At 65.0% G+C, this 55,710-nt stretch overlaps 1 protein-coding gene across 2 annotated transcripts; it reads left to right on the forward strand.

Moving 5' to 3' along the window:
• The first annotated feature begins 625 nt into the window (after positions 1-625).
• On the forward strand, positions 626-55,308 carry AHCYL1 (adenosylhomocysteinase like 1). Of its 2 annotated transcripts, none has more exons than XM_054176554.1 (17): positions 626-771; positions 26,888-26,999; positions 28,261-28,404; positions 30,320-30,420; positions 31,616-31,718; positions 32,665-32,759; positions 33,969-34,075; positions 35,779-35,895; positions 36,074-36,137; positions 40,321-40,409; positions 41,966-42,036; positions 43,449-43,543; positions 45,918-46,016; positions 47,612-47,680; positions 49,575-49,653; positions 54,431-54,551; positions 55,061-55,308. In XM_054176554.1, exons 1-17 carry the CDS (start codon positions 664-666, stop codon positions 55,065-55,067), a joined length of 1,581 nt encoding a protein of 526 aa, XP_054032529.1. In that variant the 5' UTR covers positions 626-663; the 3' UTR covers positions 55,068-55,308. The 2 variants fall into 2 exon arrangements, with proteins under 2 accessions (XP_054032529.1, XP_054032530.1); XM_054176555.1 differs by lacking the exon at positions 626-771 and adding an exon at positions 5,251-5,327.
• Positions 55,309-55,710: the final 402 nt, after the last annotated feature.

The following is a 55,710-nucleotide window of genomic DNA, read 5'->3' on the forward strand; positions in this document are numbered from 1 at the left end:
CCCATCCCTTCCCTTCAACCCCATCCCTTCCCTTTACCCCCATCCCTTCCCTTTATCCCCATTCCTTCCCTTCATCCCCATCCCTTCCCTTCAGCCCCATCCCTTCCCTTCATCCCCATCCCTTCCCCTCAGCCCCATCCCTTCCCCTCAGCCCCATCCTTCCCTCCATCCTCATCCCTTCCCTTTATCCCGCGGTTTAACGGGATTTATGCCGCGATGACGTCACAAGAGCGGCCCCGCCCCCACCCCTAGGCCCCGCCTCCTGCCCCATAGGCTCCGCTCCCTATCGAGCCCCTTCAATCCCCACCCGCCCCCGCCAGGGGGCGCCACACCCTCCCCTTCCACCCTCCCGCCCGGCGCCGCCTCGCGGCCTCACTTGCCCGGCGGGTGCGCGCTGACGTCGGTACGCGCTGACGTCACGGCAGCCCCGCCCCCTGGCGCCCAGCGCGGCGGCCGCAGTCTCCGCCGCAGCGCGCTGCGAGCCGGCGGCAGCGGAGTGTCCGTGGCGCCACCGGCCGGGCCTAGCCGAGACCCGCAGGGCTAAGCCCAGCCAAACCGGAGCGCTCCTGATCGCCCGCCGTGCTCCCTGTCACCCGGTCCTGCGGGCGGCTGCGGCCCGGCCCGCCCCGCCGCCACCACCGCTGCCACCACCCGCCACTCAGGATGTCGGTACCGGAGCCCGCCGGCGGCGAGGAGGTGAAGCAGGCCAAGGAGGTGGAGGACGCCGAGAAATATTCCTTCATGGCCACCGTCACCAAGGCCCCCAAGAAGGTACCGACGGGGGCCGGCCCGGGAGGTGCAGCCCCCGGGTCGGGAAGGGGTGGGGGGCAGCTCGGTTCAGGGGCAGCAGCAGCCCCCGGGTCGGGAAGGGATGGGGGGCAGCTCGGTTCAGGGGCAGCAGCAGCAGCAGCCCCCGGGTCGGGAAGGGGTGGGGGGCAGCTCGGTTCAGGGGCAGCAGCAGCAGCACCCCCCGGGTCGGGAAGGGGTGGGGGGCAGCTCGGTTCAGGGGCAGCAGCAGCAGCACCCCCCGGGTCGGGAAGGGGTGGGGGGCAGCTCGGTTCAGGGGCGGCAGCAGCAGCAGCACCCCCCGGGTCGGGAAGGGGTGGGGGGCAGCTCGGTTCAGGGGCAGCAGCAGCAGCACCCCCCGGGTCGGGAAGGGGTGGGGGGCAGCTCGGTTCAGGAGCAGCAGCAGCAGCCCCCGGGTCGGGAAGGGGTGGGGGGCAGCTCGGTTCAGGGGCAGCAGCAGCAGCAGCAGCCCCCGGGTCGGGAAGGGGTGGGGGGCAGCTCGGTTCAGGAGCAGCAGCAGCAGCAGCAGCCCCCGGGTCGGGAAGGGGTGGGGGGCAGCTCGGTTCAGGGGCAGCAGCAGCAGCAGCAGCCCCCGGGTCGGGCTGGCTCGGCACTGGGGGGGCTGCTGGGAAAGGCGGAACTGGTCCGGCTGGGGGTGCCTGGCAGCCGGGGGGGGCTGTTCCCATTCAGCCGAGGAGAGGGAAATGCGCTCCGGGCTTGGGGGGGCTCGGCACCGGCGAGGGTGGGAGGCTGGCCCGGGTGTGGGAGCGGCGGCTTGCGGGCAGGGCCGGGGGTGCCCGGCGGGGGATGCTGGCCCAGTCCGGGGTGGGACTGGGAGGGATTCGGTGCTGGGGAGGGAGGGAAGGGGTCTGCGGGGGGATGCGGCCCTGGCCCCGCTGCGAGGGAAGGCAGACTGCTGCCCATGGCCCTGCTCGGGGCGGGCAGCAGGGCAGAGGGAGGCTTGGCACTGCCTCGGCGGTGCCTGGGGCTCAGGGCGGCCCCGCAGACGGCGGAGGCAGGGGACGGGGAGCCTGGGCGCCGCGGTGGATGCTCCGTGCGCGCAGCCGACAGCACCTTGCAGTGGGACACAGGCGAGCAGCCTGAGCCGGCTGCAGGCGCCCGGCGATCCTGCAGCAGATCGATCGCTCTGAAGGGCAGCAGGAGGAGTTTTGGGGGTGCTGAGTCTCTTTTCGGGGGGCGAGCTGTGGGAGATGTGCGTGAGAGCATGCTTGGAGCGGGGGGGAGGCTGCCAGAGCAGCCCCCGCCGCTGAGCGCTTCTCCTGAGTCACCTCTTTACCCTTTCCTCCTTGAAGGCCTTCCCGCAGGAGCTCTTTGAGCCCTCCTGGGGCTGCTGCTGCCTGTGCTGCAGGCTCTGCTTGCATGGCCCTGATGGGGACGGAGGGCTCCCGGGCGGGCCGCGCCCCCGGGACAGGGCACAGGACCTCCGCTGGGCGCCTGGCTTGGGGATGGATGAGGGCATAGGGTCCTGAGCTCCGGGCTGGGGCTGCACCTGCTGGGCTTGGGAACGTGCTGCTGAGCTCCAGGGCCCGGCAGCGGGGGCTGGGTCTGTGCCTGGGGGGTCCCGGCAGCGGGGGCTGGGTCTGTGCCTGGGGGTCCCGGCAGCGGGGAGTGGGTCTGTGCCTGGGGGTCCCGGCCGGGGGGCTGGCTCTGTGCTTGGGGGGTCCCGGCCGGGGGGCTGGCTCTGTGCTTGCAGCTCTGCAGGGATCCGGAGCTGCCGCCGGAGTTCCTCCCCTGCTGTGCTGAAGGTTTCGTTCGCCTCGGGGCTGCCTCGGTGCCGGGAGCCCAGGCAGGGCGGTGCGGTGCGTGGGGACCTTCTCCTCTTCTCCCCCTCTGGGGGGAACATCTCTGCTCCCTGCCCTGCCCCGGGGTGGGCTTAGGGGAGTGTCTGACCCTCACGGAGGGGCTGCTGGCAGTCGGCATCCCTCCTTGCTCGGGGGGGGCTGGGGGCTGGAGGCTCTCCCTGTGCCCTGACCCTGTTTATCTGGGCTGTGGACATAGCCTGGAGGAAGGAGCAGAGGAATGTGGAGCTGGGACCTGCCTCTTCCAGATCAGCCTTGGAGATTGTTTTTACCTTCCCCTTCCCATCCTCAGTCTCACAGCTGGGAGCTGACAGCGTGGGGCCACAGCTGGCTGGGGGGGGGACAGCAAACTGCTAAGCCTGAAGTGTCCTTTGGGGCCAAAGTGTGCATCCTAAAGACAAATGGGATGTGTGTGTGCAGGGAGGGGGGCAATCCATCAATCCACCCTGCATCTGCCTCAGGCCAAGCCCAGGCACAAATCCAGGCTGGGTGCAGAGTGGGTTGGGAGCAGTCCTGAAGGGAAAAAAGCCTTGGGGGAGTTGGGTGCTGAGCAGCTCCCCAGGAGCCAGCAGTGACCTCCTGCAGCCCAAAGGCAGCTGTGTGCTGGGCTGCAGGGCAGGAGAGGAGACTCTGCCCCTTGGCTCTGCTCTGCAGAGACCTCACCTCCAATCCTGCCTCCAGTGCTGGGTGCTGAGCAGCTCCCCAGGAGCCAGCAGTGACCTCCTGCAGCCCTCAGGCAGCTGTGTGCTGGGCAGCAGGGCAGGAGAGGAGATTCTGCCCCTTTGCTCTGCAGAGACCTCACTTCCAATCCTGCCTCCAGTGCTGGGTGCTGAGCAGCTCCCCAGGAGCCAGCAGTGACCTCCTGCAGCCCTCAGGCAGCTGTGTGCTGGGCTGCAGGGCAGGAGAGGAGATTCTGCCCCTTTGCTCTGCAGAGACCTCACTTCCAATCCTGCCTCCAGTGCTGGGTGCTGAGCAGCTCCCCAGGAGCCAGCAGTGACCTCCTGCAGCCCAAAGGCAGCTGTGTGCTGGGCTGCAGGGCAGCTGTGTGCTGGGCTGCAGGGCAGCTGAGGAGACTCTGCCCCTTGGCTCTGCTCTGCTCAGACCTCACCTCCAATCCTGCCTCCAGTGCTGGGTGCTGAGCAGCTCCCCAGGAGCCAGCAGTGCCCTCAGCTGTGTGCTGGGCTGCAGCCAGAGCAGGGTGGGCAGCAGGGCAGGAGAGGAGATTCTGCCCCTTGGCTCTGCTCTGCTCAGACCTCGTCTCCAATCCTGCCTCCAGTGCTGCTGTCCCCAGCATAAAAGGGCCATGGGAGTGTTGGAGTGAGCCCAGAGGAGGTGAATCAAGGTCCAGAGCAGCTCTGCTGTGGAGGCCAGGCTGAGGGAGCTGGGGGTGTCCAGCCTGGAGGCTCCAGGGGCACCTCAGAGCTGCCTGCCAGGACCTGAAGGGATCCTGCAGGAAGGCTGCAGAGAGACTTTTGCTGAGGGGGTCTGGAGCCAGCCCCAGGGGGAAGGGTTTGGAGCTGAGGCATTGCAGGGTGAGAGTGGAGCTGAGGCAGAAGTTCTTGAGTGTGAGGCTGCTGCTGAGGCTCTGGGGCAGGCTGCTCAGCAGAGGCTGCCTGGGGCTGGTGTCTCACCGGCAGTTCCCTGCTGCCCAGCAGCCAGCCCCTGCTGCCTGGGTGAGGGCTGTGAGGCTGCCCTGAGCCACTCCTGCCACTGGAGGCTGAGAGCAGCAGCAGGCAGTGACATCCTGGGCCTGGAAGGTGGCTGAGGTGAAGGACCAGGACGCTTCAGGGCTGCTCTTCCCCTCGCCTGGCTGCTGCCTGCCGGCAGCGCTGGGTCACGGCCGGGGCGCCGGCAGAGGGGCAAAGGGGGAGGGTGGCAGTGTTACCCTCCTGGAGGCCCCAGGCTCAGATGCCTTTGAAGCAGGATGGCCATGAAGCCATTCAAACCACCCTCTGCCTCAGTGGGAGTCAGAGCAGCTCCTGTGCTGGCTGCTGCCAGAGCTCTCAGCGTGGGCAGGGGGCGGCGAAGAGGATGCTTGGGAGGGAGAGGATTTCCCAGCCTGGAGGTAGGGCAGCTCCTGGCCTGCTGCTGAAGCAGCTCCTTCCCTGGCTCTTCAGCCTCCTTGAAGTCTGCCATGCAATCAGAGAGGCTGAGGTTGGAAGAGACCTTTGAGATCATCAAGTCCAGAGCTCACAGCCCCAGCCAGCACTCAGCCACAGCCCTCAGCCCCACCTCCAGGTGGCCTTCAAACCCCTCCAGGCATGGGGGACTCCAACCACCTCCCTGGGCAGCCTGTTCCAGAGCCTGGCAGCCCTTGCTGGGAAGCAATTTCCCCTCCTATCCAACCTGAACCTCCCCTGGCACAACTTGAGGCTGTGCATTGTGGAAAGCAGTTGGCATGAGGGAGATGGGAGAGGAGGGAGGGAGGGAAGGGAAGGGAAGGTGGCCAAGCTTCCTCTCCTCTCTGTGACCTGCCCTGAAGAGCTTTTCAAAGAGGAGCCTCCACTTGTGCTGGCACTCAGGGGAAGTGCCAGTGTGCAGTGGGAGGGCTGCCAGCATCCTGTGCCCAGCTTGGAGCTGGGGGGGAAGCATCTCTGGAGGCACATTGGCCTCTCAGGGGGAGAGGAAGTTGGGAGCAGCCAGCCCCGGGGGATCGCTGACAGCTTTGCTTCCTCTCTTGTCAGTGGCTTGCTGGAGGTGGCAAAAGGGAAACAGCTGGAGGTGAGAGATGAAAATGTGGGGAGGGACTTCTGACAAAGGCTGGTGGGGGGCAGGAGGAGAGGGGATGGATGGAAGCTGGCAGAGGGGAGACTGAGACTGGAGATGAGGAAGAAATTGGTGGCAGTGAGGCTGGGGAGAGCCTGGCACAGGCTGCCCAGGGAGGCTGTGGCTGTCCCCCTGCCTGGAGGTGTTCAGGACCAGGCTGGATGAGGCCCTGAGCAAGCTGTGCTGGTGGGAGGTGTCCCTGCCCCTGGCAGGGGGCTTGGAGCTGGCTGAGCTTGGAGCTCCCTCCCAACCCAAACCCCTGCTGTGGAGCTCTGATTGCTGGAGTTAAGCAGCAGCTGCTGAGATCCAGGGGCATGGAGCTGAGGCTGACTGCTTCCCCCCAGGAGCTGGGGGTGCCTGGCTCCTCTCTGCCTGCAGTGTGGGGCAGCCTGGGCTGGCAGCTCCGTGCTGGGGGTGGGGATGGGGCCGAGGGCAGCGGTGCTGAGCTGCCTGGGTGGCGCTCGCCGGGGCTGGGATTGAGAGCCTCCCCCCCAGGGCTTGTGTGAAGTGACTGTGGATGAAGTGATGGATGGCAGAGCTCAAGGGCAGGTTGTGCTCTTCCAGCCCCTCCTGTGCCAGCCCTGCTGTGTCTGGGCCTCTGCTCCCCTGCCTCCCTGGAGACCCTGCTGCCCTTGCCAGCAGTGGCTGCCCCGATCCCTGCCGGTCCTAGAGCTGGGGGTGCCCTCAGGCAGCTGGCACAGAGCACCTGGGTTGGGGGGGGGGGGGGGGTTGGCAAGTGCTGTCCCTGCCTGTCACTTCACCTGGGTGGGGATGGCTGCCTGGGGGGCTCCTGAGTGCCAGCAGACAGACAGACAGACGCTGCAGACAGATCTGCTTACTCATGCAGCACGGCTGGAGCCTGCCGGGGGCTTAAAGCCTCCAATCTGCTTGTGGGGGGGAGGGTGGGGAGGTGGGTGCTGAGCTGCACAGCACCTCTGTGCCCCCAAAGGGCTGCCAGGGCTGTGGCTGGCCTGTCTGGGGTGGTGCTGAGCCCCTGCAGGTGCTGGCACTGCGGGACCCCCCCCGGAGGCTGTGCCAGGGGGACGCCGATGCCCGGCGCTGCAGCAGGGGGGGAGAGGCAGAGCTGGCTGCAGGGGGGAGAGGGGGGACAGAGCCCCTAGGGAGCTGCTGGCCTCCTGGGGAGGGCCTTCTCCAGGGCCTCACTGCTGCTGCTTTGGGCAGGTGCCTGCAGAGCTGCTCCCCAGCTGCCCCTCTGGGCTTGGAGCTTGCTGCGGTTTGCTGCTCCCCTGCAGCCCCATCCCAGGGCTGGGGCTTTCTGCCCCATTTCTCTCAGTCCCACTGAACCCCAACCCTGCTGGGGGGGGTTGGAAAAGACCTCTGGAGCTCACCCAGTCCAACCCCCACCCTGCTCCAGCAAGGGCACCCCCAGCAGTTTGCCCAGGGGCAGAGTGGCCGGGGGGGGGGGGTTGGAAGCTCTCCCTCCCAAGGTTGGGCTTAAAGATCTCTGAGGCCTCTTCCAACCAACCTTGGTGATCCTGTGAGAAGGAGACTCCACAGCCTCTGTGGGCAGCCTGCTCCAGGCCTCCAGCAGCCTGCTCCAGGCCTCCAGCAGCCTGCTCCAGGCCTCCAGCAGCCTGCTCCAGGCCTCCAGCAGCCTGCTCCAGGCCTCCAGCAGCCTCAAAGGAAGTTTCTTTCCCCCCCCCCCCCCAAGTCATGTTGGGTCCAGGCTGGGTGTTCATAAACCACCTTCCCTCTTGGCCTGCCAGGGGGCTGAGGCTGCCCTTGTTGGTGCTGAGAGAGCCTCTGGAGCTGCTCCTTCTTCCTCTTCCTTTCCTTTCCTCCCTTTGCCTGGCTGCTCATAAATCCTCCTCTGCCTCAGTGCCCTTGGGCAGGGCAGTGGCCACCACCTCCCCCCCTGCAGATGCTCTGGGCTCCACTTCTTGTGCTTCCCTGCCCAAATCCTCTGCTCCTTTGCTTGCTCTCTCCCTCCCCTCACTGCACATTCTCCTCCTCACTGGCCTTGGACCAGCTGAAGGCCCTCATCCTGCCCTGTGTGGACCACTACAAGGTGGGTCTGGGCTTCCTTGGGGCTGCAGGAAGACCCCAATCAGTGAACACATTGCAAGGGCTGAGCTGCTCCCCCCCTGCCCCCCTGGGGAGATGAAGCCCTGGAGGTGGTGTCCTGGGTGCTGGCAGCCCACTGGTGGGGCTGGGACCAGGGGCAGAGTGCTGACTGTCCCTGGTTCAAGTCACTCTTGGGTCCTTCTCATCACTTTTGGGGGCTCTCATTGCTGTCCCAAGAGGAGACAGCCCTGGGGACCCCCAGCCCTGGCCCTGGGGACCCCTGGCCCTGGCCCTGGGGTCCCTACCCTGGCCCTGCCCCTGGGGACCCCCAGCCCTCCTGCAAGGCCAGAAGATGCTTAAGGAAGCTCTGGAGCTAGCAAGCAGGGAGAGAGGAGAGTGTTGAGGGCCACCAAGCACCTGCAGAGCCCCCTGGCCCTGTGGCTTTTGCTCCCCTGTTGCCCTCCTGCTGCAGTCCCCTCGGGTGGGTTGGGTTTGCCCAGGGGGGGAGGGCTTGGAGGAGGCTGCAGGAGCACCTCCTGCCTCCTGTGGAGCCTGGGGGTGTTGGGGCCCCCACCTGAGCACTGCTGCTTCTCCTGCCAGCCCCTCAGTGCTGGCTGGGAGCCTCCTTGCCCCCTGAGCAGCCAGGTCAGGAGCAGGGGAAGGCTGCTGGCAGCAGCAGCAGCAGCTCCTCCCTGTTTCCTTCAGGCCTTGCCCAGGCTGAGCTGATCCCCAGCCCACCACAATACTTTCTTTGGGACCTGGAGAGTTTTCCCAGCTCCTGTAGAGGTTGGAGCCTGGTTCCTGTGCTCTCTGCTTGAGGCCCTTGGAAGGCAGCTTGGCCAGGGCCAGGCTGGGGTGGAGCCCTCTGGGGTCTGTGCAGTGCTTGGCAGGGGAGGACCTTGGCCTTGGTGCTCCTTGGAGGGGGATAGGATAGGATAGGATAGGATAAACCAGGTTGGTAGAGACCTTCAAGACCACCAAGTCCAACCTCTCCCCCAGCACCATCTGATCAACTCAACCAGGGCACCAAGGGCCTCAGCCAGGCTCTTCCTAAACACCTCCAGGCATGGGGACTCCACCACCTCCCTGGGCAGCACATCCCCAGGGCCAATCTCTCTGGCTGGGAAGAAGTTCTTCTTCCCCTCCAGCCTGAACCTCCCCTGGCACAGCTTGAGACTGTGTCCTCTTGTTCTGCTGCTGGGTGTCTGGGAGAATTGCCCAACCCCCAGCTGGCTCCAACCTCCCTGCAGGGAGTTGCAGAGAGCAAGAAGGTCTCCCCTGAGCCTCCTCTCCTGCAGGCTAAGCAACCCCAGCTCCCTCAGCCTCTCCTCCCAGGGCTGTGCCCCAGACCCCTCCCCAGCTTTGTTGCCCTTCTCTGGACACCTTCCAGCAGCTCAACCTCTTTCCTGACCTGAGGAGCCCAGAGCTGGCCACAGGACTCCAGCTGTGGCCTGAGCAGTGCTGAGCACAGGGCAGGATGAGCTCCCTGCTGCTGCTGGCCACACTCTGCCTGCTGCAGGCCAGGCTGCCCTTGGCCTTCTTGGCCCCCTGGGCACACTGCTGCCTCCTGTTCAGCTGCTCTCCCCCACTCCCCCCAGGTCCCTCTCTGCCTGGCTGCTCTCAGCCACTCTGCCCCCAGCCTGTGGCCCTGCCTGGGGTTGCTGTGGCCAAAGTGCAGCCCCTGGCACTTGGCTGTGTTCAATCTCCTGCCCTTGGCCTCTGCCCCTCTGCCCAGCCTGTCCAGGTCCCTCTGCAGAGCTCTCCTGGCCTCTGACAGCTCAGCTCCTGCCCCCAGCTTGGTGTCCTCTGCACATTCCCTGCTGCTGGACTCCATCCCCTCCTCTAGGTCGTCAATGAAGATACCAAAGGGCAGGGGGAGGTGTGGGGCTCTGTCCTGCTGGGAGCAGCACTGGGCTGAAGAGCTTTGCTGGTGCCTGGCTGTGCCTTTTATCAGCAGGAGCTTGCAGAGGGCTTCCTGCTGAGCCCTTTGATCAGGGCCTGCTTATCTGAGGGCTCTGACTCACCCTCACTCAGCAGCTGGTGCTGACCTTTGAGGTGGCTGTCCCCAGGCCTGTGGGGTGCAGAGGACCTTCTGCAGAGCAGGAGCCAGCTCTTTCCTCAGGGCCTGCATCCCTGTGGGGCTGGGGGGTGGTTGGAGGAGGCTCAGGGAGTTGCCCTGAGGAGCAGCATCTCAGCAGGCTCCACTGGAGCCTCTTAGCAAAGCCCTGAGCCCCCTGCCCAGCTCCAGCAGCCCCTGGACCTGGTCTGCACTGTCCCTTTCTAAGCACATTTCAGGGGCTGAAGGGGTCCTGCAGGAAGGCCAAGGAGAGGCAGTCCCCAGGGCTTGTGGTGATGGAGTCAGAGAATCAACCAGGTTGGAGAAGACCTCAGAGCTCATCAAGTCCAAGCTGTCCCCCAACACCTCCTGACAACCAAACCCTGGCTCCAAGGGCCACATCCAAGCCCCTCTGGAACCCCTCCAGGGATGGGGACTCCACCACCTCCCTGGGCAGCACATCCCCAGGGCCAATCTCTCTGGCTGGGAAGAACTTTCTCCTCCCCTCCAGCCTGAACCTCCCCTGGCACAGCTTGAGACTGTGTCCTCTTGTTCTGGTGCTGGGTGCCTGGGAGAAGAGCCCAACCCCCACCTGGCTCCAACCTCCCTGCAGGGAGTTGCAGAGAGCAAGAAGGTCTCCCCTGAGCCTCCTCTCCTGCAGGCTGAGCAACCCCAGCTCCCTCAGCCTCTCCTCCCAGGGCTGTGGTTTGAAGGTGGAGCAGGAGAGCTTTAGGTTGGGCCCCAGGAGGAAGCTCTGCATGGGGAGGCTGGGGAGAGCCTGGCACAGGCTGCCCAGGGCTGTGGTGGAGGCTCCATCCCTGGAGAGATTCAAGCTCAGCCCTGCTGTGGGCCTGGGCAGCCCTGCTGTGGGCCTGGGCAGCCTGCTGGAGCTGGAGCTGTCCCTGCTGGCTGCAGGGGGCTTGGCCAAGAGGACCTTGGAGGGTCTCTCCCAAGCTGTGAGGGCAGTTGGGCCAAGCATCCTTTTGGATGCTTCCCCCCCCTCCCAGCCTGGTTGCCCCTGGGCAGGGCACAGCATGGGGAATGGGCACCCTGGGGCAGCTTGGGTGATGCACCAGGGAGAAAGCTGCTGCCTGGGGGTGGGTTTTGAGCAGCTGGTCTTGGACTCCTTGCCTCTGAGGAAGGAGAAGCTGGGGCTGGCCAAGCCTTTGGGAGACACTGGCACAGGTTGCCCAGGGGAGATCCTGGATGCCTCTTCCCTGGAGGTGTCCAAGGCCAGGCTGGGAAGCAATGCAAATGCTGAAGGTGAGTCCCCACCTGCAGCACTGCCTCCAGCCCTGGGGGGCCCAGCACAAGGAGGACCTGGAGCTGCTGGAGAGGCTCCAGAGGAGGCCACAGAGATGCTCAGAGGGCAGGAGCTCATCCCCTCCAGGGACAAGGCACCCTGAGGGGGCACCTGGCAGCCCTCAGCATGGCCTAGGAGCTCAGCAAGGCCAAGGGCAAGGTCCTGCAGCTGGGGCAGGGCAATCCCCAGCACAGATCCAGGCTGGGGGAGGAGTGGCTGAGAGCAGCCCTGAAGAGAAGGCCTTGGGGCTGTCAGGTGGTGCCAAAGTCCCCAGGAGCCAGCAGTGGTCCCTGGCAGCCCAGAGCCAGCTGAGTGCTGAGCTGCAGGCAGGGCAGGGAGAGAGCAGCACAGGGAGGGGATTCTGCCCCTCTGCTCTGCTCTGCTCAGCCCCCACCTGCAGCACTGCCTCCAGCTCTGGGGCCCCCAGCACAAGGAGGGCCTGGAGCTGCTGGAGAGGCTCCAGAGGAGGCCACAGAGATGAGCAGAGGCTTCAGAACCTCTGCTGGGCCAGGCTGGGAGAGCTGGGGCTGTGCAGCCTGGAGAGGAGAAGGCTCCAGGGAGAGCTCAGAGCAGCCTTGCAGGGCCTGAAGGGCTCCAGGAGAGCTGGGGAGGGACTTGGGCCAAGGGCTGGGAGGGACAGGAGGAGGAACAATGGCTTTGGGGAGACTGAGAGTGGAGAGGAGGAAGAGATTGCTGAGAGTGAGGCTGGGGAGAGCCTGGCACAGGCTGCCCAGGGAGGCTGTGGCTGTGCCCTGCCTGGAGGTGCTCAGGCCCAGGCTGGATGAGGCCCTGAGCAAGCTGTGCTGGGGGGAGGTGTCCCTGGGCATGGCAGGGGGCTGGAGCTGGCTGAGCTGGGAGCTCCCTTCCCGGGCAGAGCATTCTCTAGAGCTGCTGGGGCCGCCCGGGCTGCGAATGTTAATTACCCTTCGGGATCAATACCGTGGCCTTGGCAACGAGCTGATTGCTGCCGCAGGATCTGTTTGCTGCGGGCTGGGGCCAGCCCGGGAGCCGAGGTGGCTGAGGACAGGATGTTCCTGCTTGCCCAGCAGCCTGCATTGTGCTCCGGGAGAGCCTCCCCCAGGCCCCCAGCCCGGCTGCAGCTTCCCCTGGGCTGCCTCCTGGGGCCGGCTCCTGCCTGGCAGAGCAGCAGCAGCCTCACAGGCACAGAGTCCTGGAGCTGTTTGGGCTGGAGAAGAGCTTTTAAAGCCCTGGAGGCCAAGCCTCAACCCAGCCCTGCCCCAGGGCACCACCAACCCCACGAAGCCTCTCCTGCTTTGCTGGGAAGAGAAATGGAATCCCAGAGCAGTTTGGGCTTGGGAAAGAGCCTTCAGGTCAGGGAGGCCAAGGCCAGGCTCCCCAGCCCCCCAGCAGGCACAGGGACACAGCTGCTGCCCCCCAGCAGGCACAGGGACACAGCTGCTGCCCCCCAGACCTCAGCACAGCTGCAGCCCAGAGCCACAGCCTGGAGCCATGGAGCTGCTGGGGTGGCCAAAGGTCTTTAAGGCACTGAGGCCAAGCCTCAACCCAGCCCTGCCAGGGCAGCACCACCCCATTGCCCTCAGCACCACCCCAAGGCCCTCAGCACCACCCCAGGCCCTCAGCACCGCCCCTCCAGGGCTGGGGACTCAGCCTCAGCTCCTCAGCCTCTGCTGCCTGCCTGGGGGGCTGCTGGCTGGAGCAGCTCCTGCCCCTCTTCCCTCAGCACCACTGCTCCCAGCAGCACTGGGGGTTAGGATGCCCTCCAGGCCCTCCCTCTGCCCCAAAGCAGCTGCCAAAGCCACCCTGCAGCTCCCTTCATTCCCTGCCATGCCCTGCTGCCAGAGCTGCCCTCCTCCTTTGCACAGAGGCACAGCAGGGGTTGGGTTGGAAGGGAGCTCAAAGCTCAGCCAGCTCCAGCCCCCTGCCATGGGCTCCTCACCTCCCGCCAGCACAGCTTGCTCAGGGCCTCATCCAGCCTGGTCCTGAGCACCTCCAGGCAGGGCACAGCCACAGCCCCCCTGGGCAGCCTGTGCCAGGTTCTCCCCAGCCTCACTCTCCACAATCTCTTTCTCCTCTCCACTCTCAGTCTCCCCTCTCCCAGCTCAGAGCTGGAGGCAGTGCTGCAGGTGGGGGCTGAGCAGAGCAGAGCAGAGGGGCAGAATCCCCTCCCTGTGCTGCTCTCTCCCTGCCCTGCCTGCAGCTCAGCTCTCAGCTGGCTCTGGGCTGCCAGGGACCACTGCTGGCTCCTGGGGACTTTGGCACCACCTGACAGCCCCAAGGCCTTCTCCTCAGGGCTGCTCTCAGCCACTCCTCCCCCAGCCTGGATCTGTGCTGGGGATTGCCCTGCCCCAGCTGCAGGACCTTGCCCTTGGCCTTGCTGAGCTCCTAGGCCGTGTTGAGGGCTGCCAGGTGCCCCCTCAGGGTGCCTTGTCCCTAGAGGGGATGAGCTCCTGCCCACTGAGCATCTCTCCAGCAGCTCCAGGCCCTGCTTGTGCTGGGACCCCCCAGGGCTGGAGGCAGTGCTGCAGGTGGGGACTCAGCCCAGGAAACCCTGGGGGCAGTTTCCAGCCCCTCTGAACCTTTTGCTTTGGGCACTTTCCTTGCTGAGGGTTTCCTCTTCTCTGCTCAGCTTTGGGATTGGTCTGAAAGTCCTCAGCTCCCTTCCTGAGCTTCCCAGGAGGTTGCTTGGTTGTTTTTCCCCCCTCCTTATCCCCAGTGCTTTACCCAAGCAGAGCCTGAAGCCCTGGAAGGCTGAAGGCTGCTCTCAGGGCTTGGCTGCTTCAGCCTTGCCAGGACCTCACTGCTCTTTATCTCCTTGTTGGGAAGGGTGGAAAGGTTTCCAGGCAGGGCTCTGGCTGTGGTTCCTGCTCAGGGACTGATCAGGGGCAGGGCAGGGTCTGCCTCTCCAGGAGGGGGGGGAAATAAACCTGCCCTGAAGATTGTGCCCCTGGGGAGGCCACATCTGGAAGCCTGGGCTCAGCTCTGGGCTCCTCGCTGCCAGGAAGGACATTGAGAGGCTGGAGCAGGGCCAGGGAAGGGCAACAGAGCTGGGGAAGGGGCTGGGGAAGAGGGCTGGGGAGGAGCAGCTGAGGCAGCCCTTTGCAGCCAGCATTTCTGGGGCTGCTAACCAAGGCTCTTGGGCAGCTTCTCTCTGGCAGCCTGGAGGCTGCTGCCCAGGGCAGAGCCCTGCCAGCCCCTCTGCCAGCCTGGGGCAGGCAGCAGGGCATGGCAGGGAATGAAGGGAGCTGCAGGGTGGCTTTGGCAGCTGCTTTGGGGCAGAGGGAGGGCCTGGAGGGCATCCTAACCCCCAGTGCTGCTGGGAGCAGTGGTGCTGAGGGAAGAGGGGCAGGAGCTGCTCCAGCCAGCAGCCCCCAGGCAGGCAGCAGAGGCTGAGGAGCTGAGGCTGAGTCCCCAGCCCTGGAGGGGCTGCAGAGCCCTGGGGCGGTGGTGCTGAGGGCAATGGGGTGGTGCCGAGGGCAATGGGGTGGTGCCGAGGGCAATGGGGTGGTGCTGAGGGCCTGGGGTGGTGCTGAGGGCAATGGGGTGGTGCTGAGGGCCTGGGGTGGTGCTGAGGGCAATGGGGTGGTGCTGAGGGCCATGGGGTGGTGCTGCCCTGGCAGGGCTGGGTTGAGGCTTGGCCTCAGTGCCCTTAAAGACCTTTGGCTACCCCAGCAGCTCCATGGCTCCAGGCTGTGGCTCTGGGCTGCAGCTGTGCTGAGGTCTGGGGGGCAGCAGCTGTGTCCCTGTGCCTGCTGGGGGGCTGGGGGCAGCTCCCTGCCCTGTGCCTACTGGGGGGCTGGGGGGCAGCAGCTGTGTCCCTGTGCCAGCTGGGGGGGCTGGGGAGCCTGGCCTTGGCCTCCCTGACCTGAAGGCTCTTTTCCCAAGCCCAAACTGCTCTGGGATTCCATTTCTCTTCCCAGCCCTGGGCACAGCAAAGCAGGAGAGCAAGCCCAGGCTTCAGCTCCTGCTCAGCACTCAGAGCATTCACTCCCAGGATGGCCAAACAGCCCTGCTGGCCACCAGCTCCTGGGGCTGGAGGGAGGCCAAACCCTCCCTGCCAGCAGGGCTGACAGAGCCAAACCTCTTTGTTTGCAATGGGGCAGGAGGGAACAAAGCAAAAGAGCTGCTGGGGGTGGGGAGCTGAGAAGAGTGTTTGGAGAAGGGCTTGGGCAGGGCTGGGAGCCCCAGGCTGCACTGCCTGCCAGGGGCTGAGGGAGCCAAGGGCAACAGGGCTCAGCCCAAGGCTCCTGCTCCAGAGCAGGCCCAGCTTGGAGCTGAGCCTCTGCCCCCCACGGGGCAGAATGGGCCAGGGCTGGGGCTCCCTGCAGGCAGGGGGAAGGGAGGAGAGGCAGGAAAGGGCAGAAAGGTTGAACCTGACCCCCAGGTCACCTGGAAGGAGGAGCCCAAAGCATGGATTGCAGCCTGGCAAAGGCCTTCCCGGGCGGGCAAAGGCCTTCCCGGGCGGGCAAAGGCCTTCCCAGCCGGGCAAAGGCCTTCCCGGGCGGGCAAAGGCCTTCCCAGCCTGGCAAAGGCCTTCCCGGGCGGGCAGAGCCCTTCCCAGCCTGGCAAAGCCCTTCCCAGCCAGGCAAAGGCCTTCCCGGGCGGGCAAAGGCCTTCCCAGCCAGGCAAAGGCCTTCCCGGCCGGGCAAAGGCCTTCCCGGGCGGGCAAAGGCCTTCCCAGCCAGGCAAAGGCCTTCCCAGCCTGGCAAAGGCCTTCCCGGGCGGGCAAAGGCCTTCCCGGGCGGGCAAAGGCCTTCCCGGGCGGGCAAAGGCCTTCCCGGCCAGGCAAAGGCCTTCCCGGGCGGGCAAAGCCCTTCCCGGGCGGGCAAAGGCCTTCCCGGCCGGGCAAAGGCCTTCCCGGGCGGGCAAAGCCCTTCCCGGGCGGGCAAAGCCCTTCCCAGCCTGGCAAAGCCCTTCCCAGCCTGGCAAAGCCCTTCCCGGCCGGGCAAAGCCCTTCCCAGCCGAGCAAAGCCCTTCCCGGGCGGGCAAAGCCCTTCCCGGCCAGGCAAAGCCCTTCCCAGCCTGGCAAAGCCCTTCCCAGCCTGGCAAAGCCCTTCCCGGCCGGGCAAAGCCCTTCCCAGCCTGGCAAAGGCCTTCCCGGGCGGGCAAAGGCCTTCCCGGGCGGGCAAAGCCCTTTCCAGCCGGGCAAAGCCCTTCCCGGCCGGGCAAAGGCCTTCCCGGGCGGGCAAAGGCCTTCCCGGGCAGGCAAAGGCCTTCCCAGCCGGGCAAAGGCCTTCCCGGCCAGGCAAAGCCCTTCCCGGCCTGGCAAAGCCCTTCCCGGCCTGGCAAAGGCCTTCCCAGCCAGGCAAAGCCCTTCCCAGCCGGGCAGACCCCTCAGCTACCTCTTCCCCAGGCTGCCAAACCTCACTCCCCACAGAAAGCTGGCAGGAGACATTCTCCACAGCCTGCAGACCAAGCAGGCTCCCCCAGCCCCCAGCCTGGCTCCTGGGCTCACTGTGCCCCTGGGCTGGGCACTGGGGAGGCCACAGCTCGAATCCTGGGCTGAGTCTTGGGCTCCTCACTCCAGGAGGGGCTGGAGCAGGGCCAGAGAAGGGCAACAGAGCTGGGGAGAGGGCTGGGGAGGAGCAGCTGAGGGAGCTGGGGGGGTTGAGGCTGGAGCAGAGGAGGCTGAGGGAGACCTCATTGCTCTCTGCAGGAGGCTGGAGCCAGCTGGGGCTTGGTCTCTGCTCCCAAGGAACAAGTGGCAGGGGGAGAGGGAACAGAATCATAGAACCAACCAGGTTGGGAAAGACCTCAGAGCTCAGCAAGTCCAAGCTGTCCCCCAGCACCTCCTGCCAACCAAACCATGGCTCCAAGGGCCACCTCCTATCCCCTCATTGCCTCAGGCTGCCCCAGGGGAGGCTCAGGTTGGCCATGAGGAACAATTTCTGCCCCTTGAGGCTTGCCCAGGCCTGGCCCAGGCTGCCCAGGGGCAGTGGTGCAGTCCCCAGCCCTGGAGGGCTTGCAGAGCCCTGGGGCTGTGGTGCTGAGGGCCCTGGGGTGGTGCTGCCCTGGGGCAGGGCTGGGTTGAGACCTTGGCCTCCAGGACCTGAAAGGTCTCTTCCAAGGGACCAAAACCCTCTCTGTGTGAGCTGCTGGAGGGGGCTCCAGCTCCAAGCCACCCCCAGAGCCCAGCAGGCACCCCAGGCATTTCTGGGGCTGCTAACCAAGGCTCTTGGGCAGCTCCTCTCTGGCAGCCTGGAGGCTGCTGCCCAGGGCAGAGCCCTGCCAGCCCCTGTGCCAGCTCCCTGGCTGCTCCCTGCCTTCCTCCTGGCAGGGCTGAAGTGCCTGGCAGAGGCTTTGCTGCTCTCCAGGTGAGCTCTGCCCTGAGCCTGGGGTGACTGAGCTTTGTGGCCAGCTCCGTGGGGGTGGAAGAGGAGGAGGCTGGAGGGGTTCAGGGGGTTCACTGCTTCCTCCTTGTGGGATCTGCCATCTGCTGGCCGTGAGCAGCCCTGAGGTGGCACCTGGTGATCTTTGACACCTTGGTGTGGCACCCAGTGGCCTTGGAACACCCTGAGGTGGCACCTGGTGATCTTTGACACCTTGGTGTGGCACCCAGTGGCCTTGAACAGCCCTGAGGTGGCACTTGGTGGCCTTGGCACAGCTCCTCCTTCTCCTCCTCCTCCTTCTCCTCCTCCTCCTTCTCCTCCTCCTCCTTCTCCTCCTCCTCCTTCTCCTCCTCCTCCTTCTCCTCCTCCTCCTTCTCCTCCTCCTCCTTCTCCTCCTCCTCCTTCTCCTCCTCCTCCTTCTCCTCCTCCTCCTTCTCCTCCTCCTCCTTCTCCTCCTCCTCCTTCTCCTCCTCCTCCTCCTTCTCCTCCTCCTCCTTCTCCTCCTCCTCCTTCTCCTCCTCCTCCTTCTCCTCCTCCTCCTCCTCCTCTTCCTCCTTCTCCTCCTCCTCCTCCTCCTCCTTCTCCTTCTCCTTCTCCTCCTCCTCCTTCTTCTCCATCTCCTCCTCCTACTCCTCCTACTCCTTCTCCCTCTCCTCCTCCTCCTCCTTCTCCTCCTCCTCCTCCTTCTCCTCCTCCTCCTCCTCCTCCTTCTTCTCCTCCTCCTCCTTCTTCTCCTCCTCCTCCTCCTCCTCCTTCTCCTCCTCCTCCTCCTTCTCCTCCTCCTCCTCCTTCTCCTCCTCCTCCTCCTTCTCCTCCTCCTCCTCCTCCTTCTCCTCCTCCTCCTCCTCCGCTTTCTTCTCCTCTTCCTCCTCTTTCTTCTCCTCCTCCTCCTCTTTCTTCTCCTCCTCCTCCTCTTTCTTCTCCTCCTCCTCCTCTTTCTTCTCCTCCTCCTCCTCTTTCTTCTCCTCCTCCTCCTCTTTCTTCTCCTCCTCCTCCTCTTTCTTCTCCTCCTCCTCCTCTTTCTTCTCCTCCTCATTCTCTTTCTTCTCCTCCTCATTCTCCTCCTTCTCCTCCTCATTCTCCTCCTTCTCCTCCTCATTCTCCTCCTTCTCCTCCTCATTCTCCTCCTCCTCATTCTCCTCCTCCTCCTTCCCCCCCCTGCTGCACTGCTGTGCCCAGGGCCGCCCTCAGGGCTGTGCAGCATCCTCTGCAGAGCTGTGCTGGAGCTGGGGAGGGCTTTGCAATGAAAGTGAGAGGGGATGTGCCTGGATCATCTGTGCCTGAGCTCAATCCAGCTGGACTGAAAGTCCTCTGAAGCTCAGAGGCAAGGGAGTGGGGAGAGGGGGTGGAGAACTTCTGTGATGCAGTGAGCTCAGAAAGCTGCTCTCTAGGCTGGCAGCTGGGCAGGAGCAGAGCTGGGAGCACCTGGAGTGGCCTTGGCCAGGCTGCAGAGCTGTGGAGAGCAGACCCTCAGGAAGCTCACCCAGGGCAGGGTCCAGCTGCAGGGCTGCAGCTTGTGCTGCTCCCCTGGGGTCAGGACTGGGCCCAGCCTTGCTCAGCATCTTCATCACTGGCCTGGAGGAAGGCAGAGTGGAGCCTCAGGCACTTTGCTGATGATCCAAAGTGGGAGCTGTGGCTGACCCCCCCAGGCTGTGCTGCCAGCCAGGGAGAGCTGAAGAGGCTGAGAGCTGGGAGAGGAAGCTCAGGAAGCTGAGCCCAGGGCAAGGGCAGGGAACTGCCCCTGGGCAGCAACAACCTCCTGCAGCAGCACAGCTAAGGGGGGAGCTGCTGGAGAGCAGCTCCAAGGAGCAGCAGCTGGGAGTGCTGGGGGCCAGCAAGGTCCCCAGGAGCCAGCAAGGAGCCCTCATGGCCAAGGAGCTGCAGGGGGTCCTGGGGGGCATGGAGAAGAGTGTGGCCAGCAGGGCAGGGGAGGCTCTGCTGCCCCTCTGCTCTGCCCCAGCCAGGCCACAGCTGCAGCCCTGGGGCCAGCTCTGGGCTCCCCAGCTCAGGAGGGACAGAGAAGTGCTGCAGAGAGCCCAGGGGAGGCTGGGAAGCTGCTGAGGGGCCTGGAGCAGCTCTGGCAGGAGCTGAGAGCCCTGGGGCTGAGAGCCTGCAGCAGAGCAGCCCCAGAGGGCAGCTGAGCAATGCTCAGCAAGAGCTAAAGGAGCTGTGGGGGGCAAGAGGCTGGGGCCAGGCTCTGCTGAGTGGTGCCCAGGGCCAGGCCAAGGGGCAAGGGGCACAGAGTGGCAGGCAGGAGGTTGGAGCTGAGCAGGAGGAGAAAGTTGTTTGGGGTGAGGCTGCTGGAGCCTGGAGCAGGCTGCCCAGAGAGGTTGTGGAGTCTGCTGGGGTGGAGAGCTTCCAACCCCCCCTGGGCACTGTGCCCCTGGGCAAGCTGCTGGGGGAGCCCTGCTGGGGCAGGGGTTGGGCAGGATGAGCTCCAGAGCTCCCTTTCCACCTGCAGCCCCCTGGGGCTCTGTGAGGATGGCACAGCCAGCAGAGCCAAGCTGCCAGGCCCTGGGGTTGGGGGCAGTGCAGCCCTGGAGGCCTTTTTGTCCTTCCTGTGTGGTAATCATTAACCAAAGGAGGCTGAGCCCTGCTGGGGGCAGCAGAGCTGCTGGGTTGGCACTGCCCAGCCCTGTGCCCAGGCAGGGGCTGGTGCCATGCAGTGCAGGGAGAGGCTGCTTGGAGCTGCTTGGTTCACTTCAGGGTGGGTTTGGGAGTCACAGAGAGTTCAGCCTGGAGAACAAGAGGCTGAGGGGAGCTTGAGGAGGGCAGATTGGGACTGCAGATGAGGAAGAAACTGTTGGCAGCGAGGCTGGGGAGAGCATGGCACAGGCTGCCCAGGGAGGCTGTGGCTGTCCCCTGCCTGGAGGTGTTCAGGACCAGGCTGGATGAGGCCCTGAGCAAGCTGTGCTGGGGGGAGGTGTCCCTGCCCAGGGCAGGGGGCTGGAGCTGGCTGAGCTCTGATCTCCTTTCCAACCCTGCAGCTCCCTGGGAGGAGGTTGGAGCCTGCTGGGGGTTGGTCTTTTCTCCCCAGGAACAAGGGACAGGACAGGAGGAAATGGCCTCAGGTTGCTCCAGGGGAGGTTCAGTTTGGCCATGAGGAACAATTTCTGCCCCTTGAGGCTTGCCCAGGCCTGGCCCAGGCTGCCCAGGGGCAGTGGTGGAGCCCCCAGCCCTGGAGGGGCTTCAGAGCTGTGCTGCTCAGGGACAGGATTTAGTGGCAGGCTTGGGCTCTGCTCCCAAGGAGCAAGCAACAGAAGGGGAAATGGCTTCAAGCTGCCCCAGGGGAGGTTCAGCTTGGCCTTGAGGAACAATTTCTGCCCCTTGAGGCTTGTCCAGGCCTGGCACAGGCTGCCCAGGGGCAGTGGTGCAGCCTCCAGCCCTGGAGGGGTTTCAGAGCCCTGGAGCTGTGGTGCTGAGGGCCCTGGGGTGGTGGTGCCCTGGGGCAGGGCTGGCTTGAGGCTTGGCCTCCATGACCTGGAAGCTCTTTTCTCCCCCTCAGTGATTCCTTCACTCTCAGGTGGTTGCTGTTTGCTTTTGCTGCTCTCTGGGGACCCTGCTGGGACCCTCCTGGGACCCTCTCGGGGCCGCGGGGCTGTGTCCCCAGGGACAAGATTCCTGCAGCCCCTGCCCTGGCCAGGCCCAGTGCCTGGAGGAGTGGTTGGAGCTGGCAGCAGGCTGCTTCCCACTGCTTGGGAAGAGTGGGATCTGGGTGGGAAGGGGCTCAGGAGCTCTGGGTTCTGCAAGGGGAGAAAATGTTCTGCAGGCTTGGCAGCAGCAGCTGGCAGTGGGTGGCAGCCCCTGGGGACAGCCACAGAGCTGCCAGGGCTGGGAGGGAGCTCAAGGCTCAGCCAGCTCCAACCCCCTGCCATGGGCAGGGACTCCTCACACCACAGCAGGTTGCCCTCCTGGCAAGAGCCTGCAGGGGTTAACCACCTAAAGCCCTGCCCCAGGAGGGGCTGGAGAAGAGCTGTGAGACATTCAGAGGTGGAGGAGGGGAGACCCCAGGGCTGTGTTCACAGCAGCTCTGCACTTGGGAGGTGGTCAACGAGTCCCAGAGTGCAGCAGTGGCTCAGCTCTGCCTGGCTGATGTGAGGCTTGGGCTGGAAACCTTCAGAGCAAGGCACAGGAGTTGTGCTGCCCCTGGCTGGAGGGCAGGAAGCTCTCAGAGGGGCAGGGAAGGGAGCTCCAGGCTCAGGCAGCTCCAAGCCCCTGCCATGGGCAGGGACACCTCACACCACAGCAGGTTGCTCACAGCCACCTCCAGCCTGGCTGCAAACACCTCCAGGCAGGAGGCTTCCACCACCTCCCTGGGCAGCCTGTGCCAGGCTCTCACCACCCTCCTGGCCAACAACTTCTTCCTCACAGCCAATCTCCAGCTCCCCACTTCTAGTTCTGCTCCATCCCCCCCAGTCCTATCCCTCCCTGACCCCCTCCAAAGGCCCTCCCCAGCTTTCCTGCAGCCCCCTGCAGCTCCTGGAAGGCCACAAGGAGGTCTCCTGGGAGCCTTCTCCTCTGCAGCCTGCACAACCCCAACTCTCTCAGGCTGTCTGCAGAGCAGAGCAGCTCCAGCCCTCTGCTCCTCCTCGTGGGGCTGGGGGCTGGCTTGGTTCTGCAGGCCTGGCAGGGGGGGGCTGTGTGGAGGGCTCCAGGGGCAGAAGCTGCTGGCACTGCTGGGGGATAATTTTAGCCAGGGCAGATTTGGCTAAGCTGTGGAGTTCAGCTGAGCTGTGGTAAAGCCCTGCTGGGATTACTGAGGGGAGCTCAGCTCTGGCTGGGTGATGCTCTGGGGATTGTTCCTTTCCCTTGGCATTCAATTTTCTGCGCCCCCCCCCCCCCCCCCCCCCCCAAACCAGTTAGAATCACAGAAGGGGTTGGGAACCACAAAGGTCATCTGGGCCAACCCCTCTGCAGTCAGCAGGGACACCTCCCCCCAGCCCAGCTTGCTCAAGGCCTCATCCAGCCTGGTCCTGAGCACCTCCAGGCAGGGCACAGCCACAGCCTCCCTGGGCAGCCTGTGCCAGAGTCTCCCCAGCCTCACTCTCCACAATCTCTTCCTCCTCTCCACTCTCAGTCTCCCATCTCCCAGCTCAAAGCCATTGTTCCTCCTCCTGTCCCTCCCAGCCCTTGGCCCAAGTCCCTCCCCAGCTCTCCTGGAGCCCTTCAGCTCCTGCAAGGCTGCTCTGAGCTCTCCCTGGAGCCTTCTCCAGGCTGCACAGCCCCAGCTCTCCCAACCTGTACCCATAGCAGAGGTTCTGCAGCCTCTGCTCATCTCTGTGGCCTCCTCTGGAGCCTCTCCAGCAGCTCCAGGTCCTCCTTGTCCAAAGTCCCTCTCTTGGAGCCTTCTTCTCTCCAGGCTGCACAGCCCCAACTCTCTCAGCCTGGCCCCACAGGAGAGGTTCTCCAACCTCTGATCACCTTGGTGGCCTCCTCTGGAGCCTCTCCAGCAGGTTCTTGTCCTTCTGGTGCTGAGGACAGACAGAGAGGTTGTGGAGTGTCCTCTGGAGCCTTTTGCCTGGTGGCTGTGGGGCAGGCTGTGGATGTGCTCTGCCTGGACTGCAGCAAGGCCTTGGCCACCATCCCCCACAGCCAAGCCCTGGCCAAGCTGTCAGCCCCTGGCTGGGGCAGCAGCTCTCTGAGCTGGGTCAGGAACTGGCTGGAGGCTGAGCCCAGAGAGTGGTGGTGAATGGTGCCACAGCCAGCTGGCAGCCAGGCACCAGTGGGGTGCCCCAGGGAGCAGTGCTGGGCCCCAGCCTGATCAATATCTTCATTGATGATCTGGAGGAGGGGATGGAGTCCAGCAGCAGGGAATGTGCAGAGGACACCAAGCTGGGGGCAGGAGCTGAGCTGTCAGAGGCCAGGAGAGCTCTGCAGAGGCACCTGGACAGGCTGGGCAGAGGGGCAGAGGCCAAGGGCAGGAGATTGAACACAGCCAAGTGCCAGGGGCTGCACTTTGGCCACAGCAACCCCAGGCAGGGCCACAGGCTGGGGGCAGAGTGGTTGAGAGCAGCCAGGCAGAGAGGGACCTGGGGGGAGTGGTGGAGAGCAGCTGAACAGGAGGCAGCAGTGTGCCCAGGGGGCCAAGAAAGCCAAGGGCAGCCTGGCCTGCAGCAGGCAGAGTGTGGCCAGCAGCAGCAGGGAGCTCATCCTGCCCTGTGCTCAGCACTGCTGAGGCCACAGCTGGAGTCCTGTGGCCAGCTCTGGGCTCCTCAGGTCAGGAAAGAGGTTGAGCTGCTGGAAGGTGTCCAGAGAAGGGCAACAAAGCTGGGGAGGGGTCTGGGGCACAGCCCTGGGAGGAGAGGCTGAGGGAGCTGGGGTTGCTTAGCCTGCAGGAGAGGAGGCTCAGGAGAGACCTTCTTGCTCTCTGCAACTGCCTGCAGGGAGGTTGGAGCCAGGTGGGGGTTGGGCTCTTCTCCCAGGCACCCAGCAGCAGAACAAGAGGACACAGTCTCAAGCTGTGCCAGGGGAGGGTTAGGCTGGAGGTGAGGAAGAAATTCTTCCCAGCCAGAGAGATTGGCCCTGGGGCTGTGCTGCCCAGGGAGGTGGTGGAGTCCCCATCCCTGGAGGGGTTCAGGAGGGGCTTGGATGTGGCCCTTGGAGCCAGGGTTGAGCCATGAGCTCTGTGGGGACAGCTTGGCCTGGATGATCTTTGAGGTCTCTTCCCACCTTGGTGATTCTGATACTGGGATACTTCCCAGCCCCCCCTGGTGTGTTGCTGTGTGCCCTGCCCTGTGTGGCCCTGCTCTGGCTGTGGGGTTGCTCTGGATGCTCTCTGGAGGTCCCTCCCAGCCCCTGCCATGCTGTGGTTCTGTGACTCCAGAGCAGGACACATCCCTGGAGCTGCCTCTGCTGCAGTGTGAGGCTGTGCCTGGGGCTGCCTGCCCTGCCCCAGCCCTCAGGGGGCTGCTGCTGCCCAGCAGCTCTCAGCTGGGGGGCTGTGGGGCTGGCTGGAGCTGGGGGCTGCAGCACCCCTCTGTGCCCAGCCTCTCCTTCCCAGCACAGCCCACACTTTGCTCCACCAGCCCACCCAGGCAGCTTGTTCCACTGCAGGGCCATCTCCTGGCCTGGGCTCCTGAGCCCTGGGTGCTGTAAGGCAGCACAGGCTCCCACCTGCACCCTGGGCTGGAGCTGCTGGCCTGGGTTAGCTGCTTTTGACCTCCTGCCTTCAACTCTTTCCTGGAAGCCCTTTCCCTGAGGTGGGGAAATTGCTCAGGCAGCACTCCAAGCTGTTCCAGTGCCAGCAGCTCCTTTGTGAGCCTTCTTCCCACCCTCTGAGCAGCTGCCAGAGGAAGAGCTGGGTGCAAAGGGTGGAAATCATCTCCTGAGCTTGCTGAGCTTCCCCTCCCACCTCTGGAAGCATCCAGGAGCCAGAGGCCAGCCTGAAGGTGGCACAAACCCTTCTCAGGGTGTCTAGGGACACCAAGCAAGAGAGAATCCCAGAGCCCAGTGAGGTGGGAAGGGAGCTCTGGAGCTCACCCAGCCCAGCACCCTGCCCCAGCAGGGCTCCCCCAGCAGAGCTCCCCCAGCCCCTGCCCCAGCAGGGCTCCCCCAGCAGCTTGCCCAGGGGCACAGTGCCCAGGGGGGGTTGGAAGCTCTCCACCCCAGCAGACTCCACAACCTCTCTGGGCAGCCTGCTCCAGGCTCCAGCAGCCTCACCCCAAACAACTTTCTCCTCCTGCTCAGTTCCAACCTCCTGGCTGCCACTCTGTGCCCCTTGCCCCTTGCCCCGGCCCTGGGCAGCACTCAGCAGAGCCTGGCCCCAGCCTCTTGCCCCCCACAGCTCCTTTAGCTCTTGCTGAGCATTGCTCAGCTGCCCTCTGGGGCTGCTCTGCTGCAGGCTCTCAGCCCCAGGGCTCTCAGCTCCTGCCAGAGCTGCTCCAGGCCCCTCAGCAGCTTCCCAGCCTCCCCTGGGCTCTCTGCAGCACTTCTCTGTCCCTCCTGAGCTGGGGAGCCCAGAGCTGGCCCCAGGGCTGCAGCTGTGGCCTGGCTGGGGCAGAGCAGAGGGGCAGCAGAGCCTCCCCTGCCCTGCTGGCCACACTCTTCTCCATGCCCCCCAGGACCCCCTGCAGCTCCTTGGCCATGAGGGCTCCTTGCTGGCTCCTGGGGACCTTGCTGGCCCCCAGCACTCCCAGCTGCTGCTCCTTGGAGCTGCTCTCCAGCAGCTCCCCCCTCAGCTGTGCTGCTGCAGGAGGTTGTTGCTGCCCAGGGGCAGTTCCCTGCCCTTGCCCTGGGCTCAGCTTCCTGAGCTTCCTCTCCCAGCTCTCAGCCTCTTCAGCTCTCCCTGGCTGGCAGCACAGCCTGGGGGGGGTCAGCCACAGCTCCCACTTTGGATCATCAGCAAAGTGCCTGAGGCTCCACTCTGCCTTCCTCCAGGCCAGTGATGAAGATGCTGAGCAAGGCTGGGCCCAGTCCTGACCCCAGGGGAGCAGCGCAAGCTGCAGCCCTGCAGCTGGACCCTGCCCCACTGGGCACAGCCCTCTGGGCCCTGTCCTGCAGCCAGTTCTCAGCTCACCTCACTGCTGGGTGAGACCTTGAACAAATTCCATCAATATCATTGCTTGGGTGGGAAGCTCCAGCTCCTGCCAGCTCCAGCTCCTGCCAGCTCTGGTTCCTGGCAGCCTCAGTTGCCTGCCTGGGGGCTGCTGGCTGGAGCAGCTCCCTCTTCCCTCAGCACCACTGCTCCCAGCAGCACTGGGGGTTAGGATGCCCTCCAGTCCCTCCCTCTGCACCAAAGCAGCTGCCAAAGCCACCCTGCAGCTCCCTTCATTCCTTGCCATTCCTTTTCAGGTCACTCCACCTCTGGAGTCTGGGCTCCTCAGTTTAAGAAGGACATTGAGGCTCTTGAACATGTCCTGAGCAGGGCAATGAGGCTGGGGAGGGCTCTGGGGCACAGCCCTGGGAGGAGAGGCTGAGGGAGCTGGGGTTGCTTAGCCTGCAGGAGAGGAGGCTCAGGGGAGATCTTCTTGCTCTCTGCAAGAAGAGCAAGAAGATCTGGGGCACAAGGCTGGGGGTTGCTTAGCCTGGAGGAGCTGAACAGGAGCCAGCAGTGTGCCCAGGGGGCCAAGAAGGCCAAGGGCAGCCTGGCCTGCAGCAGGCAGAGTGTGGCCAGCAGCAGCAGGGAGCTCATCCTGCCCTGTGCTCAGCACTGCTGAGGCCACAGCTGGAGTCCTGTGGCCAGCTCTGGGCTCCTCAGGTCAGGAAAGAGGTTGAGCTGCTGGAAGGTGTCCAGAGAAGGGCAACAAAGCTGGGGAGGGGTCTGGGGCACAGCCCTGGGAGGAGAGGCTGAGGGAGCTGGGGTTGCTTAGCCTGCAGGAGAGGAGGCTCAGGGGAGACCTTCTTGCTCTCTGCAACTCCCTGCAGGGAGGTTGGAGCCAGGTGGAGGTTGGGCTCTTCTGCCAGGCACCCAGCAGCAGAACAAGAGGACACAGTCTCAAGCTGTGCCAGGGGAGGGTTAGGCTGGAGGGGAGGAAGAAATTCTTCCCAGCCAGAGAGATTGGCCCTGGGGATGTGCTGCCCAGGGAGGTGGTGGAGTCCCCATCCCTGGAGGGGTTCCAGAGGGGCTTGGATGTGGCCCTTGGAGCCATGGTTGGGTTGATCAGGTGGTGCTGGGGGCTGGGTTGGACTCAGGGATCTCGAAGGTCTGTTCCAGCCTGGTTGATTCTCCTCCATTCTAAGTGGATTTGGCAACACCTGGAGATGCAAACCTCCCCCCACCGAACTTGGAGCCTCTCCAGCACCTCCTCTCTGGCTCCCTGAGGCTCCTCCAAGCCATGAGGAGCCCCTTGTGACTCAGGGCTTGTCTTCCTTTGCCCCCCCTCAGCAAATCCAGTTTGCAGATGACATGCAGGAGTTCACCAAGTTCCCCACCAAGACCGGGCGCCGCTCCCTGTCCCGCTCCATCTCCCAGTCCTCCACCGACAGCTACAGCTCTGGTAGGTGCCAGCCTCACCCTGGGGGAGGGGGCTGCAGGCTGCTGGGTGGGGGTTGGGCCTGGAGGGATCCATGCTGGCAGTTCCTGAAGCTCAGGAGCCTGACCAGCAGTTGATAACCTCCCCCTGAGCTGGTTTAGGGAGCGAGAGTGCAGAAGGACGTTGCCTGCCCTCAGGAGGATTGGAGGGGAGAGAGAGAGCAGCAGCACAGGGAGGGGATCCTGCCCCTCTGCTCTGCTCAGCCCCCACCTGCAGCACTGCCTCCAGCACAAGGAGGACCTGGAGAGGCTCCAGAGGAGGCCACAGAGATGCTCAGAGGGCAGGAGCTCATCCCCTCCAGGGACAAGGCACCCTGAGGGGGCACCTGGCAGCCCTCAGCATGGCCTAGGAGCTCAGCAAGGCCAAGGGCAAGGTCCTGCAGCTGGGGCAGGGCAATCCCCAGCACAGATCCAGGCTGGGGGAGGAGTGGCTGAGAGCAGCCCTGAGGAGAAGGCCTTGGGGCTGTCAGGTGGTGCCAAAGTCCCCAGGAGCCAGCAGTGGTCCCTGGCAGCCCAGAGCCAGCTGAGAGCTGAGCTGCAGGCAGGGCAGGGAGAGAGCAGCACAGGGAGGGGATTCTGCCCCTCTGCTCTACTCAGCCCCCACCTGCAGCACTGCCTCCAGCTCTAGGGGTCCCCAGCACAAGGAGGGCCTGGAGCTGCTGGGGAGGCTCCAGAGGGGGCCACAGAGATGAGCAGAGGCTGCAGAACCTCTGCTGGGACAGGCTGGGAGAGTTGGGGCTGTGCAGCCTGGAGAGGAGAAGGCTCCAGGGAGAGCTCAGAGCAGCCTTGCAGGAGCTGAAGGGCTCCAGGAGAGCTGGGGAGGGACTTGGGCCAAGGGCTGGGAGGGACAGGAGGAGGAACAATGGCTTTGAGCTGGGAGAGGGGAGACTGAGAGTGGAGAGGAGGAAGAGATTGTGGAGAGTGAGGCTGGGGAGACTCTGGCACAGGCTGCCCAGGGAGGCTGTGGTGGCTCCAAGCCTGGGGGTGCTCAGAGCCAGGCTGGATGAGGCCCTGAGCAAGCTGTGCTGGGGGGAGGTGTCCCTGGGCATGGCAGGGGGGTTGGGAGCTGGATGCTCTTCCAGGTCCCTTCCCACCCAACCCCCTCCTGGGCCTCCATGGATCTCTGCCTGCCTGAACGCCGGGAAGCCAAACCGGGCTGAAACCTGCGCCGGGGGTAGGAGATCTCCGAGCTCTTGAGGCCTGATGTGTTTCTCTCCTGCCTCCAGCTGCCTCCTACACAGACAGCTCTGATGATGAGGTGTCCCCTCGTGAGAAGCAGCAAACCAACTCCAAGGGCAGCAGCAACTTCTGTGTGAAGAACATCAAGCAGGCAGAGTTTGGGCGCCGGGAGATCGAGATCGCCGAGCAAGGTAAAAGCAGAGCCCTGGGGGAGTGGGGGGTGGGAGTCCAGGGGGGGCCTTGTGGCTGGCTGCAGGAGCTGAGCCATGCCATCCCCTGCCTGGAATCACAGAATCATAGAATCAATCAGGTTGGAAAAGACCACAGATCTCAGCAAGTCCAAGCTGTCCCCCAGCACCTCCTGACAACCCAACCATGGCTCCAAGGGCCACATCCAAGCCCCTCCTGAACACCTCCAGGGATGGGGACTCCACCATGGAGCAGATCACCCCCAGGGTGATCTGCTCCATGCCCTTGCCTGGCACTGAGGTCAGGCAGCCAGGCCTGGAGCTCCCTGGCTCCTCCTTCCAGCCCTTCTGGTGGATGGGCATCAGGTTGGGCAGCTTCCAGGCATCTGGGACCTCTCCAGTGAGCCAGGGCTGGTGGTAAATGATGGAGAATGGCTTGGCCAGGGCTGGTGGTAAATGATGGAGAGTGGCTTGGCAGCTGACCTGCCAGCTCTGGATCCCATTTTCCCCCCCCAAAACCTGGGAGATTAGGTGGGGAGGAGCCAGCCATGGCAGCAGATGGTTTGGCAGCAGAGCTCCCACAGGGTTTAATGTCCTGGTGGCTCTGGCTGGAGAGGCCCTGCGCTGGCTGGAGAGGCCCTGCGCTGGCTGGAGAGGCCCTGCGCTGGCTGGAGAGGCTCTGCTCTGGCTGGAGAGGCTCTGCTCTGGCTGGAGAGGCTCTGCTCTGGCTGGAGAGGCCCTGCTCTGGCTGGAGAGGCCCTGCTCTGGCTGGAGAGGCCCTGCTCTGGCTGGAGAGGCCCTGCTCTGGCTGGAGAGGCCCTGCTCTGGCTGGAGAGGCCCTGCTCTGGCTGGAGAGGCTCTGCTCTGGCTGGAGAGGCCCTGCTCTGGCTGGAGAGGCTCTGCTCTGGCTGGAGAGGCCCTGCTCTGGCTGGAGAGGCCCTGCTCTGGCTGGAGAGGCCCTGCTCTGGCTGGAGAGGCCCTGCTCTGGCTGGAGAGGCTCTGCTCTGGCTGGAGAGGCCCTGCGCTGGCTGGAGAGGCCCTGCTCTGGCTGGAGAGGCCCTGCTCTGGCTGGAGAGGCCCTGCTCTGGCTGGAGAGGCCCTGCGCTGGCTGGAGAGGCCCTGCGCTGGCTGGAGAGGCCCTGCGCTGGCTGGAGAGGCCCTGCTCTGGCTGGAGAGGCCCTGCTCTGGCTGGAGAGGCCCTGCTCTGGCTGGAGAGGCTCTGCTCTGGCTGGAGAGGCTCTGCTCTGGCTGGAGAGGCCCTGCGCTGGCTGGAGAGGCCCTGCTCTGGCTGGAGGTGTCCTGCTCTGGCTGGAGGTGTCCTGCTCTGGCTGGAGGTGTCCTGCTCTGGCTGGAGGTGTCCTGCGCTGGCTGGAGGTGTCCTGCGCTGGCTGGAGAGGCCCTGCTCTGGCTGGAGAGGCCCTGCTCTGGCTGGAGAGGCTCTGCTCTGGCTGGAGAGGCTCTGCTCTGGCTGGAGGTGTCCCTGCTGCCTGCAGGGCTGTTGGCCATGATGACCTTTGAGGCTCCCTTCCACCCCAATGCAATCTGTGACTCTCTGGCCCCTGTTGCTGGCTGCCCAGAGAGGCTGTGGAACTTCCTTCCCTGGAGCCATTCAAGCCCCTTCTGGCCACATTCCTCTGTGGCCTTCTCTAGGTGACCCTGCTCTGGCAGAGGGGTTGGACTGGATGAGCTTTGAGGTTCCCTTCCAGCTCCCTAACCTTCTGTGGTTCTGTTTTGGGCCCATTTTGGCCTTCACTGCTGGGGGTGAAGGAGGTTTCTCCCTCTGGCTGTGTAATGACTGCAGCAGAACCTGGGGGTGGGAGGGGGCTGGATTTAGCCTGGGGGAGCCTGAGAGGAGAGCAGGTCTGGCAGCTCCCTGGCCCACCCCTGAGCCTCTCTCTTGCTTTTTTTCCTTTTGCAGACATGTCTGCCCTGATTTCACTCAGGAAAAGAGCTCAAGGGGAGAAGCCTTTGGCTGGAGCCAGGATCGTGGGCTGCACACACATCACAGCCCAGACAGCGGTGAGTGGCTGCCAGCTGGGCTGCCAGGGCTGGCAGCAGCAGCTTCTCCCTCAGGGGGGAAAGCCCCTGCAGCTTCCCAGCCCCAGGAGGCAACCCCAGAGCAGGCAACAGCTTCACTCTTTGGAAAGCACCTGGGGGAAGGTTCTGCTGCCTGCTCCTCCCCCAGGGCAGCACTGGCTTGGCTGGAGCTGATCTCTGATAGCTTCGTGGAACCAACCAGGTTGGAAGAGGCCTCAGAGCTCAGCAAGTCCAAGCTGTCCCCCAGCACCTCCTGACAGCTAAACCCTGGCTCCAAGGGCCACATCCAAGCCCCTCTGGAACACTTCCAGGGATGGGGACTCCACCACCTCCCTGGGCAGCACATCCCCAGGGCCAATCTCTCTGGCTGGGAAGAATTTCTTCCTCCCCTCCAGCCTAACCCTCCCCTGGCACAGCTTGAGACTGTGTCCTCTTGTTCTGCTGCTGGGTGCCTGGGAGAAGAGCCCAACCTCCCCCTGGCTCCAACCTCCCTGCAGGGAGTTGCAGAGAGCAAGAAGGTCTCCCCTGAGCCTCCTCTCCTGCAGGCTAAGCAACCCCAGCTCCCTCAGCCTCTCCTCCCAGGGCTGTGCCCCAGACCCCTCCCCAGCTTTGTTGCCCTTCTCTGGACACCTTCCAGCAGCTCAACCTCTTTCCTGACCTGAGGAGCCCAGAGCTGGCCACAGGACTCCAGCTGTGGCCTCAGCAGTGCTGAGCACAGGGCAGGATGAGCTCCCTGCTGCTGCTGGCCACACTCTGCCTGCTGCAGGCCAGGCTGCCCTTGGCCTTCTTGGCCCCCTGGGCACACTGCTGCCTCCTGTTCAGCCTACCATCAACCAGCACCCCCAGGTCCCTCTCTGCCTGGCTGCTCTCAGCCACTCTGCCCCCAGCCTGTGGCCCTGCCTGGGGTTGCTGTGGCCAAGGTGCAGCCCCTGGCACTTGGCTGTGTTCACTGCCATCCTGTTGGCCTCTGCCCAGCCTGTCCAGGTGCCTCTGGAGAGCCTTTCTGCCCTATTCCTGGCTGCCTGTGGCAGCAAAGCTGCACCCAGAGCCCTGAGCTGTGTGCCTGGGGCCCTGATCTGTGTGCCTGGGGGCCCTGAGCCCTGTGCCTGGGGCCCTGGGGTGCTGTGCCAGGCGGGAGGGCAGCCCCAGGGCAGCTGCTGAGGGCTGTGTCCCGCAGGTGCTGATCGAGACGCTGTGCGCGCTGGGCGCCCAGTGCCGCTGGGCCGCCTGCAACATCTACTCCACCCAGAACGAGGTGGCAGCTGCCCTGGCAGAAGCTGGTGAGTGCAGCTCAGCCTGCCCCCTACCCACCCCGGCCCCCCCAGCCCCCTCCTGCCTCCCCAGCCCCCTCCTGCCTCCCAGGCAGCTGCTCTCAGGGGTGGTTCGGAGGTCCCGCAGGGAGGAGGAGGGGAGGAGGTCTGAGCCTGCTGCGGGCTGGGGTCTGGTCCCTGCCTGGCTGCTCAGCCCCCCCTGGCTGCTCAGCCCCCCCTGGCTGCTCACCCCCCCGGCTCCTCACCCCCCCCCAGCTGCTCAGCCCCCCCTGGCTGCTCAGCCCCCCCTGGCTGCTCAGCGCCCTCCTGGCTGCTCAGCCCCCCCTGGCTGCTCAGCCCCCCCTGGCTGCTCAGCCCCCCCTGGCTGCTCAGCGCCCCCCTGGCTCCTCAGCCCCCCCTGGCTCCTCAGCCCCCCCTGGCTGCTCAGCCCCCCCTGGCTCCTCAGCCCCCCCTGGCTCCTCAGCCCCTCCTGGCTGTGGCTCTCCAGAGCTGGCCAAGGGGAGAGAGCTCCAGGGGAGGGAGCTCCAGGGGAGGGAGCTCCAGGGGAGGGAGCTCCAGGGCAGAGAGAGCTCTGCCAACCCCAGCAGGCCTCAGGGGCACAGAGTCCTTGTGCCTGGAAGGAAGCTTTTGGAGTCCAAGCCTTGACCCAGCCCTGCCAGGGCACCCCCAAACCTTGGCCCTCAGCCTCTCAGCTCCAGGGCTTGGAACCCCCCCCCAGGGATGGGGCCTGCACCCCTGCCCCCTGGGCCAGGCCCTGAGAGGCCTTTTGGGGGGGCAGAAGTTGTTCCTCTTGGCCGAGCTGAACCTGCGCTGGGGCAGCCTGAGGCCAGCTCTTGGCCTGTCCCTTGTTGCCTGGGAGCCCCAGCTGGCTGCAGCCTCCTCCCAGGGGGCTGTGGGGAGGCAGGAGGCCTCCCCTGATGGCAGGGGTGATGGCAGGGGTGCTGCTCTCTTGCAGGGGTTGCTGTGTTTGCCTGGAAGGGGGAGTCAGAGGATGACTTCTGGTGGTGCATCGACCGCTGCGTCAGCATGGACGGCTGGCAGGCCAACATGGTGAGCAGCCTTCCTCCTCCTCCTCCTCCTCCACGCAGGAGTGAGGCTGCTCCCCGCCCTGCCCTCCCTGGGGGTGTCCCCCAGGAGCCCACCAGGACTGCCTGGGTCCCTCCTGGCTTTGCAAAGGCTGCTGAGCCCCCCATGACAGGGCTGGTCCTGGAGAAGGGAGCTGGAGCTGGGCTCAGGGCGGCTGGGGGAGGTTGCAGGAGCTGCACAGCCTGAGCTGGGGCAGCCCAGGGGCAGCCCAGAGGCAGGGGGACAGCCCAGAGGCAGCCCAGGGGCATGGGGACAGCCCAGAGGCAGCCCAGAGGCAGGGGGACAGCCCAGAGGCAGCCCAGGGGCATGGGGACAGCCCAGAGGCAGCCCAGGGGCAGGGGGACAGCCCAGAGGCAGGGGGACAGCCCAGAGGCAGCCCAGAGGCAGGGGGACAGCCCCCAGGCATGGGGACAGTCCAGAGGCAGGGGGACAGCCCAGAGGCAGCCCAGGGGCATGGGGACAGCCCAGAGGCAGCCCAGGGGCATGGGGACAGCCCAGAGGCAGCCCAGAGGCAGGGGGACAGCCCCCAGGCATGGGGACAGCCCAGAGGCAGCCCAGAGGCAGGGGGACAGCCCCCAGGCAGGGGGACAGCCCCCAGGCCTGGGGACATCTCCTGCCAGAGCTGCCAAAGAGCCAGGAGGCCACAGCCTTCCTTCCCCACTGGGAGCAGCCCTGGGGGAGCTCCTCTCTCAGCACAGGTCCCAGCCACCCTCTCCCAAGGGTGGGGGAGGTCTCCCTGCAGGAGCCCTTTCCCTTGCTGGCAGCAGAGGATGTCTCTCAGTGCCCAGCTGGTGCCTGGTGGTGTGACAGCTTGTGGCAGGGGGGCTGGGGACAGCTGCCCCCCGCAGCTCCTCCTGCGCTCTCAGGCCCTGGGGGCCTCTGTGGTTACTGCTGCTGCCTGTGGTCCCCTCTGCAGGCCACAGAGCAGATGCAGCAGGGGCAGAAGAGCCTTTGTCAGGATCCCCCAGCCCCATGCAGGGGGGGGAAGGAATCCTCTGGGCTGTGGAGAAGCCCTCAAGCTGCTGGCACCAAGGGGACCCCAGGGGAGCCCCCTGCCCCCCGCCGGCCTCTGCCGCCGGTGCCCGCAGGTGCCCTCAGGCTCTTCTGGCCCCAGCCTCTGCCCACTGAGAGCTTTTCCTGGCTGCTCCATGCTCTCCCTCGCCTCTCCTGTAGATCCTGGATGATGGTGGGGACCTGACCCACTGGGTCTACAAGAAGTACCCCAGCGTGTTCAAGAAGATCCGAGGCATCGTGGAGGAGAGCGTCACCGGCGTGCACAGGTGGCAGCTGGGGCAGGGCTGCCCTGCAGGAGCTCCTGGGGGGGCTGCTCTCTGCTCTCCCCTGCCCCTGAACCCTCCCTTGGGGGGATCACACAGCCATAGAATCAACCAGGCTGGAAAAGACCTCACCAGGTCCAAGCTGTCCCCCAGCACCTCCTGACAGCTCCAAGGGCCACGTCCGAGCCCCTCCTGAGCAGCTGCAGGGATGGGGACTCCACCACCTCCCTGGGCAGCACAGCCCCAGGGCCAATCTCTCTGGCTGGGAAGCCCCAGCTAGGGGCTGAGCTGTTGGAGGGCAGCTCTAGGGGAAAAGGACCAGAAGGTGGCCAGAAGGATGCCCAGGAGCCAGCAGGGTGGCCCTGTGGCCAAGAAGGCCAAGGGCATCCTGGGGGGGATTGGAAAGGCTGTGATGAGGAGGTTGAGAGAGGTTCTCCTGCCCCTCTGCTCTGCCCTGCTGAGGCTGCATCTGGAATATTGTGGCCAGTCCTGGGCCCCTCAGCTCAAGAAGGACCTCAGGGAACTGCTGGAGAGAGTCCAGCCCAGAGGCACAGAGCTGCTGCAGGCAGTGGAACATCTCCCTGTGAGCACAGCTGAGGCAGCTGGGGCTGGGATCAGAGCAGCCTGAGGGCTGCCCTCAGTGCTGGGGATAAAGCTGTGCAGGGCTGGAGCCAGGCTCTGCTCAGGGATGGCCAAGGGCAGCACAAGGGGCACTGGGGGCAAGCTGGAGCAGAGCAGCTGCCAGGGGAGCAGGAGGGAAAACTTTGTCCTTGTGAGGGTGACAGAGCCTGGAGCAGGCTACCCAGGGAGGCTGTGGAGTCTCCTCCTTTGGGGACATCCAAACCCCACCTGGAAGTGTTCTGTGTGCCTGTAATGGGTTGGGGCAGACCCCCTCCCTTGCCCTGCCCTGGGTGCCCCTGGGCTGAGAGCCCTGGGGCTGTTCAGTCTGGAGAGGAGAAGGCTGAGAGGGATCTGATCAATGGCTATCAACAGCTGAGGGCTGGGGGGCAAGGGGAGGAGGCCAAGCTCTTCATGGTGGTGCACAGCAATGAGCCAAGGACCAAGGGATGCAAACCTGAGCAGAGAAGGTTCCACCTCACCAGGAGGAGAAAGTTCTTTGGTGTGAGGCTGCTGGAGGCCTGGAGCAGGCTGCCCAGAGAGGCTGTGGAGTCTCCTTCTGTGGGGACATCCAAACCCCACCTGGAAGTGTTCCTGGGTGCCCTGCCCTGGGTGCTCCTGCCCTGGCAGGGGCTTGCACTGGCTGACCTCCAGAGGTCCCTTCCAGCCCCTAACACTCTGTGGCTCTGGAGGGTTTGTGAGGTGTGTGAAGCTTTGGGGGTGGAGGGCTCAGAATGCAGAGCCACAGCCTCCCAGTGCTGACCTACAGCTGAAGGGCAGGGACCAGATGCATCTCAGTGCTGCCCAGGGCCAGGGCAAGGGGCAAGGGGCACAGAGTGGCAGGCAGGAGGTTGGAGCTGAGCAGGAGGAGAAAGTTGTTTGGGGTGAGGCTGCTGGAGCCTGGAGCAGGCTGCCCAGAGAGGTTGTGGAGTCTGCTGGGGTGGAGAGCTTCCAACCCCCACCTGGATGTGTTCCTGGGCACCCTGCCCTGGGTGCTGCTGCCCTGGCAGGGGTGGGGGTTGGATTTGGGCTGGCTGAGCTCCAGAGGCCCCTCCCAAGCCCTGGCCCTCTGTGGTGTCTTCCCCCAGGCTGTACCAGCTGTCCAAGGCCGGCAAGCTCTGCGTGCCAGCCATGAACGTCAACGACTCCGTCACCAAGCAGAAGTTCGACAACCTCTACTGCTGCCGGGAGTCCATCCTGGATGGGTGAGTCCAGCCCTGCTCCTCACCCCCTCCCCCACCCCCACGCTGCTGCCAGGCCCTGGCCCCAGCTCCTGCTGGGCAGGGGCCCCCTGGCTGCTTGGGGGGGGGAGGGCAGGGGCTGGCCCCCTGGCAGCGGCGGGCGCTTGACTAATCCCAACGCAGGTCTCCCTCTGTCCCCCAGCCTGAAGAGGACCACGGATGTGATGTTTGGAGGGAAGCAGGTGGTGGTTTGTGGTTATGGGGAGGTGAGTTTCACAAGCAGCAGCTGCTGGAGCTCTGAGGCAGCCTCTCCCCTTCCCTCCCTGCCCCCCAGCCCTGCCCTGCCCTGCCCCCAGCATCCTGCTGCTTCCCTCTGCACGGCCTTGATGCAGGAGCAGATCAAACCTGGCCAGCAGGGCCCAGGAGGGCTGGAGAGCAAGCAGCACATGGCCCAGGAGGGCTGGAGAGCAAGCAGCACATAGCCCAGGCTGCCTGCAGCTTAGCTGAGCTGTGCCTAAGACCATGGCTGGGATGCTGCCCTGGCAGGCTGCAGAGCTGGGCCCAGGACAACCTCCTGAGGTTCAACTCAAAGCTCCAGCACCTGCCCCCAGCTCATCACAGCCCACAGCATTAAGGCCACAGTTGGGAGATGCAGATAGGATGTGAGGCAGAAGTTGTGCCCCAGGAGGGTGGTGAGAGACTGGCACAGGCTGCCCAGGACTTGCTGAGGAGGCCTCAGCCTTGCTGTGTGGTTGATGAAGACACTGAACAGCACAACTCCCAGCTCAGGACCATGCAGCACCTCCTGCCAAGCTCATGGACAGAGGCACTGAGGCTCCCTCAGCAGCTCTGCTGATGGCACCAAGCTGTGTGGTGCTGCTGAGAGCTGGAGGGAAGGATCCATCCAGAGGGACCTGGACAGGCTGGAGGGGAGGGATCCATCCAGAGGGACCTGGGCAGGCTGGAGGGGAGGGATCCATCCAGAGGGACCTGGATAGGCTGGAGGGAAGGGATCCATCCAGAGGGACCTGGATAGGCTGGAGGGAAGGGATGCATCCAGAGGGACCTGGATAGGCTGGAGGGAAGGGATCCATCCAGAGGGAGCTGGACAGGCTGGAGGGGAGGGATCCATCCAGAGGGACCTGGATAGGCTGGAGGGAAGGGATGCATCCAGAGGGACCTGGATAGGCTGGAGGGAAGGGATCCATCCAGAGGGAGCTGGACAGGCTGGAGGGGAGGGATCCATCCACAGAGACCTGGGCAGGCTGCAGAGCTGGGCCCAGGACAATCTCAGGAGGTTCAACAAGGCCAAGGACAAGGTCCCGCAGCTGGGGCAGGGCAATGCCAGGCACTGACCCAGGCTGGGCAGGGACTGGCTGCAGAGCAGCCCTGCAGAAAAGGCCTTGGGGGTGCTGGGGGAGGAGAAGCTCAGCAGGAGCCAGCAGGGAGCACTTGCAGCCCAGAGAGCCAAGCAGAGCCTGGGCTGCAGCAGCAGAAGTGTGGCCAGCAGGGCAGGGAGGGGATTCTGCCCCTCTGCTCCACTCTGCTGAGCCCACAGCTGCAGCTCTGGGGCCAGCTCTGGAGCCTCTGTGCCAGGAAGGCTCTGGAGGGGCTGGAAGGTGTCCAGAGCAGGGCCAGGAGGAGGAGCAGAGGGCTGGAGCTGCTCTGCCCTGCAGACAGCCTGAGGGAGTTGGGGTTGTGCAGGCTGCAGAGGAGAAGGCTCCCAGGAGACCTCATTGTGGCCTTCCAGGAGCTGCAGGGGGCTGCAGGAAAGCTGGGGAGGGACTTTGGAGGGGGTCAGGGAGGGACAGGGCTGGGGGGGATGGAGCAGAACTAGAAGTGGGGAGCTGGAGATTGGCTGTGAGGAAGAAGTTGTTGGCCAGGAGGGTGGTGAGAGCCTGGCACAGGCTGCCCAGGGAGGTGGTGGAAGCCTCCTGCCTGGAGTTGTTTGCAGCCAGGCTGGAGGTGGCTGTGAGCAACCTGCTGTGGTGTGAGGTGTCCCTGCCCATGGCAGGGGCTTGGGGCTGGCTGAGCCTTGAGCTCCCTTCCAGCCCTGCCAGCTCTGGGATTCTTCACTCCCCAAGGGGTTCTTCCATCTGCTGCTCCTGGCCTGGCCTCAGCAGCCAGCCCAGCTGGCAGCCAGCCTGTGGCACAGGAGGTGAGGAGGAGCAGCCTGCATCCCACTGGTGGTTAACCTTCTGGCAGAGGGGAGTCACATCCTGAACTTGTAAATGATCCTGCCCTGGGAGAGCAGGGAGCAGGGAGCTGAGGAGCTGGGAGCTGAGGAGCAGGGAGCTGAGGAGCAGGGAGCTGGGAGCTGAGGAGCAGGGAGCTGAGGAGCTGGGAGCTGAGGAGCTGGGAGCTGAGGAGCAGGGAGCTGGGAGCTGAGGAGCAGGGAGCTGAGGAGCTGGGAGCTGAGAGCTGGGATCTGAGGAGCTGGGAGCTGAGAGCTGGGATCTGAGGAGCTGGGAGCTGAGAGCTGGGAGCTGAGGAGCTGGGAGCTGAGGAGCTGGGAGCTGGGATCTGAGGAGCTGGGAGCTGAGAGCTGGGATCTGAGGAGCTGAGAGCTGGGATCTGAGGAGCTGGGAGCTGAGAGCTGGGAGCTGAGAGCTGGGAGCTGAGAGCCTGCCTCCATCTGTGTGCTGTCCGCGGGGGTGGTCCTCCTCCCGCGCAGCAGAAGGGCCTGGCAGGAGCTGCCAGAGCTCTTCCCAGCAAGCAGGAACAGCCTTCCCAGTTTAGGGAGACAGCAGTGGAGCCCAGCTCAGCTTGAGCAAGAGACTGGTCTGGCCCTCAGCCAGGCACTCTGAGCTGGAGCCAGGAGTTGTGCTGGGTGGTACTGCCCGGGGGCTGCCTCAGCACCAGGGAGTCCTTCACCCTTCCTGCTTGCACCCCCAGTCTGCCCTCCCTGCATGGGGGTTACACCCCCAGTCTGCCCTCCCTGCATGGGGGTTACACTCCCAGTCTGCCCTCCCTGGGGGTTTCACTCCCAGTCTGCCCTCCCTGGGGGTTTCACTCCCAGTCTGCCCTCCCTGCATGGGGGTTTCACCCCCAGTCTGCCCTCCCTGCATGGGGGTTTCACCCCCAGTCTGCCCTCCCTGCATGGGGGTTTCACCCCCAGTCTGCCCTCCCTGCATGGGGGTTTCACTCCCAGTCTGCCCTCCCTGGGGGTTTCACTCCCAGTCTGCCCTCCCTGCATGGGGGTTACACCCCCAGTCTGCCCTCCCTGGGGGTTTCACTCCCAGTTTGCCCTCCCTGGCTGTTCTGAGCAGAGCTGAGGTCAGGGCTGAGGTCAGAGCTGAGGACAGAGCTGAGGACAGAGCTGAGGTCAGGCACCTGGGCACTGCCATGCTCAGGGCTTGTGGCACCTGGGCACTGCCATGCTCAGGGGCTGTGGCACCTGGGCACTGCCATGCTCAGGGCTTGGGGCACCTGGGCACTGCCATGCTCAGGGCTGTGGCACCTGGGCACTGCCATGCTCAGGGCTTGGGGCACCTGGGCACTGCCATGCTCAGGGGCTGTGGCACCTGGGCACTGCCATGCTCAGGGCTTGTGGCACCTGGGCACTGCTATGCTCAGGGCTGTGGCACTTGGGCACTGCTATGCTCAGGGCTGTGGCACCTGGGCACTGCCATGCTCAGGGCTTGTGGCACCTGGGCACTGCCATGCTCAGGGCTTGGGGCACCTGGGCACTGCCATGCTCAGGGGCTGTGGTACTTGGGCTGTGCCATGCTCAGGGGCTGTGGCACTTGGGCACTGCCATGCTCAGGGCTTGGGGCACCTGGGCACTGCCATGCTCAGGGCTGTGGCACCTGGGCACTGCCATGCTCAGGGCTGTGGTACTTGGGCTGTGCCATGCTCAGGGGCTGTGGCACCTGGGCACTGCCATGCTCAGGGCTGTGGCACCTGGGCACTGCCATGCTCAGGGCTTGTGGCACCTGGGCACTGCCATGCTCAGGGCTGTGGCACCTGGGCACTGCCATGCTCAGGGCTTGGGGCACCTGGGCACTGCCATGCTCAGGGCTGTGGCACTTGGGCACTGCCATGCTCAGGGCTTGGGGCACCTGGGCACTGCCATGCTCAGGGCTTGTGGCACCTGGGCACTGCTATGCTCAGGGCTGTGGTACTTGGGCTGTGCCATGCTCAGGGCTGTGGCACCTGGGCACTGCCATGCTCAGGGCTGTGGTACCTGGGCACTGCCATGCTCAGGGGCTGTGGCACCTGGGCACTGCCATGCTCGGGGCTGTGGCACCTGGGCACTGCCATGCTCAGGGCTGTGGCACCTGGGCACTGCCATGCTCAGGGCTTGTGGCACCTGGGCACTGCCATGCTCAGGGGCTGTGGCACCTGGGCACTGCCATGCTCAGGGGCTGTGGCACTTGGGCTGTGCCATGCTCAGGGCTGTGGCACCTGGGCACTGCCAGCTTCTCAGTGCTGCCTTCCCCCTGGCAGGTTGGCAAAGGCTGCTGTGCTGCCCTGAAGGCCCTGGGAGCCATTGTCTATGTGACTGAGATCGACCCCATCTGTGCCCTCCAGGCCTGGTAGGAGCTTCCCTGCTGCTGCTCAGCTGCTCTTCAGCCTCCTCCTCCTCTTCCTCTCTTCCTCCTGGAGGCCCTGGCAGAGGATGGAGCAGGGCCAGGGGCTACTGGGGACAGGGCTACTGCTCCTTGCTGGGGGGGGCTGGGGGCTGGGGCTGAGGGCTGATGAGCTGGGGGATGATGAGCTGGGGCTGGGGGCTGATGAGCTAGGGCTGGGGTCTGGGCTGGGGCTGGGGACTGGGGCTGGGGCTGGGGGCTGGGCTGGGGGTTGGCTCTGGGGGCTGGGCTGGGGCTGGGGGCTGGGCTGGGGGTTGGGTCTGGGGGCTGGCTGTGGGGGCTGGGCTGGGGCTGGGGGCTGGGCTGGGGGTTGGGTCTGGGGGCTGGGCTGGGGCTGGGTCGGGTCTGGGGGCTGGGGCTGGGGCTGGGGGCTGGGCTGAGGGATGATGAGCTGGGGCTGGGGGCTGGCTCTGGGGCTGGGGGCTGGGGGCTGGGCTGGGGGCTGTCCCTGCCCCCCTCAGCCCGGCTGTCTCTGCCCAGCATGGATGGGGCTGGGCTGGCTCTGGGGGCTGGGCTGGGGGCTGGGCTGGCTCTGGGGGCTGGGGGCTGGGCTGGCTCTGGGGGCTGGGCTGGGGGCTGGGCTGGGGCTGGGGGCTGGGCTGGGGGCTGGGCTGGCTCTGGGGGCTGGGCTGGGGGCTGGGCTGGCTCTGGGGGCTGGGGGCTGGGCTGGCTCTGGGGGCTGGGCTGGGGGCTGGGCTGGGGCTGGGGGCTGGGCTGGGGGCTGGGCTGGCTCTGGGGGCTGGGCTGGGGGCTGGGCTGGGGCTGGGGGCTGGGGGCTGTCCCTGCCCCCCCCAGCCCAGCTGTGTCTCTGCCCAGCATGGATGGGGCTGGGCTGGCTCTGGGGGCTGGGCTGGGGGCTGGGCTGGCTCTGGGGGCTGGGGGCTGGGCTGGCTCTGGGGGCTGGGCTGGGGGCTGGGCTGGCTCTGGGGGCTGGGCTGGGGGCTGGGCTGGGGCTGGGGGCTGGGGCTGGGGGCTGGGCTGGCTCTGGGGGCTGGGCTGGGGGCTGGGCTGGCTCTGGGGGCTGGGGCTGGGGGCTGGGGGCTGTCCCTGCCCCCCCCAGCCCGGCTGTCTCTGCCCAGCATGGATGGGGCTGGGCTGGCTCTGGGGGCTGGGGGCTGGGCTGGGGGCTGTCCCTGCCCCCCCCAGCCCGGCTGTCTCTGCCCAGCATGGATGGGGCTGGGCTGGCTCTGGGGGCTGGGCTGGGGGCTGGGGCTGGGGGCTGGGGGCTGGGCTGGGGGCTGGGCTGGCTCTGTGGGCTGGGCTGGGGGCTGGGCTGGCTCTGGGGGCTGGGCTGGGGGCTGGGCTGGCTCTGGGGGCTGGGCTGGGGCTGGGGGCTGGGGGCTGTCCCTGCCCCCCCCAGCCCGGCTGTCTCTGCCCAGCATGGATGGGGCTGGGGGCTGGGCTGGCTCTGGGGGCTGGGCTGGGGGCTGGGCTGGCTCTGGGGGCTGGGGGCTGGGCTGGGGGCTGTCCCTGCTCCCCCCAGCCCGGCTGTCTCTGCCCAGCATGGATGGGTTCCGGGTGGTGAAGCTCAGCGAGGTGATTCGCCAGGTGGATGTTGTCATCACCTGCACAGGTAGGGCTGGGGAAGCTCCTGGGGGGCTTGGGGAGGGGCAGCACTGCTGAGGGGCAGCCTGGGGGGCTGCCTGGGGGGCTCTGGGGGTCGCTGTTCCAGGGAGCAGGGCAGCAGCTGTGCCCAGAGCCTTTCCTCCTGCAGCCCTCAGCCCCTGGGCCAAGGCTCAGCCCAGCCAGGGGTCCCCAGGCTGCTCTGGGGGCTCCTGGAGCCCGGCTGGGACCCAGGGGCAGGGACTCAGTGGCAGTGGTTGGGTTGGGAGAGACCTGCAGGGTTGAGGCCAAGCCTTGCCCCCAGCCCTGCCCCAGGGCACCACCACCCCCTGGGCCTCAGCACCACAGCTTCGGGGCTCTGAACCCCCTGCAGGGGACTCCAGCACCGCCCTGGGCAGCCTGGGCCAGGCCTGGGCCAGCCTCAGGGGGCAGAAGTTGTGCTCATGGCCAAGCTGAACCTGCCCTGGGGCAGCCTGAGGCCATTGCCTTGAGGCCAGCACTGCCCCCCCTGTGCTTCCTGCTGGGGCACCGGGGGGGCTCTGCCCTCGGGGAGGCTGAGCTGGGGCTGAGCTCCTGTGAGCCACAGGAGAGGCCTGGGAGGGAGCTCCAGAGGGCTTCTGCTCCAACCTGCCTGCCATGGGCAGGGACACCTCAGCTGGCCTGGGGGGGTTGTGTTCTCAGTGCCTCTGGGGGTTCCACACTGCCTTTTGGGGTTCCCCACTGCTTTGGGTGCTCACTGCCCTGAGTGATCACTGCCTTTAGGTTCCCCACTGCCATTGGGTGCTCCCCACTGCCCTGGGTATTCACTACCTTTTGGGGGTCCCCACTGCCTTTGGGTGCTCACCACTGCCTTGGGGGGTTCTCCATTGCCTTTGGGGGCTCCCCACTGCCTTTGGGTGCTCCCCACTGCCTTGGGTGGTCCCCACTGCCTTTGGGGGCTCACCATTGCTTTGGGTTCCCCACTGCCCATGGGGGTTCCCCACTGTCATTGGTTGTTCCCCACTGCCTCTGGGGGTTCCCCACTGCCTTTGGGTGCTCCCCACTGCCCTGGGTATTCACTGCCTCTGGGGGTTCCCCACTGCCTCTGGGGGTTCCCCACTGCTTTGGGTGCTCACCACTGCCCTGAGTATTTGCTGCCTTTGGGGGTTCCCCACTGCCTTTGGGTGCTCCCCACTGCCCATGGGGGTTTCCCACTGCCTTTGGGTGCTCCCCACTGCCCTAAGTATTCACTGCCTCTGGGGGTTCTCCACTGCCTTTGGGGGCTCACCATTGCTTTGGGTTCCCCACTGCCCCTGGGGGTTCCCCCCTGCCATTGGTTGTTCTCCACTGCTTTGAGTGCTCACCACTGCCCCTGGGGGTTCAGCACTGCCCCTGGGGGTTCCCCACTGCCTCTGGGGGTTCCCCACTGCCTTCTGCCTGCAGGCAACAAGAATGTGGTGACCAGGGAGCACCTGGACAGGATGAAGAACAGCTGCATTGTGTGCAACATGGGCCACTCCAACACTGAGATCGATGTGGTGAGGCAGCCCCTGCCCCCCAGCCCCTGCCCCCTGCCCCCCAGCCCCTGCCCCCTGCCCCCCAGCCCCTGCCCCCAGCCCTGCCCCTGCCCCCTGCTGCCCTCCCTCCATCCCCAGAAGGCTGAGAGGGACCTGATCCATGTCTGCCAAGAGCTGAGGGGTGGGGGGCAAGGGGAGGGGGCCCAAGCTCCTGTTGGTGGTGCCCAGCAATAGGAGCAGGAGCAGTGCAGACAAACTGCAGCAGGGAAGGTTTCACCTCCACAGGAGGAGAAACTTCTTTGGGGTGAGGCTGCTGGAGCCTGGAGCAGGCTGCCCAGAGAGGTTGTGGAGTCTCCTCCTTTGGGGACATCCAACCCCCACCTGGATGTGTTCTGTGTGCCCTGCCCTGGGTGCCCCTGGGCTGAGAGCCCTGGGGCTGTTCAGTCTGGAGAGGAAGAAGGCTGAGAGGGATCTGATCAATGTCCATCAATAGCTGAGGGCTGGGGGGCAAGGGGAGGAGGCCAAGCTCTTCATGGTGGTGCACAGCAATGAGCCAAGGACCAAGGGATGCAAACCTGAGCAGAGAGAAGGAGGAGGAGAAACTTTGGTGTGAGGCTGCTGGAGCCTGGAGCAGGCTGCCCAGGGAGGCTGTGGAGTCTCCTTCTGTGGGGACATCCAAACCCCACCTGGAAGTGTTCCTGGGTGCCCTGCCCTGGGTGCTCCTGCCCTGGCAGGGGCTTGCACTGGGTGACCTCCAGAGGTCCCTTCCAGCCCCTAACACTCTGTGGCTCTGGAGGGTTTGTGAGGTGTGTGAAGCTTTGGGGGTGGAGGGCTCAGAATGCAGAGCCACAGCCTCCCAGTGCTGACCTACAGCTGAAGGGCAGGGACCAGATGCATCTCAGTGGTGGCCAAGGCCAGGCCAAGGGGCAAGGGGCACAGAGTGGCAGGCAGGAGGTTGGAGCTGAGCAGGAGGAGAAAGTTGTTTGGGGTGAGGCTGCTGGAGCCTGGAGCAGGCTGCCCAGAGAGGTTGTGGAGTCTGCTGGGGTGGAGAGCTTCCAACCCCCCCCGGATGTGTTCCTGTGTGCCCTGCCCTGGGACAGGCCAAGGGCACAGCCAAGAGCTGGCTGCCAGTGCAGCCCCCAGCACTGCAGGGCACCTGCTGAGCTCTGCTCCAGGAGGAGACCCAAGCCAGGCTGGGTGAGCCTCTGCCTCAGCAATGCTCATCAGGAGCTGGGGGGCAAGAGGCTGGGGCCAGGCTCTGCTGAGTGCTGCCCAGGGCCAGGCCAAGGGGCACAAAGTGGCAGCCAGGAGGTTCCAACCCATCATGAGGAGAAACTTCTTTGGGGTGAGGCTGCTGGAGGCCTGGAGCAGGCTGCCCAGGGAGGTTGTGGAGCCTCCTGGGGTGGAGGCATCCAAACCACCCCCTGGATGTGTTCCTGGGTGCCCTGCCCTGGGTGCCCCTGCCCTGGCAGGGGGGATCATAGCATCAGTCAGGGTTGGAAGGGAGCACAAGGATCAGGCAGTTCCAACCCCCCTGCCATGGACACCTCACCCCAGATCAGCCTGGCCAGAGCCTCATCCAGCCTGGCCTTAAACACCTCCAGGGCTGGGGCCTCAACCACCTCCCTGGACAACCCATCCCAGGCCTTCACCACTCAACTCCAGAGGTCCCTCCCAGCCCCTGGCATCCTGTGGTTCCCCCCAGGCTGTGCCAAGGCTGGCAAGCTCTGTGTGGAGAGCTTCCAACCCCCCCTGGGCACTGTGCCCCTGGGCAAGCTGCTGGGGGAGCCCTGCTGGGGCAGGGGCTGGGCTGGGGGAGCCCTGCTGGGGGAGCCCTGCTGGGGCAGGGGCTGGGCTGGGGGAGCCCTGCTGGGGCAGGGGCTGGGCTGGGGGAGCTCTGCTGGGGGAGCCCTGCTGGGGCAGGGGCTGGGGGAGCTCTGCTGGGGGAGCCCTGCTGGGGCAGGGGCTGGGCAGGGTGAGCTCCAGAGCTCCCTTGCAGCCTGCCCCACTCTGGGGCTCTGAGCTCATCCCCAAGCTCTCCTAACACCCAGGCTGTGCTTGCAGCAGTGCTGGGGATCAGCCACTGCCCTCTGCACCACCCTGAGCCTACATAAAGCTCTGGGCAGCCTGAGCTGGGGCAGGGCTTGGAGTGGGTGAGCTCCAGAGCTCCCTTCCCCCCTGCAGCCCCCTGGGGGCCGGCACAGCAGGCAGAGCCAGGCCCTGCAGGTGGTGGCAGTGCAGCTTGGAGGCCTTTTTGTCCTTGCTGTGTTGTAATCATCCAACAGGGGAGGCTGGGCCCTGCTGGGGGGTGGTGTGGGGGACCCCCTTCAGCCTTTAACACTGACTGTGGGATGACTCCAACCTCTTCTCCTTCTTCTGCCTCCTGCTTCCCCAGACCAGCCTGCGGACCCCGGAGCTGACGTGGGAGCGAGTGCGGTCCCAGGTGGACCACATCATCTGGCCTGATGGCAAGAGGGTGGTGCTGCTGGCTGAGGTGTGCTGCCAGCCCTGCCCCTGCTGCTGCCAGCCCTGCCCCTGCTGCTGCCAGCCCTGCCCCTGCTGCCAGCTCAGCCCTGCTCCTGCCCCTGCTGCTGGAGCCTCAGCCCTGCCCCTGCTGCTGCCAGCTCAGCCCTGCCCCTGGGCCCTGCCCCTGGGCCCTGCCCCTGCTGCTGCCAGCCCTGCCCCTGATGCTGCCAGCCCTGCCCCTGCTGCCAGCTCAGCCCTGCCCCTGCTGCTGAGCCCTGCCCCTGCTGCTGCCAGCCCTGCCCCTGCTGCCAGCTCAGCCCTGCCCCTGCCCCTGCTGCTGGAGCCTCAGCCCTGCCCCTGCTGCTGCCAGCTCAGCCCTGCCCCTGGGCCCTGCCCCTGGGCCCTGCCCCTGCTGCTGCCAGCCCTGCCCCTGATGCTGCCAGCCCTGCCCCTGCTGCCAGCTCAGCCCTGCCCCTGCTGCTGAGCCCTGCCCCTGCTGCTGCCAGCCCTGCCCCTGCTGCCAGCTCAGCCCTGCTCCTGCCCCTGCTGCCAGCTCAGCCCTGCCCCTGCTGCTGCCAGCTCAGCCCTGCCCCTGGGCCCTGCCCCTGGGCCCTGCCCCTGCTGCCAGCCCTGCCCCTGCTGCTGCCAGCTCAGCCCTGCCCCTGGGCCCTGCCCCTGCTGCTGCCAGCCCTGCCCCTGGGCCCTGCCCCTGCTGCCAGCTCAGCCCTGCCCCTGCTGCCAGCTCAGCGCTGCCCCTGCCCCTGGGCCCTGCCCCTGCTGCTGCTGCTGCTGGAGCCTCAGCCCTGGGCCCCTGGCAGCCTCCCAGACTTTGTGAACCTGCTGGAAACCATCCTGGAGAAAAGAAGGCTCCAGGGAGAGCTCAGAGCAGCCCTGCAGGAGCTGAAGGGCTCCAGGAGAGCTGGGGAGGGACTTGGGCCAAGGGCTGGGAGGGACAGGAGGAGGAACAATGGCTTTGAGCTGGGAGAGGGGAGACTGAGAGTGGAGAGGAGGAAGAGATTGTGGAGAGTGAGGCTGGGGAGACTCTGGCACAGGCTGCCCAGGGAGGCTGTCCTGGAGGTGTTCAGGACCAGGCTGGATGAGGCCCTGAGCAAGCTGTGCTGGTGGAGGTGTCCCTGGGCATGGCAGGGGGCTTGGAGCTGGCTGAGCTCTGAGCTCCCTCCCAACCCAAGCCCTGCTGTGAGCCTCTGGAGGGTGCTGGGACACTTCCTACCCAGGGGGAGGTCCAGCCCCCAGGAGAGGCTTCCTTGGTTTGAGTTCCCTGTGCTCAGGGAGGTTTCCTGTGCCACTTGCAGCCACCGTGGTGCCACCTGGCTGTGCCCTGTGGAGCTGGGAGCTGTCCCCCTCAGCCCAGCCCCTGCTGCTGGCTGCCTCCCTGCTCTGCCCTTGCAGCTGCCCTGGCAGCAGGATGCCTCTTCCCAGGGGCCACAAACCCTCCCTGCCCTTCAGCTGAGGGGGAGGGGGGGAAGCTGCATGCTCTGCTCTCACCGATGGTCCTTAAATGCCTTTGCTGGGGCTGCCTCCTGCCGCGGGGAGGGGCTGGAGGTGAAGCCTTCCCTTGGGCTCCGGTTCGGCTCCCTGCAGACTCCTCCTCCTCCCTCCCAGGGTCGGCTTCTCAACCTGAGCTGCTCCACGGTCCCCACCTTTGTCCTCTCCATCACAGCCACCACTCAGGTGTGTGCCCTGCAGGGCTGGGGCAGGGGGGGGGTGAAGGATGCTCTGGGGATGGTTTGGAGGGAGCTGGGAATGTGCAGCTGGACCTCTCCTTGCCCTGGCACCGGGGCCAGAGAGAGCCCCAGGCAGCACCCCCTGCCTGGGCTGCCCTTCATGAGGCCCTGAAGTGGGTGAGATGAGCTCCTGCTGGGCCCTGAGCCCCTGGGGAGCTCTCCCCCAGCACAGGCTCCAGGCCAGGCTTTGTCTGGGGCTCCTCCAGCACAAATCCCCTCCCTGGGGTGAGTCTGGGGGTGGGGGGTGGGGGGAGGATGTGGGGGTGAGTGTGGTGCAGAGGCTCCCCAGCACTGCTGCCAGCTCAGCTGGCTGGGGGCTGATCCAGTCTGGGGCTGCAGTGGTGCTGGCTGAGGGTGCTCAGCAGGCTGGAAAGAGCAGGAGGGGACTGCTGGGGTGGGGAGCTGGCCATGGAGGGGGGAGGACAGCCCTGCAGCCTCACACTTGGGGGGCTGCAAAGGCTCCCCAGAGGGCTTGGGGGGCTTGGAGGTGGCTTTCAAGCACCCAGGGGGAGGGGTGCAGCAGTTTGGCTTCTGCTGCAGGAGTGGCTCTGGGCTCTGGACTCTGGGCTCTGAGCTCTGGACTCTGGGCTCTGGACTCTGGACTCTGAGCTCTGGGCTCTCAGCTCTGGACTCTGGGCTCTGAGCTCTGAGCTCTGGACTCTGGGCTCTGAGCTCTGAGCTCTGGACTCTGGGCTCTGGGCTCTCAGCTCTGGACTCTGAGCTCTGAGCTCTGGGCTCTCAGCTCTGGGCTCTGGGCTCTGAGCTCTGGACTCTGAGCTCTGGGCTGTGAGCTCTGGGCTCTGGACTCTGAGCTCTGGACTCTGAGCTCTGGGCTCTCAGCTCTGGGCTCTGGGCTCTGGGCTCTGGACTCTGGGCTCTGGACTCTGGGCTCTGGGCTCTGAGCTCTGGACTCTGAGCTCTCAGCTCTGGATTCTGAGCTCTGGGCTCTCAGCTCTGGGCTCTCAGCTCTGGGCTCTGGGCTCTGGGCTCTGGGCTCTGAGCTCTGGGCTCTGGGTTCTGGGCTCTGGGCACTGACCTCTGGGCTCTGGGCTCTGAGCTCTGGGCTCTGGGTTCTGGGCTCTGGACTCTGGACTCTGGGCTCTGGGCTCTGAGCTCTGGGCTCTCAGCTCTGAGCTCTGGGTTCTGGGCTCTGGGCTCTGGACTCTGGGCTCTGGGCTCTGGGCTCTGGACTCTGGGCTCTGGACTCTGGGCTCTGGGCTCTGGGCTCTGGACTCTCAGCTCTGGACTCTGGGCTCTGAGCTCTGGGCTCTGAGCTCTGGGTTCTGGACTCTGGGCTCTGGGCTCTGAGCTCTGAGCTCTGGGCTCTGGGCTCTGGACTCTGGGCTCTCAGCTCTGGATTCTGAGCTCTGGGCTCTGAGCTCTGGGCTCTGGACTCTGAGCTCTGGGTTCTGGACTCTGGGCTCTGGGCTCTGAGCTCTGGGCTCTAGACTCTGGACTCTGGGCTCTGGGCTCTGGACTCTGAGCTCTGGGCTCTGAGCTCTGGGCTCTGGGCTGTGAGCTCTCAGCTCTGGGCTCTGGAGCAGGGCCAGCAGCAGCCCTCACTTCCCCCTGCTGTGGCAGCTCGCTGAGCTGAGTGCCTCAGAGCTGCTGCCCTCTCCTCCATCCCTTCCTCTGCCCTGCTGCTGGGCAGGGGCTGGGGGGGGGCAGCTGAGCCCTCTGCTCCTGCCCCGGGGCCGGTGGTGGACACCCGGAGGGGGCTGAGCTCCGCGGGGGGGAGCTGCTCCCTCCGGGCAGTACCCCCCCGGGGGCTCCCTGCTGCCTGCTCGTTGAGAGCTTTGTCCCTGACCCCCCCCCGGGTCGTTCCCTGTGATCCCCTGCAGGCTCTGGCGCTGATTGAGCTTTACAACGCCCCCGAGGGTCGCTACAAACAGGACGTGTACCTGCTGCCCAAGAAGATGGGTGAGAGCAGGGGGCCCCGGGGGGGCTGTGGCAGGAGCCTTGGGTTTGGCCTGGGCAGCAGGAAGCATTTTGTTCCCAGCCAGAGCTGGGGGATGAGCTGCCCCGGGGGGTGGTGGAGTCCCCAGGCCTGGAGGTGCTTTGGATGTGCTGCTTGGGGCTGTGGTTAGGGCTGAGCCTTGCAGAGCAGGGCTCTGGGTTGGGCTTGGGGACCCTGAGGCTCTTTTCCAGCCTGAATGGTTCTCTGATCTCCTTCCCTCTGCTGCCTGTGGTGGAACAGCCCAGGGGGGAGGTGGAATCACCAAGCCTGGAGGTGTTGGAAGGTGCTTTGGATGTGCTGCTTGGGGCTGTGGTTAGGGCTGAGCCTTGCAGAGCAGGGCTCTGGGTTGGGCTTGGGGATCCTGAGGCTCTTTTCCAACCTGAATGGTTCTGTGGCTCTCTGATCTCTGTCCCTCTGCTGTCCATGGTGGCACTGCCCAGGGGGGTGGTGGAGTCCCCAAGCTTGGAGGTGTTGGAAGGTGGTTTGGATGTGCTGCCTGGGGGGATATGGATTAGGAGTGACCCTTGCAGAGCAGGGCTCTGGGTTGGGCTTGGGGACCCTGAGGCTCTTTTCCAGCCTGAATGGTTCTCTGATCTCCTTCCCTCTGCTGTCCATGGTGGCACAGGCCAGGGGGGAGGTGGAATCACCAAGCCTGGAGGTGTTGGAAGGTGGTTTGGATGTGCTGCTTGGGGGGATATGGATTAGGAGTGACCCTTGCAGAGCAGGGTTGGGCTTGGGGATCCTGAGGCTCTTTTCCAACCTGAATGGTTCTGTGGCTCTCTGATCTCCGTCCCTCTGCTGTCCATGGTGGCACTGCCCAGGAGGGAGGTGGAGTCCCCAAGCCTGGAGGTGTTGGAAGGTGCTTTGGATGTGCTGCCTGGGGGGATATGGATTAGGAGTGACCCTTGCAGAGCAGGGTTGGGCTTGGGGATCCTGAGCCTCTTTTCCAGCCTGAATGGTTCTGTGGCTCTCTGATCTCCGTCCCTCTGCTGTCCATGGTGGCACTGCCCAGGGGGGTGGTGGAGTCCCCAAGCTTGGAGGTGTTGGAAGGTGGTTTGGATGTGCTGCTTGGGGCTGTGGTTTAGGGCTGAGCCTTGCAGAGCAGGGCTCTGGGTTGGGCTTGGGGATCCTGAGGCTCTTTTCCAGCCCTGAATGCTTCACAGAGTCACAGAACTGTCAGGGCTGGGAGGGAGCTCAAGGCTCAGCCAGCTCCAAGCCCCTGCCATGGGCAGGGACTCCTCACACCACAGCAGGTTGCCCTCCTGGCAAGAGCCTGCAGGGGTTAACCACCTAAAGCCCTGCCCCAGGAGGGGCTGGAGAAGAGCTGTGAGACATTCAGAGGTGGAGGAGGGGAGACCCCAGGGCTGTGCTGACAGCAGCTCTGCACTTGGGAGGTGGTCAACGAGCCCCAGAGTGCAGCAGTGGCTCAGCTCTGCCTGGCTGATGTGAGGCTTGGGCTGGAAACCTTCAGAGCAAGGCACAGGAGTTGTGCTGCCCCTGGCTGGAGGGCAGGAAGCTCTCAGAGGGGCAGGGAAGGGAGCTCCAGGCTCAGGCAGCTCCAAGCCCCTGCCATGGGCAGGGACACCTCACCCCACAGCAGGTTGCTCACAGCCACCTCCAGCCTGGCTGCAAACACCTCCAGGCAGGAGGCTTCCACCACCTCCCTGGGCAGCCTGTGCCAGGCTCTCACCACCCCCCTGGCCAACAACTTCTTCCTCACAGCCAATCTCCAGCTCCCCACTTCTAGTTCTGCTCCATCCCCCCCAGCCCTGTCCCTCCCTGACCCCCTCCAAAGTCCCTCCCCAGCCTGTAGATTGTGTTCTGTTTGTGACTAAAGCTCCCTTGGCTTTCCAGCTGAGCTGCCCTGGCCTTCAAGGGGAGAAGGATGGAACTGCTGGGTTGAGATGAAGCAGCCCTGGGAGGAGGAAGCTGCCCAGGCAGGGGCTGGGGTGACTCCAGCACCACGTTTTCAGCCCTGGGGAGGCCACACCTGGAGTTCTGTGGCCAGGTTTGGGCACCTCAGCACCAGAGAGATGTGGAGGTGCTGGAGCCAGGGCAGAGCAGGGCAGGGAAGGGGAAGGGCCTGGAGAATGAATCTGCTGAGGAGCAACTGAGGGAGCTGGGGATGGATAGTGTGAAACAGAGGAGGCTGAGGGGAGACCTCCTGGCTGCCTACAGCTCCCTGAAGGAGCTTGTGGGGAGGTTGCTGCTGCTCTCTTCTCAAGGTCATCAGGGACAGAGCAAGAGGGAACAGCCTCAAGCTGCCCCTGGGGAGGTTTGGAGTGGAGAGTAGGAACAAGAGAGCTCTGGGTCCAGCTCTGGAGCCTCTGTGCCAGGAAGGCTCTGGAGGGGCTGGAAGGTGTCCAGAGCAGGGCCAGGAGGAGCAGCAGAGGGCTGGAGCTGCTCTGCTCTGCAGACAGCCTGAGAGAGTTGGGGCTGTGCAGGCTGGAGAGGAGAAGGCTCCCAGGAGACCTCATTGTGGCCTCCCAGGAGCTGCAGGGGGCTGCAGGAAAGCTGGGGAGGGACTTTGGAGGGGGTCAGGGAGGGACAGGACTGGGGGGGATGGAGCAGAACTGGAAGTGGGGAGATTCAGCTTGGCTGTCAGGCATTAACTCTTCCCCATGAGAGTGCCATGACCCTGGCACAGGCTGCCCAGGGAGGTGGCAATTAGGGACAGGACAACAAGGAACAGCCTCAGGCTGGGTCTGGGGAGGTTTGGAGTGGGCAGTAGGAAACATTTTGTTCCCAGCAAGAGAGGTCAGGGACTGGAATGTGCTGCCCAGGGCAGTGGTGCAGTCCCCAGGCCTGGATGTGCTCCAAGGTGGTTTGGATGTGGTGCTTGGGGCTGTGGTTTGAGGGTGAGCCTTGCAGAGCAGGGCTCTGGCTTGGGCTTGGTGCTCCTGAGGCTCTTCTCCAGCCTGCATGGCTCTGTGGGCCTGGGCCAAGGCTGGCAGCTGGAGCCAGGGGTGCTGGAGGAACCCAGCTGGGCCAAGGCTGCTCTGGTGCTCTGCATGCAGGGCAGGCAGGGATGTGGAACCCTCTGCTGGCTGCAAGGGAGGACAGCTGGGGTGGTCCAGCAGCCAGGGCAGTGGTGCAGCCCCCAGCCCTGGAGGGGTTTCAGAGCCCTGGAGCTGTGCTGCTGAGGGCCAGGATTCAGTGGGAGACTTGGGAGCTGGGCCCTGCTCCCAGGGAACAAGCAGCAGGAGAAGGGGAAATGGCCTCAGGTTGCCCCAGGGGAGGTTTGGGCTGACCATGAGGAACAATTTCTGCCTCAAAGGCTTGCCCAGGCCTGGCCCAGGCTGCCCAGGGGCAGTGGTGCAGCCCCCAGCCCTGGAGGGGTTTCAGAGCCCTGGGGCTGTGGTGCTGAGGGCCAGGATTCAGTGGGAGGCTTGGGAGCTGGGCTCTTAGAATCACAGAATCAGTGAGGCTGGAAAAGACCTCAGAGCTCAGCAAGTCCAAGCTGTCCCCCAGCTCCTCCTGACAACCAAACCCTGGCTCCAAGGGCCACATCCAAGCCCCTCTGGAACACCTCCAGGGGTGGGGACTCCACCACCTCCCTGGGCAGCACATCCCCAGGGCCAATCTCTCTGGCTGGGAAGAATTTCTTCCTCCCCTCCAGCCCAACCCTCCCCTGGCACAGCTTGAGACCATGTCCTCTTGTTCTGGTGCTGGGTGCCTGGCAGAAGAGCCCAACCCCCACCTGGCTCCAACCTCCCTTCAGGGAGTTGCAGACAGCAGTGAGGTCTCCTTCTTCTCCTTGGGAAGAAGGGGAAATGGCCTCAGGCTGCCCCAGGGGAGGTTCAGCTTGGCCATGAGGAACAATTTCTGCCCCTTGAGGCTTGCCCAGGCCTGACCCAGGCTGCCCAGGGGCAGTGGTGCAGCCCCCAGCCCTGGAGGGGTTTCAGAGCCCTGGGGCTGTGGTGCTGAGGGCCCTGGGGCGGTGGTGCCCTGGGGCAGGGCTGGCTGCAGGCTTGGTCTCCATGACCTGAAAGGTCTCTTCCAACCAGCTGCTTCCCTCAGCCTCTGGGCCCTGGGCTGCTGGGGGCAGCAGCTTTGGCCAGGAGGAGAAACTCAAACCTGAGCTGGAAAAAATCCTCTGGAGAGAGACAGAGATCAGAGAAGCCATCAGGCAGTGACCTCAGGACAGGGGCAGGAGGTTTGGGTTCTTTGCCTTCACCTCCTGCAGCACTGCAGCCCCCCCCCCGGTCCTGCAGCCCCCCCCTGGAGGGGGTCCAGAGAAGGGCAACAGAGCTGGGGAAGGGTCTGGGGAAGGGGCTGGGGAGGAGCAGCTGAGGGAGCTGGGGGGGTTGAGCCTGGAGCAGAGGAGGCTGAGGGAGACCTCATTGCTCTCTGCAGCTCCCTGAGAGGAGGCTGCAGCCAGGGGGGGGTTGGGCTCTGCTCCCCAGGCTCAGGGGACAGAAGGAGAGGAACTGGCCTGGAATTGTGCCAGGGGAGGCTGAGGTTGGAGAGGAGGCAAAATGTCTTTGCTGGAGGAGTGGTCAGGGCCTGGCAGAGGCTGCCCAGGGAGGTGGTGGAGTCCCCATGGCTGGAGGGGTTGCAGCAAGCTGTGGCCATGGCAGCTGGGGCCAGGGCTTGGTGGCCAGGGGTGGGTTAGGCTGGGTGAGCTCTGAGGTGGCCTGGCCCTTTCCTTGCTGCATGCTGAGTGGAGCCATGAGCTGCTGGCAGTGTGGGAGGGGGGTGTGCAGCCCTTGATGCCCTCTTTGCTCTCCCCCTCCCCAGATGAGTATGTGGCCAGCTTGCATCTGCCCTCCTTCGACGCCCACCTGACCGAGCTGACGGACGACCAGGCCAAGTACCTGGGGCTCAACAAGAATGGACCCTTCAAACCCAACTACTACAGGTCAGGGCAGGCCAGGGCAGGCAGCTGCCCTCTCCCCACACACTGGGGGCCCCTGGGCATGTCTCACAGATCCTCACAGGCTGCAGCACCTCCCCTGTGGGGCCAGGCTGGGAGAGCTGGGGCTGCGCAGCCTGGAGAGGAGAAGGCTCCAGGGAGAGCTCAGAGCAGCCCTGCAGGAGCTGAAGGGCTCCAGGAGAGCTGGGGAGGGACCTGGGCCAAGGGCTGGGAGGGACAGGAGGAGGAACAATGGCTTTGGGGAGACTGAGAGTGGAGAGGAGGAAGAGATTGTGGAGAGTGAGGCTGGGGAGACTCTGGCACAGGCTGCCCAGGGAGGCTGTGGCTGTGCCCTGCCTGGAGGTTCTCAGGCCCAGGCTGGATGAGGCCTGGAGCAAGCTGTGCTGGGGGGAGGTGTCTCTGCCCATGGCAGGGGGTTGGAGCTGGCTGAGCTTTGAGCTCCCTTCCAACCCAACCAGGGCCTGACTGTTGCCCTCTCTCCCTTTCTCTCCCAGATACTGAAGGACCATCCCCATGCAGGACCAGAGCACACAAGGCAACATTAGAGATTGCTTTCTACAGAGCAGTTTTAGTTTGGTTTCCCTTCCTGGCTTTGTACTTTTTGGGGGGTTTGCCTGGTTGGGGTTTTTAAACCAGCAAAGGAAGCTGATCTGACCTTTACTGAAGGGGCTTTAAGGTCACCTTTGGGGGCTTTGATTGCTTGCTTGCTTGGTTGGTTGGTTGGTTGGGTTTCTTCTTTTGATTCTTCTCTTGATTCTTATTTTCTTCTCCTCTTCTTCTCCTCTTCTTCTCCTCCTCCTCTTCTTCTCCTCCTCCTCTTCTTCTCCTCCTCCTCTTCTTCTCCTCCTCCTCCTCTCCTCCTCCTCCTCTTCTCCTCCTCCTCTTCTTCTCCTCCTCTTCTTCTCCCCTTCTCCTCTTCTTCTCCCCTTCTCCTCTTCTTCTTCTCCTCTTCTTCTTCTTCTTCTCTTCTTCTTCTTCTCTTCTTCTTCTTCTTCTTCTCTTCTTCTTCTTCTTCTCTTCTTCTTCTTCTCCTCTTCTTCTTCTTCTTCTCTTCTTCTTCTTCTTCTCCTCTTCTTCTTCTTCTCTTCTTCTTCTTCTCTTCTTCTTCTCTGTTTCTTCTTTTCCTCTCTGTTTCTATTTCTTA

Source organism: Dryobates pubescens, chromosome 35, assembly GCF_014839835.1.
Source record: "Dryobates pubescens isolate bDryPub1 chromosome 35, bDryPub1.pri, whole genome shotgun sequence".
Taxonomy (NCBI): domain Eukaryota; kingdom Metazoa; phylum Chordata; class Aves; order Piciformes; family Picidae; genus Dryobates; species Dryobates pubescens.

Bases quoted from the DNA above. Each gene is read 5' to 3' on its own strand.
- AHCYL1 (XM_054176554.1), top strand. From the start codon at position 664: ATGTCGGTACCGGAGCCCGCCGGCGGCGAGGAGGTGAAGCAGGCCAAG. The intron at 35,896-36,073 runs GTGAGTCCAGCC...TCTGTCCCCCAG, and splicing joins CGGGAGTCCATCCTGGATGG to CCTGAAGAGGACCACGGATG. The intron at 43,544-45,917 runs GTGAGGCAGCCC...CTGCTTCCCCAG, and splicing joins CCAACACTGAGATCGATGTG to ACCAGCCTGCGGACCCCGGA.